Source organism: Hypanus sabinus, chromosome 21, assembly GCF_030144855.1.
Source record: "Hypanus sabinus isolate sHypSab1 chromosome 21, sHypSab1.hap1, whole genome shotgun sequence".
Lineage (NCBI taxonomy): Eukaryota > Metazoa > Chordata > Chondrichthyes > Myliobatiformes > Dasyatidae > Hypanus > Hypanus sabinus.
This window is the reverse complement of record NC_082726.1, coordinates 9,697,572-9,769,660: the sequence shown is the minus strand read 5'-3', so window position 1 is coordinate 9,769,660 and position 72,089 is coordinate 9,697,572. Positions and strand designations below refer to the sequence as shown.

The 72,089-nt window shown below is 43.6% G+C and overlaps 1 protein-coding gene across 13 annotated transcripts; it reads left to right on the top strand.

Annotated features, from left to right (window-relative positions):
- The first annotated feature begins 24,132 nt into the window (after positions 1-24,132).
- Positions 24,133-69,966, top strand: tpm1 (tropomyosin 1 (alpha)). Of its 13 annotated transcripts, XM_059945970.1 has the most exons (10): positions 24,158-24,608; positions 24,905-25,030; positions 25,188-25,313; positions 38,682-38,815; positions 45,990-46,107; positions 46,363-46,433; positions 47,975-48,050; positions 49,054-49,116; positions 49,199-49,268; positions 68,712-69,966. In XM_059945970.1, exons 1-10 carry the CDS (start codon positions 24,495-24,497, stop codon positions 68,792-68,794), a joined length of 981 nt encoding a protein of 326 aa, XP_059801953.1. In that variant the 5' UTR covers positions 24,158-24,494; the 3' UTR covers positions 68,795-69,966. The 13 variants fall into 13 exon arrangements, with proteins under 13 accessions (XP_059801954.1, XP_059801957.1, XP_059801958.1 ...); XM_059945971.1 differs by lacking the exons at positions 24,905-25,030; positions 68,712-69,966 and adding an exon at positions 67,972-68,673 and having other exon boundaries at positions 24,133-24,608; XM_059945974.1 differs by lacking the exons at positions 24,905-25,030; positions 47,975-48,050; positions 68,712-69,966 and adding exons at positions 46,817-46,892; positions 67,972-68,671 and having other exon boundaries at positions 24,141-24,608.
- The last annotated feature ends 2,123 nt before the right edge of the window (positions 69,967-72,089 follow it).

Sequence of the window (72,089 nt, the reverse complement as noted above, 5' to 3'; positions counted from 1 at the left end):
TGTGAGATCATTGATTATCTGCTTTGTACTGTAATCATTCTCTCAGTCTTACAGCAGAAGGCAGATAATCAATAACTACAGAGTGCCAAAAGTGCAATGTAGAGTGCAATATATTCCAGGAATACACTGATGGACTACAAAGGGAGAACTGTTACAGCAAGGAGTGGAAGTGGGACAGAGAATCACTAAGGGAGGGGGAAGGGAGTTGCTTTGGCATCTGGTGAGGAAGTCACTGAATTAATGGGAGATCAAGATCCATTGCTTATTTATTCTTTCATGATATATAGACATTCCTGACAAAGCCACGTTTATTGAGCATTCCTTGACCAGTTCATGGAATTCAACAAAGCCACAGTGAAGGAGCAAGCAGAAAATCATATTATGATCTCCCTCCTGAACCATTGTTACCCAATTCTTGCTCACATGTGCTCAGCCGTAGTTTTAGGAACTTCTCGTCAGGCGGAAAAGAAATGTAAAAATCTACACAGTTAACTCTAAGGGCTTTCTAAAGGTTAATTCTCACAGGTATAAATGGAGATAGAGATAAAATGCAGCTACAAAAATTTCAACCAGATCAGACACTGATGGTGTACTGATTTGTGGGGATATTGACCAATCTCATCATCAGTGGGAGACTCCAGTCTTCTGTTTTTCCCATAGTGTAAGCAGGACTCCACAGAGTCAACGTTCTCTCTGAACCATGGTGTACATCCAGAGTTATGAAGACATTGGATAGGATGGGTCTGATAGAGAATATGTGCAAAAATATGTGAGGCATCTATAGGATGGATTATAAGATATTTTGCTCCATGGCAGAAATGTATAAAACCAGAGGAAATAGATTTAAGGTGCAGAGTAAGGGGTTTAGAAAGAAGCGGAGGGAATTTGTCACTCACAGAAGGGTTGCAATCTGGAATACTCTGCCTGAAAAAGTAATGGAGGCAGACTCCTACAACGTTTAATACAGGACAAAGCATAGTAGGTTTTGACTGGGTTCTGGTAGTTGGGATTATTATAGAAAGGTTCCTAATGGCACCATTGGGCATTTGGCCTGGTCCTGTGCTGTGGTGTTCTAATCTCTAGATAGGAGACCACATCTTATGAGGGAAGGCTCAGCGAGCTAGTGCTTTTCTTTTTGGATTGATGGAAGATGAAAGGCAACTTGATAGAGATGTACGGTTTGATAAGAGGCATTGATCGACAGACAGAGACTTTTCCCCGGAGTGGGAATGCCCGATATTAGAGGGCATAATTTTAAGGTGATTGGAGGAAAGTGTAGGGTGGATGTCAGAGGTAAGTTTTTTTTTACACAGAAGATGGTGGGTGCATGGAAAGTGCTTCTAAGGGAGGTGGTAGAGGCAGATATTTTGGGGACATTTGAGAGACTCACATGGGTAATAAAAGGTTATGTTGGAGGGGTTATATTGATCTAAGAGTAGGTTAAAGGGTGGTCACGCCATGGGAAGAAGGGCCTGTACTGTGCTGTAGTGTTCTATGTTCTATGGTACATACGTACGTTGGTAGACAGAAAGGATTATTGAGCAACTTAATACTAATTTTATTAATTGTGCACGACATTGTGCACTGAGGGGCCTTTTCCTGTGCCTTACTGTTCCATGGTCTGTGTTCTAGGACAGGCTGGACAAGGTTGTATTGGTTTCTGTGACTATTGGAGGCTGGTGGGAGATATAGTTTGAATTTATAGGATTATGAGAACCATAGGTAGAGTGGATGGTCAGAAATTTTTACCACAGTAGAAATATAAAGCGCTGGCTTTAAGGTGAGAGAGGTGAAATTTTATGGAGGATATGTGGAGAAAGGTATTTTACACAGAGAGTGGTATTCCCCAATTCAACTTCAATGGATTTCTCAGATTTGATTTTTACCTTAAACCCTTGTCAGAAGGGATTAGTGGCTTTTATTTATAATATGATTATGAAGATACAACCAGAAATATCAGGTAGAATTAAACAAGAATGGGAAAAAGAACTTCAATATAATATATCAACAGAAAAATGGGAAAAAATTTTACAAATGGTTAATTCTTCTTCTATATGTGCTAAACATACAATTAATACAATTTAATACAATTTAAAATTGTACATAGAGCTCATATGTCTAAAGATAAACTTGCTCGATTCTATTCTCATATTAACCCTCAATGTGACAGATGTCATTCAGATATGGCTTCATTGACCCACATGTTTTGGTCATGTCCCACTTTACATAACTATTGGAAGGACATATTTGCTACCATTTCCTCAATTTGGAATATCGATTTACAACCTCATTTTATTACTGCAATTTTTGGTATACCAAATGAGGATGGTAATCAGTTTTCCCCTTCAATTAGATGAATGATTGCTTTTGTAACATTAATGGCCAGAAGGTCTATATTACAAAATTGGAAAGAAGTAAATCCTCCTACCATGTTTCAGTGGTTCTCTCAAACTATTTCTTATCTGAGCTTGGAAAAAATTAGAAGCACTATTTTTGACTCATCAATTAAATTTGAAGAAACTTGGGGACCGTTCATTTGACATTTTCATATGAATTAATTTGGCCTTTCCCAGACCTTCTCTCTGTTTATTCTTGTTCAGGTATGGAGTTCCGGAGTTCTTTGACACTATCATATACTTATAAACTGTTATTATTGCCCATGTTAGTTTAGTTTAGTGTTTTTTTTTCTCATATATATTTTTTCTTGTATTTTAAATGTTTTTTTCTTTTGATGATTATTCTTATTTTTTTCATATATAATTATTATAGGCTTGATTTTTTTCTGTTGATATTTTAATAGGATATTGTTATATTATTAATTCAATTTCAAGTCTATTGTACATAACCTATTCATTATTATGTTATGTTTTTTTCATATATGAAATTCAATAAAAAGATTGAAAAAGAAAAAAGAAAGAGAGTGGTGGATGCCCGGAATGCGCTGCCAGGGTTGGTGGAAGCAGATACGATATTGGCGTTCAAGAGGCTTTTAGATAGGGTTGTAAATATGCAGAGAATGGAGGGGAATGGATTGTGTGCAGGTGACAAGGAGCCGTACTGGTGTACAGATGGATGTGTGGGGTTGCAACTCAATGTCTGTAAGACTAAGGAATTAATTGCAGACTTCAGGAAGGGGAAGTTGAGGAAACACACACCAGTCCTCATTGAGGGATCAGCACTGGAAAGGGAGAGCAGTTTCAAGTTTCTGGGTTTCAAGATCTCTGAAGATCTATCCTGGGCACAGCATATTGATGCAATTACAAAGAAGGCACGACAGTTTGAGGAGTAACCAACGATTCTTACAAATTTCTACAGATGCAGCGTGGAGAGCATTCTAACTGGTCACATCACTATCTGGAGTGCAGGGGCCACGGCACACCACCAGGAAAAGTTGCAGAAAGTTGTAAACTCAACCAGCTCCATCGTGGACACTGGCCTCCCCAGCATCAAGGGCATCTTCAAAAGGCAATACCTCAAAAAACACCATCCATTATTAAGGACTCCATCACCCAGGACATGCCCTCTTCTCATTGCTACCATCAGCAAGGAAGTACAGGAGCCTGGATACATACACTCAACGGGAACACCTCCTTCTCCTCCGCTATCAGATTTCTGAATGGACAATGAACCCAAGGACAACACTTCACTGTTTTTTACTTTGTTTTGCTCCCTTTTTGCACTATATATTTAATTTAATTCTTATATATATATTTCTTATTGTAATTTATAGTTTGTTACTATTATGTATTCCAAAGCACAGCTACTGCAAAACAACAAATTTCACAACATCCGCCAGTGATATTAAACCTGATTTACATTCTTAATCTGATTCCGTAGAAGTCTGTTTCATGTAGAATTAAGTTTAATGGGCTGAAGAACCTGTTGCTCTGCTCTACTGTTCTATTTTCTAAAGCCGAATAGATTTGGATATTATCAGGGTAATTCGGACAAAGCTGCCGATTCCTTGGATAAAGTGGAGTAATGCTGGGTTTGTGGAGGTATTTGATAAGGTGCTGAATCAAACGGTGTTGTGCAAGTTAAAAGCTCATGGTGCTGGAGATAATGTGCAAAACATTAGCTATCTCAGTGGAAGTAGACACTGCGCATCAATAGATCCTTTTTCTGACTGGCAAAATGAATCACTGCTAGACCTCACCATTTTTCCAATTTATTTAGGTAACTTGGTGAAGGCACCAGAGGTGGTTGATGACAGGCAGATAGGTCAGGCAGTCCCACCCCCACACCAATCTGGTCACGTGAAGCCATGGGAACAGGTGGTGGATGGTCATATGAGCATATCGCACGTCTGGTTACGTGATCGCTGACACCACTGAAGAGTATTGATAGTGGCTGGGGTCATCCATCTTGTAAAGACACTGCCCAGAAGAAGGCGATGGCAAACTGCTTCTGGAGAAAAATTTGTCAAGAATAATCACCCACATCATACGACACGGCACAAAATGCTGATAATTCTTGTTGAACAAGGACAGAGTAGGGAAAAATCAGATCAGCCTTGCCGTTATTGACTGGCTGGGCACAGCAACAATTCTGTCCTCTAATTCTGTGTCTGTGTGTTTGTTTAAATAACGCTGGAAAGTATGTGAGAAATGCTGGTGTTAGTCTGGATGTAGCAGGAAAATAATGGACTCTTCTGCATTAATATTGTGTAACGCCAAGTCATGCTAAATAACGTGGGAAACCCTGAAGTAATTCTGGAGTAAAGCTGGATAATACTGGAGTAATAACAGTGATACTGGATAATGTGTGTGTAATGCTGATAATGCTGTTTAACGTGGAAAATAGGATGAAGCTGGAGTAATGTTCAAGAATGCTCATTAACACTGAAGTAATGTCAGAATAATACTGAAGTAATGCTGAATAACGCTGGTAATCCTGGATGCCTCCAAAATAACACTGGGATAATGCCTGATACTGTTGATCAATACAGGATAATGCTGAATAATGCTGGAGTAACACCAGATATTACTGTATTCTTTCTGGAGTATCACTGGATAATGCAGAAGAACGTTGGTTAACTTTGAACATTGCTGATGTAAGTCTAGAGTAATAGTTGAAGTAAGGTTGAGTATTAATTGGTAATACTGGAGTAACAGAGCCAGGCTGGATATATCAGGAAGCAGCAAGCGAGGAGGACCTGGAAGAGAGCAGAGACTAGAACTTACCCAGCTCACAGGGAGCATGGAGATGACACCATGATCCAGGGAGTGAGGCCCGGTAGCAGAGGCAGAAGCAGCCTGGGAGAACTGCCACCTTTTGTTACTACTTCCATTCACTGAATTAAAAGCAAAGGTGGGAGTGAGGTTGGTCTTTATGTTGTAGTGGGTGGTGCTTGGAGAGGCATAACAAACCTTGTTTAATCAATACAGTTCAGTGAGTAACTAAGGGCTTGTTCCAAGGGTAATTCAACTAAGCCCTGAGTTATTCACTTAACTTCAGCACATTGGTTAATCCAGGAACCTTATTCATCTCCCAGCTGCTATATAAAGGGTCATTGGACTGAGGGAACTGGAAATGCTCCTCTGCAATACGTATATGGGAAAGCAGAGGGAGGGGGACTCTGGTGTCCTGGTGATCACATATGCAGGAAGTGCTGGAGCTGTGGAACAGTCATAAAGTCATGGATAGCATGTTTAGTGAGCTGGTCACACCAGGGAAAGGCGACCACCCAGAAAGTGCTGCAGATTTCCTTTGACCGACCCCAGGGGAAAGAAGCATCAGCTGAGCTTGTGAAACCATGGTGACTTCTTTGCTACACAGGAGGGGAAAGCCGAGTCTTAACAATTGGGGACTTGCTTGTGGTGAGTGACCGCGAGATTTAAATGGCGAGCAAGGCCAGCCAGGACAGTCAGCGGCCTTGAGACGGTGCGAGCCTTTGCTTGTACTGAGTGAGAGCAGAGGCCTGTCAGGGCATTGGGTAGCATTTGAGATGGCTGGGTAATTAGGCACAAAAAGAAATTAAGATTATGTAGAGTGGCCATTGTGTGAGAAGCCATTGGGGTAGACAGGGTTAGAATGAGAGAGCCTGAGGCTTTGGCCTCAGTAGTTTCTGGTAAGTTTCTTTCTTATTGCAGAACTAGACAGTGGAATGCTCCTTTTGCAGGATGCAAGAAGACAGGGTCCCTGACTACTACGTTGTAGCTGCAAGAGGTGCATCCAGCTGCAGCTTCTTACAGACGGTGTTAGTGACTGGACCTGGACTCGGATACACTATGGATCATTCGGGAGGCTGAGGGGTTGACTGACAGGAGGTACAGGAGGTGCTTACACCTATGGTAGGTAAGTGGGTGGCCATCAGGAAAAGGAAAGGGGTAAGCAGTCGGTGCAGGGTACTCCCTTGGGAATTCCCCTATTCCCCTCAGTGAAAATGTTGGTTTGGAACGTTGAGGAGGAGGGGGAAGTGACCTTGTTAAGAAAAGCCAGACCAAGGGAAAGGGGGAAGATGAGGCAAGCAGTAGCTGGTTAGGGGAGCAGGAAGGAGGTGCTATGGATGAGAACAAGATTCTGGGATGGTATCACAAACAAGAGAAAATCTGCAGATGCAGGAAATCCGAGCAAAACACATAAACTGCTGGAGGAACTCAACAGGCCAGGCAGCATCGAGAGAAAAATGTACAGTTGACATTTCAGGCCAAAACCCTTTGGCAGGACTGGAGAAAAAAAAGCTGAGGAGGAGATTTGAGAGGCGGGGGGAGGGGAGAGAGAAATGCCAGGCGATAAGTAAAACTTGGAGGGGGAAAGATGAAGCAAAGAGCTAGGAAGTTGATTGTTGGGAGAGCCAGAAGGACATGGAAGAAAGAAAAAGGGGGGAGAAGGAGAACCAGAGGGAGACGATGGGCGGGCAAAGAGATAACATGAGAGCGGGAAAAGGGGATGGGAAATGGTGAAGGGGGTGGGGTGGAGGGGGCATTACCGGAAGTTTGAGAAATCGATGTTCATGCCATCAGGTTGGAAGCTACTCAAATGGAATATAAGGTGTTGTTCCTTCTGCCTAAGTGCGGCCTTATCTCGACAGTGGAGGAGGCCATGGATGGACATATCGGAATGGGAATGGGACGTGGTATTAAAATGTGTGGCCACTGGGAGATCTGGCGGATCGAGCATAGATTCTTGGCGAAGTGGTCTCCCAATCTACATCGGGTCTCACCAACATCGGGCCACAGCGGGAGCACCAGGCACAGTATGTGACCCCAACAGACTCACAGGTGAAGTGTCACCTCACCTGGAAGGACTGTTTAGAGCCCTGAATGGCAGTGAGGGAGGAAGTGTAGGGGCAGGTGTAGCACTTGTTTCGTTTGCAAGGATAGGTGCCAGGAGGCAGATCAGAGGGGAAGGGAAAATAGACAACAGAGTTGTGTAGGGAGCAATCCCTGTGGAAAGCAGAAAGTGGGGGAGGAGGCAAAGATGTGTTTGGTGGTGGAAGCTATAGAGAATTATGTGCCTGGACGCGGAGGCTGGTGGGGTGGTAGGTGAGGACAAGAGGAACCCTATCCCTGGTAGGGTGGCAGGAGGATGGGGTGAGAGCAGAGGTGTGTGAAATGGAAGAGATGCAGCTGAGGGCAGTGTTGACGGTGGAGGATGGGAAGCCTCTTTCTTTGAAAAAGGAGGACATCTCCTTCATTCTAGAATGAAAAGCCTCATTCTGAGAACAGATGTGGCGGAGGCAGAGGAATTGAGAGAAGGGGATGTTATGCTGCCTCCCAGATGCCAGGGTCTGGGATATCTCGTAGTGAGTCCATTGCATTCTTAAATGGAAGTATGAGCAGCCAGAGGTCGTGGTCCATGTTTGTACCAATGACCCAGGAAAGAAGGGTGACACAGTCCTGCAAAGAAAGTTCAGGCAGTTAGATGTTGAAGGACAAGATCACGATTGCTACCCATGCATTGTGCTAGTGAGGCCAAAGGTAGCAGGCTAATATATCTTAAGGAGATGGTGCAGGAGAGAGGGCTTCAGATATTTGGATCATATTTGGGTTGCAATGGAATCTGTATAGATGGGATGGTTTGCACCTGATTTGGAGAGGGATTAATATTGTGTGGGAAGGTTTGATAGAGGATTTAAACTGGAGTTGTAGGAATGGGAACCAGAGTGCTAAGGCATTTAGTGGAGCGCTCCTGGGGAAAGATGATGTTAAGCCTACATACAAAAACAGGAGTTGCAAGGTTGAGCGTGGGGGTAATAATGTTCTGAGCTGTGTCTACTTCAACGTAAGGGGGATTGTAGATAAGGCGGATGAGCTCAGAGCACAGATCAACATGTGAAATTGTAGCCATTAGTGAGACTTGATTGCAGGAGGGGCAGGATTGGCAGCTCAGTGTTCCAGTGTCCTGCTGTTTTAGACATGATAGAGGGGAGGTAGTAAAGTGGGAGGAGAGGCATTACTGGTCAGGGACACTGATAGGACAGATAAGACAGACTAAAGGGTTCATCTACTAATGTATACAGGAGGAAATGAGGAATAAGAAAAGGATGACTATGTTAACAGAGTTATATTATAGCCCATGGTATTTCGAGGAACAAATTTTTAGAGAGATTGCAGACACTTGCAAGAAAAATAAGGTTGTGATAGCTGGCAATTTTAGTTTTCCAGATATCGACGGGGACTTACATACTGTAAAAGGGCTGGATGGGATAGAGTTTGTCAAATGTGTTCAGGAAAGTTTCCTTCATCAGTACATACAGGTCCCAACTTGAGAGGGTATGGTACTGATCTCTGTTAGGGCAGGTATCAGAAGTGTGTGTCGGGGAACACTTTGGATCCAGTCAAAGTCTGAAGTACAGTACAGTAATTATTAAAGTACGTATACCAGATACAATCTTGACATTCCTCTTACAGGCAGCCCAAACCAAAGACACACAATAAAATACACAAAAAAATACCCACACCACATAGACAGTCATAAAGTCAATGTATGAAAAAGAAAGGGTTAACAAGCAATCCACAGGACATGAAGTGCAGAGTCCCCGAAAATAAGTCCATGGCCACGGAGCCAGTTCATGGAGCAGCAGCTGTAAAGTCGGTTCAGTGCTGAGTCAAGTTAAGCCTCCTGGAGGAGTGAACCAAGCACCTGTTCATCGATCGCCCTCAGCCCCGGCGCCTTAATCTTTTTGATCTGGCTCGGTGCTTGAATCAGCCAAACATCAGTCCGTAATCCCCTCTCGGGCCCAGGCCCCACTACTTCAAGCCAGCCCAAAGTTTCAGTCCGGCCCTAAGTCTGCTCCAGCAATGGCTGCAGTGGTTGTAACTGCACTCTGGAGAGTCCAGATCGCTGAGTATTTTAGAATACCACAGAAATGCCATCTGGACAGATGGTTCAAAGCCACTCTTCCAAGCAGGAAATTACAGACTGCCGATTGCAGTTATCATCGTCCTGAAAAAGTAGAAGAGTTAGTAGAACTGTTAGTAGCTTTGCCAGCTGCCAGCAAAGTGTTGCTGTGTCTCATCAGCACCATCTTTGTGACATAAGTGATCATAATTCCATTTGTCTAGAGATCAGTGTGGTGGACAATGGGGCTGGTCCTCAGGTTGAGATTCTTAAATTGGAGAAAGGCCAATCTTGATTGCAACAGAAAGGATCTGGTGGACTGGGATAAGTTGTTTCCTGGCAAACAGACGCTTGGCAGCTGAGAGGCCCTCGAAAGTGAAATATCGGGACACAGTTTGCATGTTCTTGTTACAATAAAAGGTTAGGGAATGTTGGCTTTCAAGAGATATTGAGGCCCCAGTTAAGAAGGAGGAGGTGTATAGCAGGTCTACGCAGCAAGTATGTGTGTGTGTGTGTGTGTGGGGGGGGGGGGGTTGTAAGAAATGCAAGAGAACGTTTAAGAGAGAAATCAGGATGCTTAAAGAAGATATGAGATTGCTCTGGCCAACAAGGTGAAGGAGAATCCCAATGGGATATTAAGAGCAAAAGGATAGCAAGGGACAAGATCAGTATGGTCACCAATGCATAGGGCTGAAAGAGATGGGCGAGATTTTTGCATCTGTACTTACTCCAGAGGTGACAGTCATGAATAGCACGTTCAGTGAGTTGGCCACGCCGCAGGTAAAAGCTACACAGGCAGAAAGGGAAGGGGTGGCCACTAGACAGCGGAGCAGTAGGCAGGTAGTGCAGGAGTCCCTTGAGGTCATCTCCCTCCTAGACAGATATACTGTTTTGGATACTTTTGGGGGAGATGTCTCATCAGGGGAAGGCAGCAGCAGCTGAGTTCATTGCACCATGGGTGGCTCTGCAGCACAGGAGGGAAGGAAAAGGAATGGGAGAGCTATAGTGATAGGGGATTGGATTGTAAGGGGAATAGACAGGCATTCCTGCAGCCGCAATCGAGACTCCAGGATGGTATGTTGCCTCCCTGGAGCAAAGGTCAAGGATGTCTCTGAGCAGCTGCAGGACATTCTGGAATGGGAGGGTGAACAGCCAGTGGTCGGGGTGCACATAGGTACCAACGATATAGGTAAAAATGGGGTTAGGTCCTACAAGGTGAATTTAGGGAGTTAGGAGATAAACTAAAAAGTAGGACCACAAAGGTAATAATCTCTGGATTACTACCAGTGCCATGTGCTAGTCAGAGTAGAAATAGGAGGATATTTCAGATGAATACGTGGCTTGAAAAATGGTGCAAGGAGGAGGGATTCAAATTTCTGTGGCTTTGGAACCAGTTCTGAGGGAGGTGGGACCGGTATAAACAGGATAGTCTGCACCTGGGCTGGACTGGAACCAATGTCCTAGGGGGAGCGTTTGCTACTGCTGTTCAGGAGGCTTTAAACTAATGTGGCGGGGGGATGGGAACAAGTGCAGAGAGACAGAGGGGTGTAAAATGAGGGTAGAAGCAAAAAGTAGTAAGGTGAAAAGTAAAAGTGGCAGGCAGGCAAATCCAGGGCAAAAATCAAAAAGGGCCACTTTTCAACATAATTGTATAAGGGCTAAGAGTGTTGTAAAAACAAGCCTGAAGGCTTTGTGTGTCAATGCGAGGAGCATTCGTAACAAGGTGGATGAATTGAAAGTGCAGATAGTTATTAATGAATATGATATAGTTGGGATCACAGAGACATGGCTCCAGGGTGACCAAGGATGGGAGCTCAACATCCAGGGATATTTAATATTCAGGAGGGATAGACAGGAAAGAAAAGGAGGTGGGGTAGCATTGCTGGTTAGAGAGGAGATTAACACAATAGAAAGGAAGGACATTAGCCTGGAGGATGTGGAATCGATATGGGTAGAGCTGCATAACACTAAGGGGCAGAAAACACTGGTGGGAGTTGTGTACAGGCCACCTAACAGTAGTAGTGAGGTTGGGGATGGCATTAAACAGGAAATTACAAATGCGCGCAATAAAGGAACAGTAGTTATAATGGGTGACTTCAATCTACATATAGATTGGGTGAACCAAATTGGTAAGGGTGCTGAGGAAGAGGATTTCTTGGAATGCATGCAGGATGATTTTCTGAACCAACATATCAAGGAACCAACTAGAGAGCAGGCCATTCTAAATTGGGTATTGAGCAATGAGGAAAGGTTAGTTAGCAATCTTGTCGTGCGAGGTCCCTTGGGTAAAAGTGTCCATAATATGGTGGAATCCTACATTAAGATGGAGAGTGACATAGTTAATTCAGAAACAAAGGTTCTGAATTTAAAGAAAGGTAACTTTGAAGGTATGAGACGTGAATTAGCTAAGATAGACTGGCAAATGATACTTAAAGGGTTGACGGTGGATATGCAATAGCAAGCATTTAAAGATCGCATGGATGAACTACATCCCATTGTTCATCCCAGTTTGGCAAAAGAATAAACCAGGGAAGGTAGTGCAATTGTGGCTGACAAGGGAAATTAGGGATAGTATCAAGTCCAAAGAAGAAACATATAAATTAGCCAGAAAAAGCGGCACACCTGAGGACTGGGAGAAATTCAGAGACCAGCAGAGGAGGACAAAGGGCTTAATTAGGAAAGGGAAAAAAGATTATGAGAGAAAGCTGGCAGGGAACATAAAAACTGACTGTAAAAGCTTTTATAGATACGTGAAAAGAAAAAGATTGGTCAAGACAAATGTAGGTCCTTTACAGTCAGAAACGGGTGAATTGATCATAGGGAACAAAGACATGGCAGACCAATTGAATAACTACTTTGGTTCTGTCTTCACTAAGGAGGACATAAATAATCTTCCAGAAATAGTAAGGGACCGAGGGTCTAGTGAGATGGAGGAACTGAGGGAAATACATGTTAGTAAGGAGTGGTGTTAGGTAAATTGAAGGGATTAAAGGCAGATAAATCCCCAGAGCCAGATGGTCTGCATCTCAGAGTGCTTAAGGAAGTAGCCCAAGAAATAATGGATGCATTAGTGATAATTTCTCAAAACTCCTTAGATTCTGGATTCGTTCCTGAGGATTGGAGGGTGGCTAATGTAACCCCACTTTTTAAAAAAGGAGGGAGAGAGAAACCGGGGAATTATAGACCGGTTGGTCTGACATCGGTGGTGGGGAAAATGCTAGAGTTGGTTATCAAAGATGTGATAACAGCACATTTGGAAAGAGGTGAAATCATCGGACAAAGTCAGCATGGATTTGTGAAAGGAAAATCATGTCTGACGAATCTTATAGAATTCTTTGAAGATGTAACTAGTAGAGTGGATAGGGGAGAGCCAGTGGATGTGTTATATTTAGATTTTCAAAAGGCTTTTGACAAGGTCCCACACAGGAGACTAGTGTGCAAACTTAAAGCACACGGTATTGGGGGTATGGTATTGATGTGGATAGAGAATCGGTTGGCAGACAGGAAGCAAAGAGTGGGAGTAAACGGGACCTTTTCAGAATGGCAGGCAGTGACTAGTGGGGTACTGCAAGGCTCAGTGCTGGGACCCCAGTTGTTTACAATATATATTAATGATTTAGATGAGGGAATTAAATGCAGCATCTCCAAGTTTGCGGATGACACGAAGCTGGGCGGCGGTGTTAGCTGTGAGGAGGATGCAGGGTGACTTGGATAGGTTAGGTGAGTTTTCCCCATGAATTTGCCCATGGCAGATGCAATTTAACGTGGATAAATGTGAGGTTATTCACTTTGGTTGCAAGAACAGGAAAACAGATTATTATCTGAACGGTGGCCGATTAGAAAAAGGGGAGATGCAACGAGACCTGGGTGTCATTGTACACCACTCATTGAAGGTGGGCATGCAGGTACAGCAGGCGGTGAAAACGGCAAATGGTATGTTGGCATTCATAACAAAAGGATTTGAGTACAGGAACAGGGAGGTTCTACTGCAGTTGTACAAGGCCTTGGTGAGACTGCACCTAGAATATTGTGTGCAGTTTTGGTCCCCTAATCTGAGGAAAGACATTCTTGCCATAGAGGGAGTACAGAGAAGGTTCACCAGATTGATTCCTGGGATGGCAGGACTTTCATATGAAGAAAGACTGGATCGACTAGGCTTATACTCACTGGAATTTAGAAGATTGAGGGGGGATCTTATTGAAACGTATAAAATTCTAAAGGGATTGGACAGGCTAGATGCAGGACGATTGTTCCCGATGTTGGGGAAGTCCAGAATGAGGGGTCACAGTTTAAGGATAAAGGGGAAGCTTTTTAGGACCAAGATGAGGAGAAACTTCTTCACACAGAGAGTGGTGAATCTGTGGAATTCTCTGCCACAGGAAACAGTTGAGGTCAGTTCATTGGCTATATTTAAGAGGAAGTTAGATATGGCCCTTGAGGCTAAAGGGATCATGGGGTATGGAGAGAAAGCAGGTACAGGGTTCTGAGTTGGATGATCAGCCATAATCATACTGAATGGCGGTGCAGGCTCGAAGGGCCAAATGGCCTACTCCTGCACTTATTTTCTATGTTTCTATGTGGCACAGTCTATAGAACTGAGACAAAGCAACAGTAAGGTCATGGATTACAGCAGAAGATGTTCTCTCAGCCTTGAGGCAAATTAGGATGGAAAAGTCTCCAGTACCTGACAAGTTGCCCCCTTGGATGGCTAATGTATAAATTAAAGGGACCCTGGCAGAGGTACTAAAAACATTCTTAGCTACGGGTGATGTTGTTGGGTTGTTCAATAAAGGCTCTAAAAATAAACCAGGAAATTATAGGACGTCAGTGGTGTGCAGATTATTGGAAGGGATTCTGCGGGACATATAGAAGTATTTAGATAGGCAGGGTCGATAAGGGATGGTCAATATGACTATGTGTGTGGTTGAGTCTAACCAGTCTAATAGAGTTTATTGAGATTACCAGGAAAGTTGATGAAGGAAAGGCAGTATGTGTTGTCCACAAAGACTTTAGCAAGGCCTTTGACAAGGTTCCATTTGTGAGGTTCGTCAAGAAGGTTCAGTCACTTGGTGTTCAGGATGGTGGTCGGTGATCTGCCACAGGGATCAGTATGAGGTCCATTGTTTGTCACCTATATCCACAATCTGGATTATAAACTAGATTAGCAAATTCGTTGTTGACACCAAGATTCGGAGCATAGTGGACAGCGAAGAAAGCTGTTGGAAGTTTGCAGTGGAATCTGGACCAGCTGGGAAAATGGACTGAAAAAAGGCAGACAGGACTTAATGCAGTCAAGTGTCAGGTGTTGCACTTTGGGAAGACAGACCAGGGTAGGATTTACACAGCGAGCGGTAGGGTACTGAGGAGTGTGGTAGGACAGAGGGATCTGGAAATACAGGACCATAATTTCTTAAAAGTGGCATCACAGGTAGATAGGGTTGTAAAAAGAGCTTTTGACGCACTGGCATCCATAAATCAGAGTAATGTGTACAGGAGTTAGAATGGTATGTTCAAGTTGTAAAAAATGTTGGTGACGCCTAATTGTCTGCAGTTCTAGTCACCTACCTACAGGAAAGATATCAATAAGATTGAAAGAGTACAGAGAAAATTTACAAGGATGTTGCAGTACCTGAGTTACAGGGAATGGTTGATAAGACTGCTCCCTGGAGCACAGGAAAATTAGGGATTTATTAGAGTTATCAAAATTATGCAGGGGGTATAATTAGGATGAATGCATACAGGCTTTTCCACTGCGGTTGGGTAAGACTAGAACTCAAGGTCATAGTCTGAGGGTGAAAGGTGAAATATCTATGGGAAAGCTGGGGGGGGTGGGGAGAATCTTCTTCACTCAAATGGTGGTGCAAGTGTGGAATGAGCTGTCAGCAGAAGTGACAGATGCAGGTTTGATTGGATTATTTATTTGTTTGTTTAAAGATCAGGTCCTTCTGGCCGTATCGAGACACACCATCCAGCCACACAACTATTTAACTCTAGTCTAATCACAGGATAATTTACAATGACCAATTAATGCAAGTAGGAATGTGGGAGGGAACCAGAGCACCCTGAGGAAACCCACACGTTCATGGGGAGCACATACAAACTCTTTACAGAGTGCGCCAGAATTTAACTCTGAACTCTGACTCCCGAGCTACAATGGTGTGCTAACTGTATTCTACTGTGGAGCCCCGTTACACTGCGTAAGAGAGGTTTGGATAAGTGCGTGGATGGGAAAGGAATAGTCCATTGGATTAGGCATGGGCCAGATGGGTCAAGGGATGTTTTCTGTCTGTAGTGCTCTGCAGTGTAGGTGTGATAGTTAGCAACAGCTCAGGCATCAGCCTGTGTGTCCTCCCCGTGGAATACCTGATAGGATTCAATGAAACCCCCACTTATTCTTCTAAACTCTCACAGGTATAGACCCAGAGTATCAAATCCTCCTCATACATTAACTCAGTAATTTCCAAGACCATTCTTGCTAACTTCCTCTCTAATGCCAGCACGTCCTTTTTTAACTAAAGGGTTCAAACTGCATAAAGGGAGCAGATTCTGGTAAGGCCGGTCTTTTTTGGCTGCGCGGGTGTGGTAAGTGTCAGAATTAGAGGCCTAAACTCCACAGCAAATAAAGGTCAAGTGGAGCAGCCAGCGTTAGAGTGGGAAGGCTTTGGCTTAACAGGCAGAGGCACAGATAAGAAGCAGTAAGCCTGTTTTGTTTTAGTACAGAATAGTCAGGATGGAATGCTCCTCCTGTCAGATGATGATGATAATAAAGTACCTTATTGATCCTAAGTGAGAAATTATTTTGTTACAACAGCAACATTGAAAAACACACTGAGCAATAATAATAATAATAAATATAAGAATAATATTAACTGAAGTACAGAATAATAATATACACAATAACAATTTGCCATGTGCAATAATAATGTATGAAATAATAAAACAGAGACCATTGCACTATGATGTTTACACAGAGATGAACTATTGTATATACTTGTTGCATTTGGTCAGACAGATTTTCTGTAACGGACCTTGTGACAGCGGAGCTGAATGGGTCTGATCGAAAGGATGCTCCGCTGCTCATTCAGTCGGTCATGGAGAGGATGTGCCAGACTGTGCCTAATGGATAGCAGTTTGTTCAGTGACCTCCTCTCAACCCCTAACTCAAAAGTGTCCGGGTTGTATTCAAGAACAGCTCCAACCTTTTCTGATGAGTTTATTTAGTCCTTTTGCATCAGCAGCACCGATGCAGCGCCCCCAACATAAAGCCGGAAAGAAGACTGACTCGCTACAACAGACTGGTAAAAGATCTCCAACATCCTGTTGCACACATTAAAGGATCTCAGATTCCTTAGAAAATAGAGTCTGCTTAACCCCTTCTTGTAATCAGCCTTTGTGTTGCTTTTCCAGTCAAGTCTGTTGTCGAGGTGAACACCCAAGTATTTGTCCTCCTCCACCACTGCAACTTCTTCTCCTAGAATGTATACAGGACTGGACACAGTCCTCTTCCTCCTAAAATCAATCACCATCTCCCTGGTTTTGGCCACACTCAGGAGTAGATTATTCCTCTCGCACCACTCTACAAACTTGTCCAACTCTGTACTCCAACTCCTGCCCATCTCTGATGCACCCAACCACCACAGAGTCATCGGGGAACTTGTGCAAGTGACAAGACTCAGGTTTGTACTGTAAGTCCGAGATGAACAGAAACGGAGACAGGACAGTCCCTCGTGGCGCTCCAGTGCCACTCACCACCATCTCAGGTACAGAACTACCCACCTGGGGTCTGTCTGTCAGGTAGTCAGCAATCCAGGAGATAGTGGATTTATCTACTCCCATCCTTTGCAGCTTCTCACTCAGAAGGTGTGGCTGGATTGTACTGAAGGCACTAGAGAATCAAAAAATGTGATTCTCACAATGCCACCAGCATCATCCAGGTGGGAGTGAGCTCCTGCAACAGGTAAATGACGGCATCATCCACTCCCACATGAGGTTGGTAGGCAAACTGTAGAGGGTCTAAAGAAGATCTCACCTGTGGTCCAAGGTAAGTCAGGACCAGCCTCTCCAGCTCCTCCATCACATGAGATGTGAGGGCAATTGGTCATTATGTTCAGATGCAATCACCTTCTTGGATACTGGAACCAAGCAGGACGTCTTCCATAGCACCGGTATCTTCTCCTGACTCAGAGTCAGATTGAAAAGGTGCTGCAAAATATCAGACAGGCCCTCAGTACCCTGGGGCTGATACTGTCCAGTCCAGCAGCCTTGCCTTAATGTGGTTTCTCCAGCTGTCTCTCAACTTGACCTGCAGTGAAGTCAGGCGGGGGCGGTTGGTCATCCCCATGGAGGCAGGATACTCTAAAGTTGGGGGGGGGGGGGGGTTTGGAACACAAGTACTCACCAGAGGGGAGGGAGGGGAGTGAGAATTTAGGATACCTGATGGTTTCCCTGATGCCTATTCACAACTCCATCGATTTTGGTGTCATCGCAAACTCACTATTCCACCCATCTGCATCACAAAGAGCAAAGGTCCCAGCACAGAACCATGTGGAACTCCACTAATTACTGTGCAAAGTTCACCCAACTTCAGCTCCTGACTGGCCAGGTCAAGGAGTTGGATGTACTCGGGATCATCCAGGAGGCTGAAGATGTTACAGTTGAGAGTTTTGGAGAGGTGGTCACACCCAGAGTGCAGGCTTCAGGCAATAGACAGGGGACCGCCAGGAGTGGTAAGGGGATTAAGCAGTCAGTGTAGGGCTCCCCTGTGGCAATTCCCCTCAGCAACAAGTGTACCTCTTTGGATACTGCTGGGAGGAATGGCCCATAGGGTACAGCAGCTCCAGCCAGGCCAGTGACACTGTGGCTGGTTCTGAGGCTGAGCAGGGAAAAGTAAAATCAGACAGTACGGTATCAATAGATCGGGGGATAGACAGGAGAATCTGTGCCGCTAAAGAGAAACCAGGATGATGTGTTGTCTCCCAGGTGCCACGGTTCAGGATACATCAGGACAGCTGCAGGGTATTCTCAAGGGGGAGGGGGCACAGCCAGAGGTCCTGGTGCATATTGGCACCAATGACACAGGCAAAAAAGGGGAAAGAGTATATAGAGTTAGGAAAGAGGCTGAGGGGAAGGTCCTCCAAGGTAGTAATCTCCTGATTACTCCCAGTGCCATGGGCTAGCGCAGGTAGGAATGGGTTGATAGCACAGATGAAGGAGTGGATGAGGAGGTGGTCCAAGGAACACGGCTTCAAGTTCTTGGAGCATTGAACCTTTTCTGGGGAAAGGGTGACCTCTACAAGAGAGATGGGCTGGACACGAACTGGAGGGGAACCAGTATCCTGGCTGGGAGGTTTGCCAATGTTACTCGGGAGAATTTAAACTAGGCTCGCAGGGGGCTGGGAACCGGAGCACCAGGTCAGTAAGTGAAAGATTGGACAAGAAGGTAAGTGTCAGGGGAAGTATTGAAAGACAAAATCAAATTAGCAGATACAATGGGTCTGATAGTTTTTTATATTTTAATGCTGGGAGTAATATAGGTAAGGGTGATGGACTTAGAGCATGGATCAGTACATGGAATTCCTGAGACTTGATTGAGAGGGTGATAGGAGTGGATAATAAATGTACCAGGTTTTCGAAGTTTTAGAAGAGGTAGAGAAGTAAGTAAAAGCCAGAGGTTGGGGGGCAGGGGAGGGAGTTGCACCGCTGATCAGGGACAATATCACAGGGCACTCGGGGAGACATAATGGAGGATTCAGACACTAACTCCACATGAGTAGAACTCAGAAATAGGAAGGGTGCTATCACACTGATGGTTGGACTGCAGACCCCTAAATAGCCGGTGGGACATTGAGGAACTGATATGTAAATTGATTGAGGAGATGTGTAAAAATAACAGGGTTATTGTTATGGGGAAGTTCATTTTCCTTAATAATTTGGGACCTTCTTAGTGTAAGGGGTTTAGATGGGGTAGAATTTGTTAAGTGTGTCCAGGAGGGTTTCTTAAATCAATAAAATGACAGGCTAATTTACTGGACCTGGTGTTGGGTGCTGAGCCTGGCCAGGTGACTGACCTTTCAGTGGGCGAGCAGTGACCACAGCTCCTTAACTTTCAGGCTATTTGCTATAGATAAGGATAGGTATGGTCCTTGTGGGAGAGTTTTAAACTGAAATAGGTCAAATTACGAGGGCATCAGGTGGGAACTAAGAAGCATTAATTGGGAACACCTTTTCTCTGGCAAGTCCACATCAGACATGTGGAGGGTGTTTAAAGATCAATTGAACAGAGTACAGGAAAGTTATGTTCCTGTTAGAAGGAAGGACAGGGATGGAAAGATAAGAGAATCTTGGATGTCGAAAGAGGAGATGAATTTATTCAACAAGGAAAAGGAAAAGGATGTAAAGCTTCAAAAGTTAGGATCAAATGAAGTATTATAAAGAAGCCAGAAAAAAAAATTAAGAATGGAATTAGGAAAGTCGGGAGGGAGCAAGAGGATAAGTAGAGAAAGGGTAGGACCACTCAAGGATAAAGAGAACGCTTGCTTGGATGCAGAGAATGTAATTGAGGTATTAATGAATATTTTGCTTCAGTATTTACCAAGAAAAAGGATATGGAGGACTAGGAGATCAGTGCTGAGTGTATAAATACATTAGGGTGTTTAGAGGGCAAGGAAGAGGAGGTATTGCATCTCCTAATGAGTATTAAGGCAGGACATGATGGGATTTACCCCAGTTTATTGAAGGAGGAAAGAGACGAGATTGCTGGGGCCTTGACCAGTACCTTTGTGACCTCTCTAGGCTCAGGTGAGGCCCCAGAGGACTGGCAAGTGGCTAATATTGTACCTCTATTTAAGAAGGGACAAGGGAAAATCCTGGACCAGTGAGTCTCCCATCAGTTGTAGGGATTTGCTGGAGGAATTCCTTAGGGATAGGATATATGAGCAATTGGAAATCCATGGCTTAATTAAGGAGAGCCAGCATAGCTTTGTGAATGGAAAATCTTGTCTTACTAACAATATTTTGACAAGGTGACAAGAGAGATTGATGAGGGTAGGGCAGTGGATGTTGTCTACATGGATTTCAGTTCACCCTTCCATTATAGATCAAGCTTATTCAGCTTGGAAAACTAAGGGATTACTAAGATTTTCTGATTTATTTTTAGATAATTGTTTCATGTCTTTTGAACAATTATCCAACAGATATAACTTGCCGAGATTTCATTTTTTTAGATATTTACAGATTAGACATTTTTTAAGTTCTGTACTCTCTACGTTTCCAAATTTTGTGCCTTCAGATACTTTGGAGAGTTTATTTGAATTAGACCCTTTTCAAAAAGGGCTTATTTCAAAACTTTATAATATAATTATGAAGATACGTTCAGAGCCCCTTTATAAGACTAAACAGGATTGGGAAAGAGAGCTTAGTTTTAGTATTTCTAGTGAGAATTGGGATAGAATTCTTCAATTAGTTAATACATCATCGTTATGTGCCAAACATTCACTAATACAATTTAAGGTTGTACATAGGGCCCATATGTCCAAGGATAAATTAGCTCATTTTTACTCTCATATAAGTCCTATTTGTGATAGATGTCATTCTGAAATTGCGTCTTTAACTCACATGTTTTGGTCGTGTTCATTTTTGGAGAAATATTGGAAAGATATTTTTGATATTATATCTGCGGTTTTGAATATTGATTTACAACCTCATCCTATTACCGCAATTTTTGGTTTACCAATGTTAGATTCACAGCATTTATCTTCTTCAGCCCGTCGAATGATTGAATTTCTAACTTTGATGGCTAGAAGATCTATATTGTTGAATTGGAAAGAAATTGATCCTCCCACTGTATTTAATTGGTTCTCTCAAACTATGTTATGTTTAAATTTAGAAAAAATTAGAAGTGGTACTTTTGAGACTTCTATTAAATTTGAAAAGTTATGGAGACCATTTATTCAACATTTTCATATGATGTAATATGACCCTTTGCCAAGTACATTTGATTTCCCAGCTTTTAGCTTATGTATTTTGAGAGGACCGGAAGTGACGGCATTGATGAATACTTATTTTTGTGAGATATTATAAACAGCCCACTTTTTTTTTCCTTCTCTTTTGTTTGTTTTTTTTTTCTTTTATATTACTTATTAGCTATAGTTATTAGATTAGATTAGTTAGTTCTGCATTATATAAATTTTTTTTTGTTTTTTTTCTTTCTTTTTTCTGTTTTTTTTATATTATACATTATGAAATATTTAGATTTACTATGTCCATACATATATCTTATGGCTTATGTCTTGGTAAACTCATTTATATTGTAACTATTATGTATGTATTTTTTTCATATGTAATGGAATATGTATGTTGGTAATTTCTTTATCAATGTATCATCTGTATTCTGTCCATATTATTAATATTAATAAAAAGATTTAGAAAGAAAAGAAAGAAAAAAGGATTTCAGTAAGGTGTTTGACAAAGTCCCTTGGGGGAGGCTATTCCAGAAAATTAGGATCCATGGAATAGGGGGTGCACAGCAAGTTGGCTGTTTGAATTCAGAATTAGCTTGCGCTTAGAAGACAGGGGATTATGGTCGAATGGATTTATTCCAGCTGGAGGTCTGTAGTTAGTGGATTTCCACAGGGATCTGTGCTGGGACCTCTGCTGTATAAATGACCTGGATGAAAATGTAGACGGGTGGGATAGTGAGTTTGCGGCTGACACCAAGATTGATGGAGTGTGGATAGTGTAGAAGACTGGCAAAGAATACAAAGATATGGGCAGAGAAATGGCAGATGGAGTTTAACCCAAAGAAGTGTGAAGTGTTGCAACTTGGAAGGGTAAATGCAAGGAGACAGTACACTGTAAAGGACAAGGTCCTTAACAGTGTTGCTGAGCAGAGAGATCTTGGGATCCAAGTCCGTTGCTCCATGAAGGTAGCTCCACAGGTCAATAGGGTGGTTAAGAAGGCTTATGGAATGATTGATTTTATGAATCAAGTCACTGAGTTCAACTGCCAAGAGGTTATCTTGCAACCTTCTGGAACTCTGGTTTGGCCACATCGGGAGTGTTGCATGCAGTTCTGGTCACCCCACTGTAGGAAGGATGTTGAGGCTTTGGAGAGGGGGCAGAAGAGGTTTACCAGGATGCTGCCTTGTTTAGAGGGCGTGTGCTATCAGGAGAGGCTGGATAAACCTGGGCTGTTTTCTTTGGAGCAGCAGAGGCTGCTGGGAGACCTGATAGAGGTTTACAAGATTATGAGAGGCATAGATAGAACAGAGAGTGAGTATCTTTTTTCCCCAGGGTAGAAATTTCTAGTACCAGAGGGCATGCATTGAAGATAAGATGGGGTAGGTTCAGTGGGGCTGTGAGGGGCAAGATTTTTTACTCAGAGAGTGGTGGATGCCTGGAATGCGCTGCCTGGCACGGTGGTAGAGGTGAATACATCAGAGGCTTTAAGAGACATTTGGATAGGCACATGGATGTGAGGAAGATGGAGGAGTGTGGACATTGTGAAGGTAGCAGGATTAATGTTTGGGGTTTCTTTGATTCAATTTTTGGCTGGTTCAGCACAACATTGTGGGCTGAAGGGCCTGTTCCTGTGCTGTACTGTCTGATGTTCTATGTGGTTCTATGACAGGCAGGTGGATGGGGGAGGTGTAGAGGGGCAAACAGGACTAGCTCTGGTGGGAATCTGGTTTGGCATGAACCAGCTAGACCAAAGGGCCTACTTCCATGTTGTATGACTCTATGACTCCACAACCCCACTGTAGCCTTGCTATGACTCATAGACAACTTGTAACATCTGTGATGGAATTACTTTATTTTACTATTTAAACAGGATTCTGAATTAAACCAACCACTCAGAGAATACTCATAAACTAGCATCAATAACGGATCTTTCTGCGCCAATCTCTCCCCCCCCCACCCCGCTGTGATTCTCTATTGCCTGTAAATTACACATTAACGTTTATATAATTTGTATCTGTACTATCATACAGATGTCTTTAAACTTTCTGCTGTGACGTTCTGCTTAGGTGTTCAATATTCCATATCATAATCACGTTAGGATGGGGTTTTGCTACACTCTGAAGGTAACCACGATGGGAACTGTGTCCGTGAGGGTTATGGTGCACATTTTTGTAAGGTTTCCCAACTAAGAATATGTGGAGTCTTCATATTGTGAAATAAATGCAGAAAATTCTGACAGGTATTCTCAATAAGCTGGGTTGGGGTATTAAAGGTTAATCAGAGATGCTGGAATTTGGAGTTAGTGTTCCATTCAGATCAGAGTAGGCTAGAGGGGCCGAGTGGACCACTTCTATTCCTAATACCCACTGATGAGGCAGCAGCCATGGAGAGAGAAACAGGGTTAACATTTCAGTTTCATGTCTCAGATAATAACCAAAGGTCCATGGATCTCTGAATATCCCAAGAAACTGAATCTCCACAGACCCTCCCTGGGAAGACATTTTCTCTCGAACACCAATTCTTTTTCAATCTCAGCGCCCAAAGACACGTTCTCCTACTTTTGTAGCACAGTGGATGGCATCACTCATTCAGCAGAGACCCTTCTGCCATCCCTAACCCGATCGATCCCTGTATTTCTAGGAGAACCCCGCCCCCACCATGATCATCCCAATGTCCGGTCCGGTGGAGTGACTCCTAAACCTTCCCTTTGGCAATACCCTTCCTCTCCCTCGGCGGGGAAACGCCCCAACTCTACCCCGGTGTCTCCCCTCCTGCCGAGAGACTGCCCGTCCTCGTCCCCGTTCCCGTTCCGATGGCGGATTCCTGAACCCTCTCAGACTGGGGAGACGTCCTATCGCTATCCCAGTTCCTGTCCCAGGAGGCTGAAGCGGGGAGGGAATGTGCTGACTGCGAGCGGGAGCCCATGGCCGGCTCCCCATATACGGTGATGGTTTTGGTCAGGGCTCCCGGCAACAAATCAGCTGGCGGATGCAGGAGCGAGATTGCCATAGGGTAGGGCAGGCTGCGACTGCTTCCAAAAAAGTATTAAATGTCCTGAGGAATTCAATCAGCCCCCCCGCCCCCCTACGAAGGAGATATTTCTGAGGCCAGAAGAGATCTGGTGCACTTCTGCCGAGCTCCGAGACCGGCATCGGCTCTCTGTCTGTCTCTCCCCCCTCTCAGCACCTTCTCGCCAGTGTCCCCTCGCTCTTCTCTCTTCCCTCAGCAAAGCACCGCCACACACACCAATCATGGATGCCATTAAGAAAAAGATGCAGATGTTGAAGCTGGACAAGGAGAATGCCTTGGACCGCGCCGAGCAAGCAGAGGCAGACAAGAAGGCAGCCGAGGACCGAAGCAAGCAGGTTGGGGAGGAAGGAGCGCGACTCCCGAGCGGGGGCAGACAGTTAACGTTCCCGTTAGGCGGGCAAACTTCATTCGTGGGATTCTGTTGCTGGGTTTAAAATCGATAGTCGCGTGTTTGGTTAGGCTAAAGCAGTTTTGTCGTCGTTTTACAAGGTTGCTGGCCAGTAACATGTTTAAATTATCGGTGGCGTGAGAGCAGGGGGTTAAATCGGCTGTAAATCCCGAGGGCGGCGGGGTCTGGGTGTAAAGTTAACGGTGACGATGAGTGTTTAACCTCTGCATCAATTGTGCATAGTTTGAGGAGGAGTCCATCCAACTCGAGAAGCAGTTGCGAACGGTGGAGGATGAGCGGGATAAGTTTTTGGAAGAATTCAACAAGGCGGAGGAGCGGCAGCAGGCGGCGGAGGAGAACGCCGCGAAGGTATTTGAGCGGTCGGACGCTTCCTAACGTGTGTCTGCTTCTCTCTCCTCTCTCCATCTCTCTCTCTATGTATCTCACTGCCTGTCGCGCACACGGCTGGCCACACTGCCTGTCTCTGTCTCTGCACTACTCTCTGCCTGCGTGACGCGCTCTGAAGCTGGAGGACGAGCTGGTGTCGCTGCAGAAGAAGCTGAAGCAGACTGAGGACGAGCTCGACAAGTACTCGGAAGCTCTGAAAGATGCTCAGGAGAAACTGGACCTGGCTGAGAAGAAAGCCACCGATGTGAGTATGCAGAGCGCTCGGTCACCCTCTCTCTCCGCGGGTCCGCTCACCATCCTGTGCATGAGCAGCCTCTAAAATCACAGCAGGTGCTATAGTACTCCTTTTGCCTCTCACCATGCAGCAGAACCTAAAAATAATCCTTCCCCCCCCCCCCCCCGAGCTCAGTATGCAAGGAGCGGGCAGGGGTGTAAATATAGCGCAGCGCTTTATATGGCGTTGAGCTATTTGTGTCATCCGGGTTTGGGCCAGCCAAGGTGAGACCCTCTCTCGTCGTCACGTCAGGTTGATTGACGTGTTTGACCCCCCCCCCACCCCCCGTCACTCAGTGTCAGGCCTCAGGTATGGAAATAGGAGGGCAGGGGTCTGCCTGATGGAGGTCAACGACCCGTTCTCCCGCCCAGCACGGACACCGGCCTGTAACATGAGTGCAGATCACGTTGGTGCAGCACACTCCTTAAAAGGAAAAGTATGCGGACTATTCCGAATACCACTTGTAGCCGTGGCATTCGGGAGCGTGTGAAGGAGTAGAGAGGCGGACAGGACGGAGTGATCAGGGACATCAGGCTTCAGCAAGTGTAAATCCTCCTCTCATTTTGAAGGCATTTGCACCACGCTAAACACTTCTGACTGTGTAGGAAGTCCAACCCAGGCTCCCGAGCTGGTAATCCCTCAGACACAGAGTCCCCTGGGCAACGTTTAGGTTCGAATATTTTCAAAGAAAATTCCTAACTAGTTCAGGGACTCTCTCAGACACGATCACAGCCCGAGCAGATAACACTGGAAAATGTTAACAGATGAGAGTCGGACAGTTTCTGCGCCGGGACAGTTTATATCTCGGCGACCTCCCTTTGCTGTGTCTGGCCAGCAGTCTCGAAGGCCCCGTGTGTCCTGGGAGTGGCGGGGGACAGAGTCACCTTCTCACTTCTTTGACCATTGCACCCCCTCCTCCCGCACAGCCGGTATTAGACCGTGTGCCAGAACCATGTTGGAAGTCAGTCAGCCATGAAAATACAGACTGATCCTCCTAATCCCCGGCAGGCTGCGGCCAAATCCCCCTAACCCCTTCCTGACTTGGGACAGGCAAATCAGCGTTGGCGGCAGTCCAGTCCTGGGTGTACTCTCCACAATGCTTAGTGGTGGTGGCCTGACAGCACGGAGATGCGGCGGAGACAGCCTCAGGATAGTTCAAAATCCCTTTTTAATAGTTGAATCCTCACTCCTCACCGTCTGACCCCTGGGCACCTGGACAGAGCCCACAGTCTGACTCCTGGGGCCCCTGGACAGAGGTCAGATTGTGAACCCAAGGGCCCCCTACAGTTATACTGACCCCCCCCCCCCCAGCTCTGGCACAGAGAGTTCAGTATGACCCCTGAGAAATAGCATAAATCTAAATTTAACCACTAAGGATCTGGACATAAATCATAACCTGTTTCCTGGGCCAGAGAGATAGCAATAAGCTTCCTGAAACTCTTTTCAGAAAGATTTGACACCTTTTAAAAAAATCTTCTCCCTTAAAAATCTCAATCAGATACCCATTTAAATGTGGATAAATTCCTGAAGAAGTACTTAGACTTGTTTTTCATTGGCTAAGGCATAAGGACAGTGTGGTCAAACCACAAAACCAAAAACATGTTCATACTTTGCACAGTTGTAGTTACTACACAGATTGGCACTAGAGAGAAAACCTTGTTGTGAAGGGCAGAGTTGGTAACAGTTAAAAAGTAGACCTTACTCTGGTTGGGTGGCCTTCAGGACAAAGAAGGGGTAGAAAATTCTGGGAGAGCCCTAGAGCATGAAGAGGACCAAGCATGTGCCCCTAGTGAGACGGTCAGTATTAGAGAGAGCAGGATGGTGGCCGTTACCTAACTGGTGGATTCGAGAGATGGGAAAACGTGTCCTTCAGCCAAAGTGTGTTGCTATCTGCAACTCACTACCTGATAGGGTTATGGAAGCACAGCGCCCCAGCACCTCTCCTTCAGACCTATAAACCAAGATCTGGGAAGTGGGATTCCTATGTACCCGTAAGACCCTGAGACAGAGAACAGGATGGTTTCTGTGCAGAATGAGGCCATTTGGTTCTTCAAGTTTATTTTGGTTCTACCTAAGAGCAACCCAGCTTGTCCCTCTCCAAAAAAACTGTGCAACTTCTTTCTGGCTCTATATTGAACTCGGTGATTTAATCTGGTTCCATTACTGACCTGGCGTGTACATTCCAGACTCTTAATCACTTGCTTTGTCAGAAAAAAAAAGGGTTTCTTTTAACATGGAGTATTGTATTCAGTTCTGGGCGCCCTCCCACAGGTCGAGGCTTTGGAGAGGGTGCAAAAGAGGGTTTGAGGGGGGTAGTTACCAAGATGCTGTCTGGATTTCAGGGTGTGTACTCTTAAGAGCGGGTGCAGAAACTTGGGTTGTTTTGTCCGGAGCAGAGGAGGCTGAAGGAGGCCTCATGCAAGGCATGGATGGACTGGACATCGGGTATGTCTTTGTCAGGATTGAAATGTGTCACCCTTTTAAGCCATGAGGACATGCATTTAAGGTGAGGGGGGTAAGTTCAAAGGAGATATTCAGTGCAAGTTTCTGCACAGAGCAGTGGGTGCCTGGAATGCCCGAGATGATAGTGGAGGCAACTATGTTAGAGGCATTTTAAGGGCTCTTAGATAGGCACGTGGACTTGCAGAGAAAGGAAAGATATGCATGTTATGTATGGAGAAGAGATTAGTTAGGTGGTTAATTACCAGGTTAATAAGTTCAGCACAGCACAGTGTACTAAAGGACCTGTTCCAGCGCTGTTTTGTTCTTTGGTCACAATCAGCTTCATTCTAAATCCCTTGTTTCTCCTCCCTTCTGCCTTTGTGACCCAGTTTCTCACAATCTACTCTGTTCTTACCCTTCAATGATATCATCACAACTTGATCTTTTCCAAGGAATACAACCTCAATTTCACCAGTCTACCCATATGCTGAGGCACTGGAGACGGCAGATGCTGGAATCTGGAGATTCCCTCCTCCACCCCCCCCCCCCCCCATCCGGACAGATGCTGGAGAAACTCAACAGGTCAAGCAGCATCTATGGTGTGGTGTTGGTGGGAGAGATCACTGTTAGCACTCCTCCCAAAATGTCAACAATTCCTTTCCCGCCATAGATGCTGGTTAACCCACTGTGTTCCTCCAGCAGATTGTTTTGTATCAGGTCACAGCCTGCTGAGTTACATGTTGGACTCTTCATGTCCAGATTCTTTGTAGAGAAGCTTCAATGAATAGTACTGGCTCTTAAAGTTCTCATTCCACGGATACTCTCTGATCTGCTCGATATTTCCAAAACTCCTGTTTATATAGCAGATTTTTAGCACCAGCATCTCTCTTCTTAAAATTTTTATTGTTTACATAACTGGATGCACTTCTTCCTAATGTGGTGCAGCTAATAGAGCCACTGACTTGCAGCTCCAGTGAGCCAGATGCGTTGGGTGCTGTCTGTGGGAGGTTTGTGAATTTTCCCCGTGACAGTATCAGTCTCTCCTCGGTAAATCGGTTTCCTCTCTCCTCGGAGATGTGCAGTTTGGTAGCTGAGTGGTAGAATCTGGGGGAATAAAGTAGCATGCGCAAAGATTAGGTGTGCATGGACTCTGTGGGTCAGAAGGCCTGCTTTCCGCTATATCAATTTCTTTATGGACTCGTTCTACAACATTTGCATCGTTTCTTAAGTATGGCACTCACAACTAGACACAACTCCTTAGCTGCAGCTGAGCCAGTATTTTATAAAAGTTCACCATGACTTTCTCACAGTGATACTTGCTCTCTGCGTGCTGCAAATGCCCTGCGACCTCTGTTTAGTGTAACTGCTTTCTCAACCAGGCATTTCAATGAATTGTGCAAACGTCCTTGTACCCATTTTAAATTGTGCCCTCTTCTTCACATGACTGCTTCTCATTCTTCCTACCAAAATGTAATACTTTATCTGAAACTAACTCTGTAATCCAGCATTTTGTTTATCATTTTCCAGCAGAACATTTTCAGAAAGGGTACTTTCTGAAAAGGGGTAACTTGTGGGGACTTGAATCAATTTCAGCACGCCAGCCTCTCCTTTTCAATAGTTTGGGAATACCAAACCAACTGTGCAATGTGTTCAATGTAAAATTCTCACAACCTCCCTAAACCAGTGCAGAGTCCTGTCCAGTACTGAATTAATTTAACTTTTTTTAATGTAGGAACTTGGTGCTCTAGTTTCTTCCCATGTCACAGGGATTGGCAGATTTTTAGGTTGCTTATCATCTGCAAGTTGCACCTCATGTGTGGGTCAGTGGGGGCTTGAGAGAGTTAATAAAAGTGTGAGAAAAAATGGGTTTGTGTGCTTGAAGGTTAGTGCAGGATTGGTGGATTGAAGGGCCTATTTCTGTCTCTCGATCTCTTTCTCTCTCTCTCCGTGACTCCAGCTTCATTGTCAAAATGCAAATTGTTAAGAAACATTAATCCCTGCTGTGGGTTTTCGGTAGCCAGTTCCCTAAACTGTGGGCTGAACTTGTGCTGTGAATTTTTTCGTTGTAACTTCTAACCAGCTCAAAGCCAACTGAATTGTACTAACTATTGTAGGAAATGTAGGTGTTAATTACTGGGTGGCAAGCTGTACAGTTGTGTGATTATAATATTGTCTAAGGGCTACACCTCATGTACTCTATTTTTGTGAATAGTTATAACTCCAAACATTTTTATTCACAGAGTCATAGACTTATAGAGCACAAAATCAGACCTTTCAGCCCAGTTTGTCCCTGATGACCAAGATGCCTATTTATGCTAATCCAATTTGGTTGCACTTGGCCCATAACCTTCTGTCTGTGTACCCATCCATGTGTCTCTTAAAGATTGTAATTGTACCCACTTCTACGACTTCCTCTGGCAGCTCATTCCAAATACCCTCCATTCTCTGTGTGAAAAATATACCCTTAGGTACCCGTATGGCCATAAGACATAGGAGCATAATTAGGCCATTCAGCCCATCGAGTCTTCCCTGCCACTCTATTATTCCTCTCAACCCCGTTCTCCTGCCTTTTCCCTGTAACCTTGACACTTTGACTAATGAAGGAACTATCAACTTGCACTTTAAATATATTCAATGACTTGGCATCCACAGTTGTCTGTGGCAATGAATTCCAAACTGCTCACAATACTCCAGGTGTGGCTGACCAATGTCCTATAAAACTTCAACATCACATCTTTGCTCTTATATTCCAGTCCTCCCAAAATGAATGCTAACATTCATTTGTCTTCCTCACCACCCACTCAACCTGCAAATGAACCTTTAGGGAATCCTGCACAAGGGCTCCCAAGTCCCTTTACACTTCCCTACACTATATTTGCCCATTCTTCCAAATTGTCTGAGTCCTTCTGCAAACTCCCTGCTTCCTAAACAGTATCTGCCCTTCCACTTATCTCCGTATCATCTGAAAACTCGGCCACAAAGCCATCAATTTCAGCATCCAAATCACTGACATATAAGATGAAAAGAATCAGTCCCAACACAGTGGAACATCACCAGTCACCGGCAGCCAACCAAAACAGGCTGTCTTTATTCCCACTCTTTCCCTCCTGCCAGTCTATCCGTACCCAGGAATGATGTGGGCTTTTATGTTTTATGACCTCTAACTCATTCTTCAATCAGTGCCCTCTAGTTTTAGACTCCTCTACTTTGAGAAATATCCTGATTTTGTAATCCTACTCCTCTCATAATTTTATAAACCTTTATAATGTTGTCCCTCTGAGGAAAGCAGTCTCAGCCTATCCAGCCTCACCTTGTAACTCAACCCATCCAGTCTCAGTATTGTTTCTATACATTTTTTCCGGCTAATACATATCCTTCCAAGGGTGCAATGACCAGAACTGTGCAGAATATTCTGAGCAATGATCTGTACAATGTTAACACGAGCACCCATCTCCTACGTGAGCAGTAGCTGTTACAGCCATTTGGGGAACTGAATGAAATTTGCTGTCTTAAAATTTATGTGCAAAAAAGTTTTTTTTCCCATGTGAAATGAAAGCTGGAGCTGTGATCGGAGCCTCTGGTTTAATCACCCTACATTTTTATTGGCAAATGAAGGCAGATGTCCCTGATCATGATTGGCTATCAGAATCAGGTTTATTATCACTGACCTATGGCAGCAAGATTGCTGTTTTCCAGCAGACACAACATAAACTTCGCTGTAAATGGCAAAAATAGACAGTGCGAAAGAAGAATGAGGTCATTTTCATGGGTTGTTCAGAAATCTGATTGCTGGTCTTCAGGCTTCTGTACCTCCTCCCATATCCACCTGAACTCACACTTTGAAGGAATCCTAGGACTTGTACACAAGATCCCTCTGCTCCTGTCATTCATTGCATATGTTCTGCTTATATTTGCCCTGCCAAAGTGCATTAAATCACATTCCACCAGTCACTACTCCCGCCAATTTTACTAGTTGTTGATGTGGTCTGAGACTATGCTCAGAATCAATCTCTCACCCATTTGAAGCCTAATAATCCGGTGTCTTGTACTGTATATCGGTTTGAAGCTGCATTTGTCAAAACTGTGAATTTGTGGAATTATTCACATGGGAATAGGGCCAAACTCACTAGAAATCTGATTTTTTTTCCTGGTGATTTTTGTGCCACTTCATTATTTGTCTGAGTTTGTTTAGAGTGCAGTACTTCCTACGATATGGCTTGCAAAAGAAAACCACAGAAAACCTCTGATAATCCGCCACTGCCTCACACAAAATCGGATGGTTCGGCACCGGGCAGTGTGCTGCTTTGTGATTAAAACACCCACCCAGTCAGTCACCTGTAAGTTTATTATCAAAGTGTATCACTTTTCCTTTGGAAGTATAACATCCGACGCTATCTCCCTTGACTCGGTGCCAGGGTGATGTCGACAACCCATTCACACCGCAGTGCCCGACGAGACATTCACGGTCGGGGCTGGATTGTGAAAATCCGGCAGGTTGAAAGCCTGAGGCGGCTGGAGAACTCCCGGGCAGTGGCGAAGGGGAACAAAGGTGTCCGGGGTGTCCCTCAGATTTTCCCCGGAACTTGAACAACAGGGGCACGAACCGGTGGGGAGGGTGCTGCAGAAGGCTAACACAGATTTTTAATTTCAAAGCGCGACGGCTGAGTACCGGAGGGCTGCACCTGGAATCGTTGCCTTTCACAATGCAGACCCCCCGCTTATTTTGAGAATTTCTCGCCCGTTCTCCCTTCTCCGCCCTATTGCATTCCCTCGGCGGGCGGGAGCGGGTTAAACGCTGGGTTACTTCCGGTCCTAAGTGCGTTTGAATCAGGGAGTGGAGAGGCCGGTTCGCGAACCTGCGGCGGCTGGCTATGGTGTAAGGTGCAGGGGCGGGGGCGGAACGATGATGGCCAGCGCGATGTCGGTGGATGCCGTCAGGAGGAAGATCAGGAGCCTGCAAGACCAGGCAGATGTGGCGGAGGAGAAGGCAGCGAGGCTGCAGAGGGAGGTGCAGATGGAGCGGCAGTGCCGAGAGCAAGTGAGGGCCGGTCACCCTGAGTAGGGAAGGGGTGGGTGGAGGGAGGGAGGAGAGGAGGAAGGTGGGGGTGGGGGGGGGGTGAAAAGAGTTAAGGGAAGGGAGAGGGAGGTGAGGCCGGTGTCCTGATTCACCTGGTCTCATCGCCTGAGGAGGTGAAACCATTGAAGATTGAATCGGGATCCTTTGGTTGTCAGAGCCTCCCTACCCTAGGCTGTAAATGGAAGCTGGCGACGCAGCCTTTCCACTTATTTTAAACTGAGTCCCACTTCTGGATTGACATTTGTCTCGCTTAACTATATGTTTACCTTTGCCATGTTCTCTAATTTTTGTAAGCCTGCCTTTCCCCCTTGTACTTGAGAGTCCGGAAGCTCCGTTTAATTTGATCACGGTGGTGTGCAGTTTAATTACTGCATTGGGTTCATTCAGAGGTTAAACCCCTATTTTGTGTATTTTAGCGCATATTTATGCTTTTGATCTGGAGCCCGTTCCGGGAATTATTTTGGAGATGAAACTGTAGTTCACTTCTGACGAATGGGCCACAAGACATCTTTGATGTGTTGTGCGGTATGGCGTTCGGAGATGACCGGTTTGATTTAATTTGCTCTCCTTACTTGAAGCAAGTCTGAAGGGGCGGTACAAAGAACCTTTAAATAAATTCGCTCCTGCACTGTTTTGCTAAAGGATTGCTAATCAGTCCAACAAGAGCTTATCTTGACATCACATGTGAGTGCAATGCCCTTCTTTGGAAAATCAGACGAATTTTACTGCTGAGAGTGGAATATAAACAGGGCCTGTACTTAATGCAAGCTGTCTGCCAAGATTCTTGACAATCTGTGTTTGTTCCTCTCTGCTGACAGGTGAGGAGTTTTTGTTTTATGCAGGGAAACACTTGCCTCCATTGAAAACGTGAGGCAGAGGTGGAAAGATTGCACTGATTGCTTGTAGGGAGAACTGTGTGCTGCTTTGGTTTGTGCCCAGCGAAGGGTTTCTGAGATAAGGAAGTTGTTCTTTAAGGTGCGGAGGCAAGATTGGTTCATATTATTGGGGATGATCTCACTGAGAGCAAGGAATTGAGGCCTGTGGGAACTGCCACAAAGGAGGAGAGGCCGGCATAAATTACCCATGATCGCATTGGCGGGGCAGACTTGGGGGCCTGCTCCTCCTCCGGCTTTCTTGCTTTTGTGACATGTCCGACATTTATCAAGGGGTTTGCGGTATGAATGCTGAAGCTGTTTCTTCAGTCGCGGAGCCTGTGACTGTTCAGTGGCGTGAGCGTTCCAAGCTGAAGGAGGTTTTGCACACTCTCGGGATCAGGTGGACAGGGAGACCCGAGGCGTGGGATTTGCGACGGTCCTGTAGAAGGGCCACGGGGCCTACGCTTGCTAAGTTCGAGCATTCGTGAACCCTTTACACTTTTTTCAAAGAGAATCAAAAGGCGAAGTTGTTTTTTTTCTTATTGCTGTATGTTTGCATGGTAACTACATTGTGCGATCATGTAGAGTAGCAAATTGTTTACCAGGTGGATATTTAGGCTGGTGTTTGTTTCATTCATATTTTGTAACCTCACTGGGGAAGGTCGCTCGATGTTCCTGACTCAGACAACCACGTCAGTCCCATTTTCCCCACTGATTTCCTTGCAATTTATTCAAAGCTGAAGTACATTTATTATTAAAGGACATGTATGTTACCATATACTATGGATTCTGGTTAATTGGGACACTTAAGTACCTGTACATTTTGGCACAAGTAAGCCAAAATTAGCTGAAGTAGTTAAAGAGATACAAAAAAAGACAAGCTACTGTTTAATTGGGTAACAAAATTATGTATTTAAATGAAATACAGAACAAGTTAGAGCAGTACCAATACTACTATTGTACTATAAAACTGTGTATTCGGTTTCTTGTATTTATCGACAAAGGACTTTGTCCATTGTACTGTGCCGTGTTCTTTAGACTGACTTAGTGAACAAAATCAGCCCAGACACCGAGTGTAGATAATGGACTGCCTTCATTCAATGCTTTCAACAATTGCATCCTCCACATCTTCATTCTCATTGTAACGTTCAAGATGATTGCCAACACCTTCAAATTCTTCACAGTTCCTAACTTGCTGAAGTACTGAAATTCTGGCATCTGAATGCTTGAAACCACAACAAGCAAAACAGTTCTCAATTGTTTTAATGGTTATTTCTCGCCAACTATCAAAGACAAAAATCACTGCTTTTCAAACACGAACACATTCAACTGATGCTATTTAAAAACTGTTTGCTAAAGCACAGTGTACTGTCTAAGGACCACACAAATGCATGTGACTGATGCTAGAAGACAGCAGTCTTCTGTCCCGATTAAGCAGCATGGTGTCCCAAATAAACAAAGGGCATTTTCTCGATTAGTTTTTGTTCATTAAGAGTTGTCCCAAATAAGTGGCTGTCCCAATTAACTAATGGCCCAATTAACTGGAATCCACTGTGTTATCTGGAGATACATTTTCTTGTGGACATTTACAGGAAAATAAAGAAATGCAATAGAATTTATGAAAAACTAGTCATAAATTTAAAAATGATAAGTAAGCAGCAGAAGACAAACTGTAGAAATAAAAACATGTATACTGAGAACATGAGTTGTGGAGTCTTTGAAACTTGATCAGTGAAGTTACCAGCGGCTGATGGTTGAAGCGTAACAACTGTTCCTGAACCTGGTGGAGTGGGGACCGAAGCTCCAGTGCTTCCTGTGCAATGGCGGTAGCTAGAAGAGAGCGTGGCTAGATGGCGGGCATCCTTGATGATGGATGCAGCTTTCTCACGGCAGTGCTCTTTGTAAATGTGCTGAATGGTGGGGAGAGCCATGACTGTGATGGATTTGTGCCTCATGTCCTCCTTGCAGCCAAACCAAGGAAGTAATGTTGAACCGTGATGTCCATGCTCTTGTGTTCTACGGCCCAGCTGATGAAGGCAAGTCCCCGTATGCTGCCTCCTTTGCCATGACTGTTCGCTGTTGTGAAATGCCTTCCCGTCGTGCTGAGGATGATGGTCTTTTGATCTGTATCGTGCAATTATTAATCTTTATAGCTCCTTTTTAAAATAGAAGCCTATAGCTTGCCAGATTAAAATGATTTTATCAGTTGTATTGAAGGAAGGCTTTCTGCCAGTGCTTCTTTATCACGTGGTAATGTCGGGAAAGGGCATACAATTCATTGAAGCAAGTTGTAAACACCGTTTTGTTTAAAAAAAAACGTTTGTGGCTTTCTAAAGGCTTAAAAACTGGGAAAGAGGGTATCATGAAGAGCACTTCACAAAGAAAGGTTGGAACGTGGACACAGAAACACCCCTTCGGCTCACTTTATTCATGGACGTCATCACATACCAATGCATGATAATCCTATTTCTTGAGCACTCAACCTTTAGCCCTCTGTGTATTTCAGGTGCTCATCTAAATACCTAATGCATAATTGTTCTGAGAATTGTTCTTCCTCCCACTCTGAAATTCCCAACCCTGGACCTTAATCTCATTCCCTCTGGTTTATGGATACCTCTACGAAGGAGAATTGTTTTTCACTATCTGAGCCTCTCATTATTTTTCTGTATCGTAATCAGGTCTTCCAGTAGCCTCTTTTGCCCCAGAGAAAACCAACCACTCTCAGCTCCAGACAACATCCTAGCGAGTGTCCTCGGTGCCCTCTCTAGAACAACTGCACCCATCCTGTTTTGTTGTGACCAGACTGAGTGCAGTACTCCAGCTGTAATCTAACTAATATTTAATATAATTGTACTGTAACTTCACTGGTCTTGTGTTCTGTCCCATGCCAATTGAAACAAGTACCCTAAGCTCAAGAGATCTAATTCTTTCACTTTTTTCACAGGTACTGTTTGAACTGATGAATATTTCCAGCACTTTCTGTTTCCATTTCCGGCTGCGGAAGTTTCATTTTTTTGATGTCCGTTTACCGCGTGCCTTTTTAACTACCAGTGCTTCTGCCTTCAGAGGCCCTTGGATAAGTGTACCAAATTCCTCTGTTGCTGATTATTTTCCTCTTCGTCAGTAACTCTACTTGTTTTTGTCACTTGGGAAGTTACAAATCTTGTCTTCTACATTCACGTCCAAATTGTTAATGTGTATAACAAATAGCTAGGGTCCCGCCCGGCATTGGCTGTTGAGATAAACCACTGGTCACAGGCTTCCAATTGCAAAAAGTCATTCCTGACCGTCATTCCAAACAATGAGTCCTGCCGAAGGGTCTTTGCCCAAAACATCAACTGTACTTTTTTCTCCCCCATAGACGCTGCCTGGTCTGCTGAGTCCCTCTAGCATTTTGTGTGTGTGTGTTGCTTGGATTTCCAGCATCTGCAGATTCTCTCTTGTTCCTGACCATCACCCTCTGTCTTCTATCACTAAACCAGCTTTGAGTATATTTGGGCAACTTGCCCCTGGATTTCATGGGCTCTGACGTTTTCAACCAGTCTCCTATGTGAAGGCCTTTATTGAACTCCACATAGATTACCTCAACTGCATTGCCCTCAACAACACCCTTAGTCATCTCTTTGTAATTCAGTTAAATTTGTTAAACTGGTTGTTTTTGATTAATGCGTGCCTTTCCAAGTGCAGATTAATTCTGTCTCTGAGAATTTTTCCCCCCACTATGACTACCCTAGCTGGCTTGCCTCGCTGTTTGTTGGTATTGAGTTGTTGGAGGCAGAAGTGCTTGATCAGATTGTTGCCCAGAAACTTACCCTCTGTGACCTTAATGGAAATGGTTATGATCAGTTATGCAGTTTGATGGAATCAATTGTAATGCTATGGTTAAGGGGACAACCTAGGGGCTGAAAATGGGAGTGGGGGACATTCTCCTGCAGAAACAGAGCATCCTGAGGGTGCTGAGAATGTGGACCTCTCACCGACAGGGAGCGGTGGAGATTAATTGAGAGGAAGTTGGCCGAGTATCCAAGAGAAGGAAGGAAGAGAAGGCTACATGTGAGATGCAGAAAAATGAAAAGAGGCAGAGGAAGGAAGGGCAGGAAGGTTTGTTGGGAAGGAAGGGTCAGATCAATCTTAAGAGTAGGTGGAAGGGTTAGCACAATATTGTGGGCTGAAGGGCCTGTACTTTACTGTTCTATATTCTATAGACAGCAGTAGGGATCAAAGATGAAATATGTCCTATTTGTGAATCCTAAATAATGTAAGAGCTTTGTAAGTCAATGATTCAAACTATTCTTTACAGACATAGACTTTTTCTTTGCCTATGGATCATACTGTCTGCGAAAACTGCAGAATCAACGCAGGAGGAAGGTGTGATTTTATGGTGTGAAATCCTACAAGAGCAAAGTAGGATTTCAGGTTGAAATTAGGGTTTCACTCCAAAAGTTGATTATTTCTTTCACTCCACAAATGCTGTTCCCAGTGGGTTGTAGTTGCTGCAGATTTCAGTATCAGCTTGTGTCTCCTTGTCAGGGCAAACTTGGTGTTTGTAACTAGAAGTGAAAAGTTGCAAAGTTAATTCAGTCCTTCGATCTAAAACTTGACAGATAGTAATTCACTTTCTAGTGAAGTCTTTCTTGATAAAGCAAGTTTTAAAAAAAACAATATCACCTCCAAAGACAGATGAATTTGATGGCATGTGAGGCAGAATCAAAGTAAACATTTTTTCCCCTCAAAATGCAGGGTTACTCGGTTCCCTCATCCTACCTCCTTACATGGACAGTCGTAGCATTTATTCCAAGATGACAAGAGAACGAATGACATGCCAGTCAGTAGTGGACATTGTGTCTACGGTCCGATTGCTCTTCCAAGCACGTGGTCTTGGTATGAGCTGCCTCGCATTTGCCCTGGGCTTTGACTCTCTTGTTTCCCCACCCACCACCCTAGGCTGAAGCCGATGTCGCCTCTCTGAACAGACGCATCCAGCTGGTTGAGGAGGAGCTGGACAGGGCCCAGGAACGTTTGGCTACGGCTTTGCAGAAACTGGAGGAAGCTGAGAAGGCTGCAGATGAGAGTGAAAGGTGAGGAGTTTTATTACTGAATCAGAGCATGTAGCTGCTTCACCAGCAATTGCCAAGCTCATAACCATGTAAATATTAAATTGCTATAATGCCAGGTTCTAATTCTTGTTTTGTTTCTAGTTACCCATGTTTTTTAATAGTTATCTAGACGCGACAAAAAAGATAGGTTTTATTGGCCTATTTGTGTAAATGGCTGAAGTTTGAGTCCTTGTAAGTTCATGGTTTATGACTAAGTTCTGCTTTTTACCTGGTAATCAGGATTTTGGGTCTGTTTGTCCAGGTTGGCCTGTAGTGGGGACGGGATTTCCATCCTGAGCATTCTGTCTGCCTGGGATTTGATGTGGGGGATGGGGGAGCTCTGGCTGGAGAGTGCTTTCAATGCAAATGGCCATTGTGCAAAGCTTTTCCTCTCCATTTGCATTATCCAAATTAAACATGCGTGGTGTTGTGTTACATTGTGGGGCTTGTGCTGCAGTGTTACCTGACAGCTCCCAAAACCCATTCTCCACCCACCGGCGAGGTGGGCCAGGTCAAGACACGAGGATGGCTCTGTCGTGGGAGATGCAGAGGGAGGCCTTTTGGCTCCTCATTCCTTCATCAGTCAGGAAGGAGCGTGGGTCCGCATTGTTGCAGGTCGTGGCTTCTGCCAGCACACAACTTCATTGTTTCTCTGTAGCCCTGGCCCATTTAAAACTGGGAGTCATAGTGCTTTTGAGGCGGGGGGCATCGTTCCTCCTCTCCCCTTGAATGCTTATACCAGTCACTTCAAATCTGCTCCCCAGGCTCTGATCCCACTGCTCAGGAGAGAACTTTCCTTCCTGTTCCCTCCATTGAAATCAGGCCATTAGCCCCATCATGTTTATGTTGAGTAGCGAGTATACGTCCAAATTAACTCCTCCTTCCAGCGCTTAGCCCATTGCCACTTACACCTCGGCTCCAAGTGTTCATCCAGACACTTAAACGTTGTTCGTGTCTCTGCTCCACCACAGGGCAGTGCAGGTACTCGCCACTCTCTGGGTGAAGAAGGGCACCCTCAGATTCCAGCTTAAACTTCTTTCTCCTGACCCTACAAATCCTTTAGGTTTGATCCTCTCTAAGATGAAAGACTCCTGCAGCCTCCCCTGTCTATGCCACTCTAAATTTTACATGCCTCCATTAGCCTCCCACCCCAGGGAAGATCTGCCTCTCCTGCATAGCTGAAATGCTCCATCCCAAGCAACATCCTTGGGAATCTCTTTGGCACGCTCCCCATTGCGGTGGATGTTCTGGACTTGGATTTTTAGAAGGTCTTTGACATGGTGCACACAAGAAACTGCTTAAAAAGCTATGAGCCCATGGCATTACAAGAAAGACACACTCCCCTTCCTGTAGATTCGTGTATGTAATTATTGTCCGTTTGTGAATAACTGGGCTTAATGACTTTCATATTCTAAAGGCAGGATGACACAACCATGGTTGACAAAGGAAGTCAAAGCCAACAAAAAAGCAAAAAAGGGGGCATATTACAGAATTAGTGGGAAGTTAGAGGATTGGGGAGCCAACAGAAGGCAACTAAAAAAGCCGGAATGAGGGAAAAGATGAAATATGAAGGTAAGCTAGCCAATCATATCAAAGAGGGTGCCAAAAGTTTTTTTTCAGGTATATAAAGAGTAAAAGAGAGGCAAGAGTAGAATACAGACCGCTGGAAATAATGCTGGAGGGGTAGTAATAGGAGACAAGGAAATGGCAAACGAACTTAAAAAGTATTTTGCATCAGTGTTCACTGTGGAAAACACTAGCAGTCTGCCAGAAATTTGAGAGTGGGTGCAGTTTGCTATTACTAGGGAGAAGGTATTTTGGAAGCTGTAAGATCTCAAGGTAGATAAGTCACCTGGACTAGATGGTCAACACCCCTTGGTTCCGAAAGAGGTGGTTGAAGAGATTGTGAAGACACTAGTAATGATCCTTCAAGAATCACTATATTTTGGCATGGTTTCAGAAGACTGGAAATTTGCAAATGCCACTCCACTCTTCAAGTAGGGAGAGAGGCAGAAGAAATGAAATTGTAGCCCAGTTAGCCTGACCCCAGTAGTTGGGAAGGTGTTGGAGTTAATTGTTAAGGTTTTGGTGTACTTGGAGGCACATGGTAAACGGGCCAAAGTCAAAATCTTGCCTGACAGATCTGTCAGAATTATTTGAGGAAATAACGAGCAGGACAGACAAAGGAGAATCGGTGGATGTTGTGTTCTTGGATTTTTAGAAGGTCTTTGACAAGGTGCACATAAGAAACTGCTTAAAAAACTATGAGCCCATGGCATTACAGGAAAGATACTAGCATGGTAGAGCATTGGCTGATTGGCAGGAGGCAAACAGTCAGAATAAAGGGAACCTTTTCTGATTAGTTTCTGGTAGCCAGTGGTGTTCTGCAGGGATTGGTGGTGGGACCAATGTTTTATGTTATATGTTTTTTTATGTTATATTTTATATTTTTATGTTATATGTCAGTGATTTAGATGATGGAATTGATGGCTTTGTGGCCAAGCTTGAAGATAGATGGAGGGGCTGGTAGTGTTGAAAAAGTCGGGAGGCTGCAGAAGGACTTAGACAGATTGGAAGAATGGGCATAGAAGTGGCGATGGAATACAGTGTTGGAATGTGTTTGGTCATGCACTTTGGTAGAAGAAATGAAAGTGTAGATGGGGAGAAATTTCAAAAATCTGAAATGTACAGAGACTTTGAAGTCCCTAAAGTTTAACTTATAGGTTGCGTTGGTGGTGAGGAAAGCAAATGTAATGTTAGTATTCATTTTGGGAGGACTAGAACATATTAAAAAAACAAGGATGTAATGGTTAGGCCTTGTAAGGCACTGGTGAGGCATCACTTGGAATAATGTGAGCAGTTTTGGCCCCCTTACCTAAAAAAGTTTGTGCTGACCTTGGAGGGGGTTCAAAAAAGATTCACAAAAATGATTCTGTGAGTGAAAGGCTAATCGTATGAGAAGTGTTTGATGGCTCTGATGAATGTTGGAATATCGAAGAATCAGGAAGGAACTCATTGAAATCTATTGAATGTTGAAAGGCCTAGATAGAGTGGATGTGGAGAGGATGTTTCCTATAGTGGGGGAGTCTTATTTCAGCTATTCTTAAGTACATACATTTATGGCAGGGAGTACTTGTTTAACAAAATCAAAAGGATCATTGACGTACAGAGTTTTTTTGGGGCTGATGGTTTTCCAGTAACAAAATCATCTTCAACCCTTCTCATTTTTCTGCACCTTCATGGATTCCATGAGCTCTTGCTGATTAACGATATCCCATTTAGAGGGTGGATCAGACACCCTGATGAAATCCGTGTAGACCACATCAGACACACTGTCCTCGACAACCTCTATTTTTATCCACTCAGTTCCAGTTGTTGAGAAAATAACAAATTCAGACTGACTCTTCTGGATCAGTATCTTTTTAAATGGCAGATTATACCATCTCTTAGGATCAATTGAAACAATTTCCCTGCTGTCAGGAGTTAAACTAACTGGCCTGTGATTAATCATTCCCACCTACCTTTGTAAACGGTGGTACCACATTATAAAGCTGAGGCTTTATACGGCATGGGTCAGACCGCACCTGGAGTACCACGAACAGTTTTGGGTTCCTTATCTGATAAAGGATATGCTGGCATTGGAGTGAGTCTTGGAATAAAAGGGTTAATGTATGAGGAACGTTTGATGGCTCTGGGCCTGTACTTGCTGGTGTTTAGTAGAATGAGGGGAGATCCCACTGTAACCTATTAAATATTGAAAGGCCCGGATAGAGTGGATGAGTCTATACAGGTGTTCCCACCCCCCCCCCCCCCCCCCGCTTTTACAAAGGTAAAAGCCTTTTTTAAGCCAAAATGGCGTAAAGCGAAGTACCATTAATTTATACGGGAAAAATTTTCGTAAAAGCAAAAAACTTGCAATCCTCCTTGTAATGCGAAAACAGGTTACTAATGAAGGTCGTTTGTAAAAGCGAAGCAGCGTAAAGTGAACATTCGTAAAGCTGGGGATGCCTGTATTAAAAGTGGAAGTTGATAGGCTATTGATTAGTCAGAGTGTCAAAGGTTAGGGAGGGGAAAGCAGGAGAACGGGGATTGAGAGGGATAATAAAACAGCCATGATGGAATGGCGGAGCAGATTCAATGGACCAAGTTCCCTAATTCTGCTCCTGTGTCTTAGTCTTATGAGCAGTGATCTGACACTACATTTGTAGCCAGGGAGTGAGAGCTTCTGTTGTTTCCCCCATTGCTGTAGGACAGATTACATCTTGCAGTGGAGATTTATCTGTTTTCAAAAGTGCCAAAAGGTGAAGTTTTGCTTTTACTATATTGACTTTATTGAGTATTCACCTGAAGTACAACTGGTACCAAAAATTTATTGTGGATCTTGCCCATGTTCTTCAGCAGATATATGGCTCACCTTTTTAGTCCTCAATATCCACTACTCTTTTCACCATTGTTCTCTTGTGCTCCTGCCCTTTATCTGCATCAAAAGGATTTTTTAGATTTTCTCAGGTCTTTCTTGCCCATTGGATTAATGTTCTCTCTGTTTTTCTAATTTTCCTTTTTAATTTCACTGCTGTGCTTTCGCACAAGCTGGAAGAATACAGCACATGAAGTTCTTGCCCTCATCGAGGAGTCTCCATACATGGCAGAACTTGTTTGTAACACGGACAGTTCACAAGTTGTAAATGCAGCCATGAACAGAGAACCCATCTGGCAGATGCCTGCATCTTGCAACCACCAGTAAATACAGCCTGCTGGTCTGTCAAGCGGCCAGTAAATACAGCCTGCTGGTCTCTCAAGTGACCAGTAAATACAGCCTGCTGGTCTCTCAAGCGGCCAGTAAATACAGCCTGCTGGTCTCTCAAGCGGCCAGTAAATACAGCCTGCTGGTCTCTCAAGTGACCAGTAAATACAGCCTGCTGGTCTGTCAAGCAGCCAGTAAATACAGCCTGCTGGTCTGTCAAGCGGCCAGTAAATACAGCATGCTGGTCTGTCAAGCGGCCAGTAAATACAGCCTGCTGGTCTGTCAAGCGGCCAGTAAATACAGCCTGCTGGTCTGTCAAGCGGCCAGTAAATACAGCCTGCTGGTCTGTCAAGCGGCCAGTAAATACAGCCTGCTGGTCTCTCAAGTGACCAGTAAATACAGCCTGCTGGTCTGTCAAGCGGCCAGTAAATACAGCCTGCTGGTCTCTCAAACATTCATTCATCTTTTCAGACTGTACACAAATTGGCTGTTCAGCAGCTAGAGAGCACCAGTATAAATATACTTCTGTATTTACCTTCTGTATAAATATACTGAATGTAACTGAATTTTGGATTGCAAGAATATCTTCCATTGATGGGGAATGAGCATTTGGGTTTCCACCCTCTTGAGTTCTGTTGGACTAAAGATGTGTAACAAAGTTTGACCCTGCTTGACTGCCTCTCCTGTCTCGCACCTTCTACGTTAATTAATAAGGAACACTTCCAGATAGCAACATTTGAGCTGTTTGATTTCAACATGAGAAAGTCCATAAAAACGAGGAGGAAGTAGATTAGCTAATAATCAGTTAGTATTTCTGCGGATTTGGCTGAGGGAAGTCAGTATGAAGCTGGGTTTAATCGATATTGGTGCTGGGAAAGCCTGGTTGACTGACTAGGGGCCTATGTGACATACCAGATTCATGCCTGAAGCTGTTTGGAAGGTGTGGCTCAGACCCAGCATGTGATGCGGGCTGAGGTTTGCGAGCTTCCGGAGAGCAAAGTGAAAACTCTGCTAGCTACTACCGAAGAAAGTTTGTGATCTTCATTCTCTTTCCCACTCTCACTGCAGTTTCCATAACAGGCACGGGCAAACTACGGCCCGGGGGCCATATGCGGCCCGTTAAGCTTTTTAATCCGGCCCGCAGAACTTGATGAAATTATATTAATAAACCTTGTTAACGTTTTTCCCCAATAGATGACGCACTCTATATACATTTGTGGCGACCCATTTCCTGGCACATCCGAACCGGCTCACAATTAGCCAGCGTTCTGGCTAAGGGAGATAGCCTGCGGGGATTTGCGAGCACAGAGCTTTGGAGCCTCTGCGCCACGGGGGGCAGGTTGAGGGAGGCTTAAAAGTGAGGCTGAGGATTTCGAATAAAGTTTTTTTCTTCGACTGCAGTTACCGACTCTGTGTCGTAATTTTAGCGCTGCATGTAGCACACCACTACACATTGACCTTTGTTGAGGTGCAGCGTATTACTCCACATTTGCACTTTACTCTTTATTCAGCTCTACCTATTTGTGTGAACAGGCATTTAGCGTCATGAACATCAACAAAGCCAGCCACAGATCCAAGTTAACTGACCAACACCTCAGATCCATCCTGAGAATCGCCACAACGAAACTAAATCCAGACTTTGATGCGCTGGCTAAAAAGGGAGACCAACAACACTGTTCCCACTGAAATTAAAAATAAGTTTCTTCGTTGTGTTATGTAAAAAATGCATTTGAAAATATTTTTTTCAATAAGCCTTTCATGTTACATGTCATTTCTGTTAAGTGATGGACATGAGTAGTGCGCAGGTGCACGTACGTTCTCAAAATAAAAAATGCGCTCCAGATCAAATAACGCGGTCCGCATACTGGCACTCTGTCACTGTTCTGTCCTTGTGCTGGTCGTTGTTGAGTTTTGGCACAGGGGACAATTGAATAAGAAGGAGCAGGACAAGTAGACCTGCATCTCCTACCGTTTTTGAAATAAAGACAGTCAGGAGGAGAGTGATGATGATAATACCTTGAAGGATAACAGAATTTTCAATGCTTTAAAATAATAACTGTTACTATTAAAAAAGCTGTATTTTATTCATTTAATTTTCAGTGTTTTAAAAGTCATTTCAATAAATAGCTAAATACCATGGGACTTCAAAGACAGATATTTTGTTGTAATGCATTTGTTCATTTTCAATTGAAATTAAAGCACATGTTTTCTACATATCCCATGATATTTTATTTTCTCTTATGAGGTGTATTACCAAAACACTCCATCCATCTGCTCCTGGTCCGGCCCCCCTGTCAAATCTTAGAATCCTTTGTGGCCCACAAGTCAAAAAGTTTGCCCACCCCTGTTCCATACCAACAGAAGTGATTACTTTCAGTATCGTAATGTTTGTTTGCATGTTTTTCTCCGCAGAGGGATGAAGGTTATTGAGAACAGAGCCCTGAAAGATGAGGAAAAGATGGAACTGCAGGAGATCCAGCTTAAGGAGGCTAAACATATTGCAGAGGAGGCTGACCGCAAATATGAAGAGGTTAGTTGCCCGCGAGACCTGATCGTTGTGTAGAAGAAGCCTAGGCAAACGTCGGCAAAGGGAGCTGGGGGTATGGCCAGTTCTAAAGGTAACTATCTAAAAATTGTAACACAATTGGCAGTAGAAGAAGCTCCACCCTTATTCATTTGGACTTTTGCCCCAAGAGCTACATTTTACCCAATAAAGACTAGGTAAATCCAGTCTGTTTCCAGGCGTGTCTCAGTCAACAGATGACTCCTGCGTTTTCTCTTTTAGGTTGCCCGTAAACTGGTCATTATTGAGAGTGACTTGGAGCGGACTGAGGAGCGAGCTGAGCTCTCTGAATCGTACGTACACCTTCACCATGCCGGCGACACTGACTAGCAAACATTAAAACCTGCTTGCAAACACAATGCTGAAAGATCTTGAAAAATTAAGTCTTTGAGTACAATAAATGCAAATACCAGCTCCCCTCTTTTAAAGATAATAGGCCGTGTCTCTCCTGAAATCATTGAGCTCACGACAAATCCGCAAGTAGAAAATATCACCCCACCCAGCCATATGACCCAAGCCCTGTACTCAAAGATTTAAAGGACTGACGAAGCTATTCCAGATGTTAAATGTCTTGGCTGTTTTCCATATGGGGTTTTAACGTGTTATCTCTTCTTCACTGCATGCTTTCATTGCACACTATTTTGTGGCCACGTGCATTTCTCGTGATCTCTCTTAGTCGTGCTCGCCGAGTGGAAGAGGAGGTTAGAGTAATGGACCAAACCTTGAGATCTTTAGTGGCAGCAGAAGGCAAGGTACTGGAACTAATACCGTCTGCACGGACTCACATCACAATGTGCTGTAGTGCGCTGTTGAAACACTGGGGGATTTGCTTTGTGCTGCCTTGGTGTTTAGGAAGGATTAGTCAACTCGCTCTTCCCTGTTGCCTCTTCTGCACTCTGCAATCTGTTGGTGTCGGGATTTCAATCTTAATGTATTATTTCTTCCAGGGTCCTTAAAGCAACTGGTTGTCACTTTTTTAAAAAAATTACAAGCCTGCTTTTCCAAAAGCATAGTAAATTATTCACTATTTTTCTTGGTACAAAATAGGGATATGAAACAGGAGCAGGAGTATACCAATTGGTCCCCTGTGCCTGCTCTATCGTGAACAGATGATCTTGTCTTGGTCTCAACGCTACTTTCCTGCTCTCTCCTTGAACCCCACCCCTCCCTTGTAGTTTAGTTATCTGCCAGTCTTGACCTGGAGTATACAGTGCATTCTGGGGCAGAGAACGCCAGATCTGCAACTCTGAGAAAAGAAATTCCATGTCAATGGGCAGCAAGTTCTGCTGAAATGACCCTCCTGTATCCACCCTTACAATCCCTTGCAGAAGCTTGTTTCAGTAAGGCCACCTCTCAGTTTTGTGAACTGCCTGTTCTACTTCTCTTCACATGTCAACTCCCTCATCCTAGGAAATAACTGTCTGCAGTGGGTCTGGTCATTCCTTGGACTATGGAGACCAAGAATGTTTGCAGTTCTCCTGGTGTCATCTCACCAGCACCCTGTAAAGCGACATCAAATCCTGCCTGCTCTACGACTCTTAAGAACAAAAGCCAATGTCCTACTTACCTTCCTCATTCCTTGAAAGTAGTACTTGAGCCAAGTTTCACATTGGATAAGTTCTGGATGACTCTGATGCTTTAAGGTCACCTCTAGTGCTCCAGCAAAGCCTTTTCAATAAATCGTTTTTCTTTCTCTTTCACTTGCTCTCTTGAACTCTCCTTTCTCCCCCTGCTGGCAATTTCCCCACCTTTGCCCATTTCCCGATTTCCCTTCTTCCCCCTGCTGTTTTTATTTTTGCTTTTCTTTCCCCTTTTCTGCTCTGATGTGAAACAGTAAATCTGCTGAGCTTGAAGAAGAGTTGAAAACTGTGACCAACAACCTTAAGTCACTGGAGGCTCAGGCTGAGAAGGTAGGCCATGGAATCATCTCTGCTTTATCAACTGTGTACAGCATTATAAGTTAATCATTGGCTCTGTATGTGCACAGCGTCTTGCTTAGTAAAGCTGCTTCTTCATGGCTCCAGTGACCTAGGTTCAGTCCTGGTACAGTTTGAGAGGAGTTTGCACATTCTGCCTATGACCACGCGGGTTTCCTCAGGGTGCTCCTATTTCTTCCCACACCCCAGAGTTGTCTCGTGCTGTAAACTGTGTAGGTAAGTGGGCGAATGTAGGGTAGAGGCTAATTGGAATGTGATAGAAAATTAGGACCAATTGGAATGTGATGGAGAATAAAATTGGGTGATCAAGTGGTGTAGCAGTAGCATAATGCCATTACAGTCTCAGCAACCTGGGACTAATTCCGCCACGGTCTCTAAGGAGTTTTTATATTGCCTCATTAAAAGCAGGGGTTTCCTCCGAGTGCTCTGGTTTCTTCCCACATTCCAAACATGTATGGGTTAATAGGTCATTCTTCATATGGGTGTAATTGGGTGGGTGGGCTTGGTACTGTGCTGTATCTCTAAATAAAGCAAAATAAAAGTAGGGTTGGTATTAATGAGTATTTAATGGTTGCAAGGAGATTGCCCATTTCCTTGAACTACAATTCTAATCTCTGCTACATCAACTTGGCTAACTTTGCCACAGTATTATATACACCTTCAAATAATTCAGTTACTTGTTGCAGGAACATCAGTTCTTTACTCCTTGGAGAAAGGAAAGTGCAAGGGGCATTGCTGAATGTGAATGGGGTGTTGTCACGATTAAGAGGAATATTGAACGGCAGGATTTTAATATGGAATATCTTTACGAGATTGTTTTAGAGAATGCCTTTTCAAATACAGATTCCCTCACTTCTTGCAGTGAATGCTTTGCTCTGGGATTGTCTTTGGGCCAGGAAGCTTGGTGAGGCAGATACTCCAGATGGGTCAGAATGTTTGTTGATGGAGCATTTCCCTGCTTGTTCTTTCTGTACAGTACTCACAAAAGGAAGACAAGTATGAGGAGGAAATAAAGGTCCTAAGTGACAAACTGAAAGAGGTAAGTGGAGCTTCCTGTTGGAATTTGGATCCCAATCTGGCTGCAGCATCCTAAACATGTGGAATCTCCTTGGTGATTTCAGGCTGAAACCCGTGCTGAATTTGCAGAGAGGACTGTTGCCAAGTTGGAAAAATCCATCGATGACTTGGAAGGTATGATTGTAAATTGCTGAAGTGGCCTCAGCCTAGTGAGCAGAGCCTCTACTGTTAGTTTGTGATTAGAGACATTGTTACTGGTCTGTCTGATCCTTCTGCTGCCTCAGGGGTCTGGAATACAATGGCATATGTAAGAGCTTGATGACCTGGGTGGAAGTAGGCTACTATCTGCTCTCCTTTGGATTTCCTGTAGGCTTGTCTGGCAGGTGATTGACCCATCCCCAGCACCACCTCTTGCTGATTCCCAGAGTGCTGGGGTGACACCCTGTCTGCTGCAGCTTTTGGCAAGGGGGGAAGTTTTCTGGGGGCTTTTAGAGTTGGGGGATGGTTCATTGGAGTGGAAGATTTTCTGGGAGATGTTTTGAGCTTGGATGCCCCCCCCCCCCCCCATGTTTTGCGCCAGGTCCATCCATCCATCCATGTTTGCTATGTATAATGGTAGCCTGGGGCAGTTTGGGCCCAATTCCACCCCCCCTTCTGATTTGGGCTAGTTTTGTCCCATGTTTGCTATGTATAATGGTAGCCTGGGGCAGTTTGGGCCCAATTCCACCCCCCCCTTCTGATTTGGGCTAGTTTTGTCCCATGTTTGCTATGTATAATGGCAGCCTGGGGCAGTTTGGGCCCAATTCCACCCCCCCCCTTCTGATTTGGGCTAGTTTTGTCCCATGTTTGCTATGTATAATGGCAGCCTGGAGCAGTTTGGGCCCAATTCCACCCCCCCTTCTGATTTGGGCTAATTTTGTCCCATGTTTGCTATGTATAATGGCAGCCTGGGGCTGTTTGGGCCCAGTTTTCCCCCCCCCCCTTCTGATTTGGGCTAGTGTTGTCCCATGTTTGGTGTATACCAGGGGCAGGCTGGGGTGATTCTTTGTCTCAGCATGGATTCGATCTGCTCACAATTGAGGTGCTGCCATTCTCTTTCCAATGGAGTATGGGGAGATTATTTTTCATTCTTGGCTGCCAGAATATTAGCCTGTTTAGAAGAGTCTTATGGACAAAATCTAGAAGTCATCAATTCTGTAAGGAGACTGATCAGTTTTCTTTCTCAGGGGAAGTAAGTTGCACTATTTTTTTTCCATTCCTGGGTTAATTTTTCTCTATTTTTGTTCTTCCTTTGCATCTGACTCTTCCACTCTTTCCTGCTCTCCTCTCTGCACTGGATGCTGTGACCTTTCATCACCCCCTCTCCTTTCATCACATCGCATTCTGTTCTGCTCCGCTGCTTCCGGTCCTCCAGATGAGTTGTATGCCCAGAAGCTGAAGTACAAGGCCATCAGTGAGGAATTGGACCATGCTCTCAACGATATGACATCAATGTAAATCTTTTCCTATGCTTGTTTCATTCGTTGTCCACCTTACCATAGTCCTCTGACATTGTACCTAATAAGCTCCCCTCCAACTCCTTTTCTATACCCAAAACTGACTCATAACCTCTTCACTCTGTTCATTTGCAGTCCACTAATCATTACATGTCTAATGAACTGATTTAACTTGACATTATCTTTAAAAGTCTCTCCTGCATAATGGAACCTGTTTGATTCTGGATAACAGTGTATTAATCATTGGTATGCTGTATTTAAATCTTTGGTTTAATTTTTTTAACCCTATTTAATCCTGAAGTTCGTTTGCTTTCTCTAAGATTGCAGAATTTCCCAGACAAATGTTTAGAACTTAATAAAACAGGAATGCAAACTGCAATCCTAAACCTTTGGTCAGTTCTATAATATTGTGTGTGTACATTGCTGGATTAACTCTTCAGTTTTAATACCTAAGGCAACAGCTGCGCGGTCCCTCCCAAAACAAATGTATCCATACAAAATTAACCAAGTGGTTGCAGACATCTTGTGTAGTTCCAAAAGTTTGGTCACATTCACTCGTGCACGGTTGTGTGTGTGTGTGTGTGTGTGTGCCCGTGTTTGTGTGTGTGTGTGTGTATGTGTGTCTGTTATTCGCGTGCATTAGTGCAACTCATAACTTCCACTGAGTTTCATCATGTTGTACTAATCAGTAAATTTTTAGGAAACTCATACTTTTTTCCCTATCTTCTTACATTCACCATCTTCTGTTTGTCTCTAACTTCCCTTTTATTTAGGTAATAAATGCACCTACTCGCACTAACACAAAATAGGAGTTCAACCCTACTTGGCACTTTTGCTGGATTTGGATACCGGCCTGGTATTTGGGGCAGGAATTGTGTTTGGTTTGGTTCCTGCGGTCTGAAAGCATCTGGCCACTCGTGCAGTGTCGACAGCGGTCATGTGGTTAATACCAAAGGAAGTGGGTGTCTTGTGTGGTTCAGTTTCAGCTAGAAATCAGAAGTGAAATTGCAGGTGCTTGAAGTCTGAAATAAAAACAGAAAAGCTCCGAAAGTTGTGCAACATCTATGGAAAGAAAATTGTGATAGCATTTGGTGAGCCTGTCGGAATCGTATCAATTCTGATACAGGGTTCTAAGGCTGAAAACACTACTTCAGTTTCTCTTCACAGATAATGCCTGAATAATTGAGTGTTTCCAGTATTGTCTGTTTTTAGCTTTATTTGGGAGAGGCAGTGATGAGAGTATTTTATTGTAGCACAAGATTCCAGCCCTAAGATCCTGGGACCTGTTCCTAGGACACTAAGTTATGGCACTGAACCAAGCAAAATTTGTTATTTTGATTGAAGTATAATAGACCATTATAAATGCTCAATTAGCCCATTTCTCCTCCTGGGCTTAAGCAAACACTCTTCAACACTGGATAGCTCATCATTTGTTACATCTTTGGAATCTCCGTGGATGACCCTTCCTTCACTCCTTGCACTCTCCACATCTCAAACAACTTAATCAACTATGGAGAGCCAAAAATAGTCCAGCGTGGGGGGGAGAAAACCATTTTGAAATTATCTGAAATCATTGTTGGTAGATCCCCTTGCCAGTGGGAATCATCTCCCTACTCAGTAAGTAAAAAGTTTTGATCAATACCCATGAAAGATTATAGGTACAAAGCTACCACTTTCAGCCTAGCAGTTGATAACTAGGTTCATGGTGAACTGCAAATCTCTTCCAAATCAGTGCTATAGTTTATGTGGTACCATTGGTCATTGGTTTAGCTTGTGTGTCAAATGTCATTTGCTTATTCAATTAACTAGTAGATAGGGCACTGTCCAGTGGCTGGACTTTGGAAATCTTTCACTTCAAAAGGAAGGACTAGAATATAGGAAGAGGATTTTTGGAATGGATATCTCCACCCTACAGTTTAATTTTGGAATGATGCATTTTAATCTTGAGTTTGATTTAGCATTTTCTAATGGATCGTATTGCTTTTGGAAATGCCCCAAATAACTGGATAATGCGTATGCATTACTCTCTCCTCTGAACATGGCATTCAACTAATCTGCTTTTAACCTGTTGCTCCCTTATTGCCTCATAACCATGAAAGCTTGCATATCTTTGCACTGGAACTAAAATTTAAGTTTTGAATTTTTGGTTTTGCTTTTTGCACTGTCATTCATTTTTGTTCTATACCTTTTCTTGCGCAGATAAACTGCTTCACTGCAATGCCAAAGATTTCTTCAACCAGCTGGCTTTAGTTGTTTCTGAATCCTCCATTCGGGTTTTTAAATAGGCAGAACCTATTGCTCCACCTGCTGTGGCTGTTGTTTCATGCTTTTGGTAACATTAGTCACGCTCGTTGTACAGTCTCTCTTCCTAGCTTAACTGTAAAATAAACACTTTCTAGATGAACTGTATCCTTTTCAATTTATTTAAATCATTTTCAAAGAGCAGTTTTGAAAACTAAAGCTGAGATTGCAATTCACATTAGAAATAAATACCATTCTGGTTTTTGCATCTATTTCTCGTCGTGTACTGTGAGGAGACTTGAAAAGGCCATGTTAACTGGTGTAATGTGGGATTCCATTGGTGATCCTTACAAGTGTTTTGTGTGATTTACTTCAGTTAGAAATTTATCTCTGCGTTTCTATGGAGAATGGTAACTATACTTGTAGGACAATACAAATAATAAACTGAAGAAATTAGTGTAACTATGGCAAATTACTTCAATCAAAACAAAAACCCCAGTCAGTACTTAAAGAAAACTAATAAATATGCCCTAGCATCAATGGAAACTTTGAAGTTCTATGGATTCTTATTGGAAGTAGTGACCGAACTAATATATTTAATTATTTTACTCTGAACACTATCAACTAATCTGTACCCTATGGTTTATAATCTGCAGTAAAAACATTGGACTCATAAATACTATGCCACTATAACGTACAACACAAGAACATTACTGTACATTTGAATTGTAATTTGCCCAGGAATTGAAAGCTCACCAACAAAATTCTTCAGTGAAAACCCTATTCCCTTTATCCTCGTGCTTCCAGGTTTGGAACTGTTAGACTGAATCACAAGGAGAGCTTTGTGGCTAATTGATGTCTGATTAATCTACATGAGGTGTTGGCTATAAAAGGCTGCACTCTTGTGCATCCGATGGCTTTCTTATTTATTGGGAAGGATAAACAAATGTCCACTGATCGCTTAAGAATGTCACCTGAAGGCAGAGTGCTTTCCTCTCAGCTTGTGTTTATTCACCTGGTAAGATGATTATGTTCAACGTCTGTTTTGTAAATACCATGTAATTAATTCTTGGAGCAATTTGTGTTGGTGCCAGTCTCTCCTGCAAGTCTGGCTGTATTTTGTTTTCCTGAGTTAATCTAGACCAGTAAAAATGTCCCCCAATGAAATGGATTTATTTTGGTAATTGGCACAGTGAGCTTGGCAAGTCATTCTCAAGATTGTACAGTTGGCCACACAGGATCCTGGCTTAAACGTCTTTTCTCCATAATGCTTGGCACTGCTATTGAAATCCTATCCCAGGGACTACAGGCAAGCTTACACCCACATCGGAGAGATCTAGCGGTCTTCAGGTTGCCACTGAAGGATGGTGGGAAGGGGGATTTCTCCAGAAGCATGAGTCCTTGTTCTGGATGTGACTTGAAGAAGCTAAAGTCCTGGACAACATTAACAGGAATACTGCAAGCAAATATTTGTTGCTGAATTTCATTGGGGTAAAGGGTTTTAAATGGAGAGGATGCTGCTTTGCATATTGAATCTGGCATGTGGGAAATTTAAATGAAAAGCCAATGTATGGAATTTCCTCTTTACCTCTCATTTAGTTCTCTCCCTCTGACATAAATTTAAAAGATGGCATCTTGGTGTTCAGAACCATTGATCGCAGTCCCACAGTTGGCCACGTTGGATAGAGATACTTAATCACGTGCTTGTGACCCTTTGGATTTTGTTCAGGAGGGCGGTGGGAGTTTGTTTTAAGCAGATTTTTTAAACATTAGAAGATATGGGGTTGGTGTGAATGGCAAGATGGCAGATAGGGTCAGTGTCTGTTCTTGCACCGTATGCCCACAGATCCTCAACAGCAGGCTCAGGGTGACTGGAGTCTGGAACACGCTGCCTGAATGGCGGAGTGCGGTAGATCACTGGGTGTGTACTATCGGAGAAGTGCCGATGCTGAAGGATGGCTGTAATGGCCATGAAAGCGAGGGAATAGTGATGTCTTGAAGTACACCTACACGACAAAAGGGGAGTTGTATATCTGAAAGTGCATAAAGTTAAATAAACCTGCTAGGACTGAGCAAGTGTATCTTTGGGGATTTTGGGAAGCAAGGGAAGAAATTGCTTCTACCCTGGCTGAGATACTTGTATCTTTACTAGCCATGTGTGAAGACTGGAGGGTGCCTAATTTTGTGCCTTCTGCAAAGAACTACAGGCCAATGAACCTAACTTCCTAAGGGGGAAAGTTACTGGAGGAGATTCTGAAAGACTGGGTCTACCTGAATTTGAAAAGACGAGGACTAATTAAGGATAGTTAGCATGGCTTTGTGTGTGGAGAATTGTTTCTCATTAATTTGATTGTATTATTCGAAGAGGTGACCAGTAGGGTCATTGAGAGCAGAGTAGTAGATGTGATGTACGTGACTTCAGCAAGGCATTTGACAAGGTCCTGAATCATAGGCTTGTCCATAAGATTAGATTATGTGAAATGCAGGTTGAGCTAGCCAATTGGATACAAAATTGCCTTGGAGGCTGTGGGGAGGGCTGTTTTTCTGACTGGAGACCTGTGACCACTGCTTTGCCACACCTATCTGTGCTGGGACGTCTGTTGGATGAGGTAGTATGGTTAGTGAGTTTGCAGATGTCACAGTGGCAGTGCAGAGGGTTATAAGTTTATAACAGAACCAACCAGGAACATGAGCCAAGAAACTCTGACAAGTACAAAGTGTTGTGAAGTGTTTGCACAGTAAATGGCAGGGCTTTTGAGGGCTGGGAAAGAGAAACCCGAGGTACAAGTTGTCCAAAAGTGGTGATGAGAGTAGACAAAGTGATAAAGACACCATTTTACCCATTGACTGCATTGGTTGGCCATTGAGTATGGGAGCTGGGGCATCATATCACAGCTGTATGAGATGTTGGTGAGATTGCCCTTGGAGTTTTTTGTGTAGTTCTAGCTGCTTAGTGCTAGGAAGGTTGCAGAAAAGGTTCACAAGAATGTTGCTGAGACTGAAGGGCCTGAATTACAGGAACAGACTAGATAGGCTGGCAGTATTATCTTTTCCTGGAGCAAAGGAGGCTCAGGGCTAACATGACACATAAAACTCTAAGCAGCATAATCAAGTTGGAAAGTCTGTCTTTTTCCCAGGGCAAGGGTGTGAGGGGTAAAATGTAAAAGGGACCTGAGGGCCAGGTTTCTCACATAGAGGGCTGTGGACTGTCAGAGGAAGTGGTAGAGGCGGGTACTTGGATGGGAAGAGTTTAGAGGAATATGGGACAAACACTGGCAGATGAGATGAGCTCAGGTAAGTACCTTGGTTGGCATCGATAAGTTAGGCCAAAGGGCCTGGTGGTCTTATTCTGTAGAACACTGACCGTAAGCTGAGTGGTTGTGGAGGCGGCTCCTTTTGAACTGTCATTGACACAGTTGTTTCCATGGGTACGCCATTTCTATTTCAGATTAGAATTGGCCGGTGTTTTGAATGTTCCAGCTTCTGCATAAAGAAATATAACCATATAACAATTACAGCACGGAAACAGGCCATCTCGGCCCTTCTAGTCCATGCCGAATGCTTACTCTCACCTAGTCCCACTGACCCACACTCAGCCCATAATCCTCCATTCCTTTCCTGTCCATATACCTATACAATTTTTTTTAAATGACAATATCGAACCTGCCTCTACCACTTCTACTGGAAGCTCTTTCCACACAGCTACCACTCTCTGAGTAAAGAAGTTCCCCCTTGAAATGTTACATTGCTTCAAAAAATTCTTTAAATTGCAGGCTGTACAGCACGTGTTTGTGTCATTACTTTATAATTTAACCCTGCAAGCCCAGTCTAGCCTTATGAAGTTCAAAACAATTCCCCCTGGTCCTGGAGTTGAATAGCTGCAAGTCTCTATTTCAGCTAGACTTGGAGCATTCCGTTAGCTTACTGCTGCATGCTTCTCTCTGCACTGTAAATTCAGCCCTTTGCCTTCTTTAGTTCATCCAGCAGAGCTGATTTGAGTGGTGTGAGGAGGAGGTGCATTTTGTTCAGTGCATAAGGGGGAAATGAACATATTTCCAAATGGAGAATGAAAAAGGGTCTAAATGAAAGGTGATTGAGACTCTCTTGATGCAGACAGAACAGGTAACTATCATATGCATCTATTGATATTTAAAACACACGGTCTGGAGGGAAATGAAGCAGAATCTGTTAGGAATGAGTAGCAGGAAAGTAACATTAACATTAGAGATGTACAGAATGTACACCTTGTACTCCACTTCCAGCTCTGATCACCACAACTATACTCTGTTCTCTTCCCACTGCTGGTTGTTGTCAATTTTTCTTCTATCGATTGGCATCTCCCTAGAGCGAGGGGTTTAGATGGGTGGAGTTTGTTAGGTGTGTTCAGGAAGGTTTCTTGACACAATATGTAGATAAGCCTACAAGAGGAGAGGCTGTACTTGGTCTGGAATTGGGAAATGAACCTGATCAGGTGTCAGATCTCTCAGTGGGAGAGCATTCTGGAGATAGTGATCATAATTCTATCTCCTTTACAACAGCATTGAAGAGAGATAGGAACAGACAAGTTAGAAAAGTGTTTAATTGGAGTAAGGGGAATTATGAGGCTATCAGGCAGGAAATTGGAAGCTTAAATTGGAAACAGATGTTCTCAGGGAAAAGTACGGAAGAAATGTGGCAAATGTTCAGGGGATATTTGCATGGAGTTCTGCATAAGTACGTTCCAATGAGACAGGAAGGCAATGGTAAGGTACAGGAACCGTGGTGTTCAAAGGCTGTAATAAATCTAGTCAAGAAGAAAAGCTCACAAAGGTTCAGAGAGCTAGGTAATGTAAGAGATCTAGAAGATTATAAGGCTAATAGGAAGGAGCTTAGGAAGGAAATTCGGAAAGAGCCAGAAGGGGCCATGAGAAGGCAGGATTAAGGAAAACCCCAAAGCATTCTACAAGTACATGAAGAGCAAGACGATAAGATGTGAAAGAATAGGACTTAACAAGTGTGACAGTGGGAAAGTGTGTATGGAACTGGAGGAAATAGCAGAGGTACTTAATGAATACTTAAATATTCACTACGGAAAAGGATCTTGGTGATTGTAGTGATAACTTGCAGCGGACTGAAAAGCTTGAGCATGTAGATATTAAGAAAGAGGATGGAGCTGGAGCTTTTGGTTGAGATGTATCCCAGGCTACTGTGGGAGGAGAGGGAGGAGATTGCTGAGCCTCTGGCAATGATCTTTGCATCGTCAATGGGGACGGGAGAGGTTCTGGAGGATGGAGGGTTGAGGATGTTGTTCCCTTATTCAAGAAAGGGTGTAGAGATAGCTCAGGAAATTATAGGCCAGTCAGTCTTACTTCAGTGTTTGGTAATTTGATGGAGAAGATCCTGAGAGGCAGGATTTATGAACATTTGGAGAGGTATAATATAATTAGGAATAGTCAGCATGGCTCTGTCAAGGGCAGGTCGTGCCTTATGAGCCTGATTGAATTTTCTGAGGATGTGACTAAACACATTGATGAAGGAAGAGCAGTAGATGTAGTGTCTATGGATTTCAGCAAGGCATTTGATAAGATACCTCATGCAAGGCTTATTCAGAAAGTAAGGAGGCATGGAATCCAAGGGGGTATTGCTTTGTGGATCCAGAACTGTCTTGCCCACAGAAGACAAAGCGTGCTTGTAGACGGGCCATATTCTGCATGGAGGTCAGTCACCACTGGGGTGCCTCAGGGATCTGTTCTGGGACCCTTGCGCTTCATGATTTTTATAAATGACCTGGATGAGGAAGTAGAGGGATGGGTTAGTAACTTTGCTGATGACACAAAGGTCGGAGATGTTGTGGATAGTGTGGAGGGCTGTCAGAGGTTACAGCAGGACATTGATGGGATGCAAGACTGGGCTGAGATGTGGCAGATGTTCAACCCAGATAAGTGTGAGGTGGTTCATTTTGGTAGGTCAAATTTGATGGCAGAATATAGTATTAATGGTAAGACTCTTGGCAGTATGGAGGATCAGAGGGATCTTGGGGTCCAAGTCCGTAGGACACTCAAAGCAGCTGCGCAGGTTGACTCTGTGTTTAAGAAGGTGTACAGTATATTGGCCTTCATCAATCGTGGAATTGAATTTAGGAACTGAGAGGTAATGTTGCAGCTATATAGGACCCTGGTCAGACCCCACTTGGAGTACTGTGCTCAGTTCTAGTCGCCTCACTACAGGAAGGATGTGGAAACCATAGAAAGAGTGCAGAGGAGATTTACAAGGATGTTGCCTGGATTGGGGAGCATGCTTTATGAGAATAGGTTGAATGAACTCGGCCTTTTCTCCTTGGACCTGATAGAGGTGTATAGGATGATGAGAGGCATTGATCGTGTGGATAGTCAGAGGCTTTTTCCCAGGGCTGAAATGGTTGCCACAAGAGGACACAGGTTTAAGTAGGTACAAAGGGAGATGTCAGCAGTAAGTTTTTTTTAACTCAGAGTGGTGAGTGAGTGGAATGGGCTGCCAGCAACGGTGGTGGAGGTGGATACGATAGGGTCTTTTAAGAGACCTTCAGATAGGTACATGGAGCTTTAAAAAAAGAGGGCTATAGGTAAGCCTAGCAATTTCTAAGGTAGGGACATGTTCAGCACAACTTTGTGGGCCGAAGGGCCTGTATTGTGCTCAGGGTTTTCTATGTTTCTATATTTTGGGTAATGTCATTTCTTTATTTTAAGTAGTGTGGATATGTGTTTCGTACAGTACAGACATAGACTTGACTCCTCGTATCTCTGCCCCACCCCACTGCACTACATTTCCCTTTCTTGCCTTTGAATGAGGCTAGACTGTAGATCATTTACTGTTAGATTGTTTGCTGTCATTTCCTGTTCCCTGTTAGGAGTTGCTCCATTCCTAAAATGTAAGGGATCCAAACTTCACAAACCTGCGTTTTTGTTTTCTTGTCTCTGCGGTACCTCTTACCCTCCACCTTTATGCTTATGGTATCTTCGTCTGCCGCAAGGGTTTATCTGCACTTCTCCAGTGCAAAGCAGAAATCTCTCCCCTACCATAATCCGGTAGCCAGCTGCAGTTTTGTTGCTGTTCCTCACAACCACCTACAGGTAAATAGCTTGTTCTGGTCATAATTCATCGTGATTTGATCAGCTGGAGCGCAGTACTTAAATTAGTTCAATGTGGATTTGATGAGCCAGTTGCAACGTGGTGTATGGTGACCTGCATCCAGTCACTAGTCACAAGCGTACCTGTGGAATGGTTGCTGCACTGCTGTCTTCTGTCAGGAGAAGTTGCAGGTGACTCAAGTTCATCTGATTCACTGGGACAAGTTCAGGAATGGGATTGACATTTGACTTCATTCCGGGGTGTGTATGTCTGTGTGTGCACATGCTTAATGGTTCTTCTGCAGTAACCTTCCTCCTTAACACTTTCTTTCATGGTTACTTTGTCCTTTCTTATGATCTGTCACTGAGAAAGATGCAGTGTAGCTTGTTAGTTGCAGAAATGGCTTGTAAGCCAGTTGGCAGTAGTACAGATCCCACTAGGATAAATCAGTGTTGCTGGACTGCATCACAGACTTGCACAGCACAGAAACAGTCCCTTTGGCCCACCATGTTCACAACAGGAAGCCATCCATTCCTACCAGCAACTTGTTCATAGCAGTCCGTGCCTCGCCAGTTCTAATTCCCAACTTGTATGCTTGAGAAGACCTGCCTCCAGCATTCTCTCAGATTCCACATGGTAGTGAAGGGGTACTTCCACATTCCCTTTAAACCTGTCATCCTTGGCGTTAGATCTGTTCCTCTAGCGCTGGGTGTCTCTGTTAAGGGGAAGAATTTCTTACTATCTACCCTATCTGTTGCCTCTCAACCTTTCTATCCCTATGTCAGTTTCCCCTTCAGCCACCCCTACTGCAGACAAAACATATCTGGTCTCTCCTAGTAAGTGAAACCCTCTCATCCTGTGAATCCCTCTGCAGTGACATCCTTCCTATATTGCCGTAATCAATAATCAATTTGGGTGGTACAGTAGTGCAGCGCCAGCGAAACAGGTTCAAATCCCACCTCTGTCTGTCTGTGAGTTCTCCCTGTGACTGTGTGGCTTTCCTCCGGGTGCTCCAGTTTCTCTCCACGTTCCAGTGACTTGCAGGTTAGGTGGCTAATGGGTCACATAGGTCATAGGCTCACTGGGCTGAAAGGGCTTGATACTGTGGGGGAGAAAGTACTCCAGCTGTAACCAAGCCAATGCTTTATAAAGGGTACCATAAACTTATATATTCAGTGTTCTGGCTAACAAAGGAAAGTAACTTATCTCTGCGTACTGTGTTCCTGGACGTGTAATCCAGGGCCGTGGTTCCTCAGTACTCTCTAGGATCTCACTATTCATAACATCCCGCCTCCTAAATCAGTTCTCAGTCCTAAAATGAATCATCTCCATTGCTCTGTCCATCTTAAAAATCAATATCATTCTTCACACAATCAACTGCACTGCAGATTTTTACACTGTCTACAAACTTATTTTACCCTAAAACAAACAGTTAGGGTCCATAAAACCAGTTATAAGCTTCCAATCACAAATAAAAAAAACTACTTTCCATCATCACTCTTTATCTCTTCTTAACCTCTTTGGACTTGTCTCCTATGTGGCCTTGTAAATGCATGTAGTTTACACTAATTATGTTTGCTCTCGTGACTCATCAAAAATTTCAATGAAATTAGTGCAAGATTCAATCCAAGCAACTCCCCATAATGCTATCTTTGATTAAACCTTGTTCTTCCATGGTCTAGATTAACCCTGTCTCTCAAGATTCTTTCCAATCACCTCCCGATTACATGGGATTCACTGGGCTGTGTTGACCTTGTTTATACCTGCTGCCCTCAGTCTCCTGATACCTTGTCAGATTTGTATCAGCAAAGATTTATGATTCAGAAGATTAGAAGATATGGAATCCACATTGGCATGGTCTGGATGAGCAGAAGCGCCAGTTTCTGTCCCTCCTCTTCCCACTGCAGCCTGGAGTATATCACCCCACCAAAAGAATCTAATATTTCCTGTTTAGAACTTAACCCCTTTCCTCCTCAGTGTATATAAAAGAGAAATATTTATTTCTGTACCTATATCTGCTGGCTCTACAAATAGACCACCAGTACAGTCCCCTCTGTGCTCCCTTCCATGAATACCCCCCTTACCCTCATCGTACTAGGAGTTGGAGAGGTGTACAGCACAGAAATAGGCACTTACTCCCAGGGGTCCATGCTGACATTTTGCTAATCAACGCTAATCCCATTTGTCTCCCCTAGGTCATTCTTCTACAGTATGCTGTTCCTATTCAAGTACCTGTGTAAATAATTCTTACGATAGAGATCGTATCACAGACCAGCACCTCCTCTGCACTGCATTCCAGATATCAACCATGATCTGTGTAAAACAAGTTTCCCCATGGCTAAAGGAGTGGTGCAGGGGGCAGGGTTTTAGATTTCTGTGTTACTGGTTTCTCTTCTGGGGAAGATCTGACTGGTATAGAAAAGGATGGGTTACACCTTGAGGGTAGGTTTGCTGGAGCAGTTGGGGAGGGTTTATACTAATTTGGAACTGTAGTGATAGGACTGAGGGTGGGGCAATTAGTATACAAGTTGATGCATTGTGATGTGAGAATGGGGAAGGACAGGCAGATGACTGGGCAAAATTGCAGTCAGATGATTTGAAGTGTAACGTGGGGGCACAATTGAAAAAGCTGAATACGGGACTGAAGGTGTTGTATTTGAATTTACACAGTGTTCAGAATAATGGGGCTAGTTTTGTAGCACAGTTAGAGATTGACAGGTATGATGTTGTGAACATCACTGAGCTGTGGCTGAAAGAAGGTCGTGGTTGGGAGCTTAACGTTGTACCAGAAGGACAGGCAGGTAGGCAGAGGGGGTGGGGTGGCTCTGTTGGTAACAAATGAAATCAAATCCTTAGAAAGGGGGTGGCATAGGATCGGAAGATGTAGAATCCTTGTGAGTAGAGTTAAGAAACTGCAAGGTGAGAAGATCCTTGTGTGAGCTATATAGATACCTCCAAACAGGGTGTGGGGTATACATTACAACGGGAGGTAGAAAGGGCATATAATAGTCATAGGAGATTTCAATATGAGGATAGATTGGGAGAATTAGGTTGGTGCTGGATCTCAAGAGAGGTAATTTGTAGAAGATCTATGAGATAGCTTTTTAGAGCAGCTTGTGGTCGAGCCCACTAGGGGAAAGGCAATACTGGGTGTTGTGCAATGAACCAGATTTGTTTAGGGAGCTTAAGGTAAAGAAACCCATAGGAGACATTGATCACAATATGACAGAATTCAGCCTGCAGTTTGAGAAGGAGAAGGTAAAGTCAGGTGTATCAATAGTACAGTGGAATTACAGAGGCATGAGAGAGGAGCTGGCCGAAGTTGATTGGAATGGTCACTATCAGGGATGATGGCAGAACAGCAATGACTGGAGTTTCTGAAGGCAGTTTGGAAGGCACAGGATAGATACACACCAAAGATGAAGTATTCTAAAGGGAGGATGAGGCAACTGTGGCTGACAAGGGAAGTCAAAGAGAGCATAAAGAAAAATTAATGGGATATTAGAGGATTGGGAAGCTCTTAAATACCAACAGAAGGCAACTAAAAAGCCATAAAGAGAGAGAAGATGAAGTATGAAGGTGAGCTAGTCAATAATATAGAGGATACCAGAAGTTTTTTTTCGGATCCATAAAGAGAGGTGGGAGTGGCTATTGGACTGCTGGAAAATAACACTGGAGAGGAGAAAAAAATTGTGGACAAACTTTATAAGTATTTTGCATCATTCTTCACTGTGGAAGACACTAGCAGTGTGCCAGAAATTCGGAAGTGTCGGGGCAGATGTGAGTGTAGTTGCTATTACTAAGGAGAAGGTGTTTGGGAAGATGAAAGGTCTGAAAGTCATCTGGACTGGATGGTCTACACCACAGAGTTCTGAATGACATAGCTGAATAGATTGAAGAGGCTTTAGTAGTAATCTTTCAAAAATAACTAGATTCTGAAATGGTTCCCGTGCACTGAAAAATTGCAAATGTCACTTCACTCTTTAAGAATGAAGGGAGGTAGAAGAAATTATAGGCCAGTTAGCCCAACTTGAGTGATTAGGAGGAACTTGGAGTCTATTATTAAAAATGAGGTTTTGGGGTACTTAAAGGCTTGTGATACAGTAAGCCAAGATCAGTATGGTTTCTTTAAGGGGAAATCTTGCCTGACTAATCTGTTGGAATTCTTTGAGGAAATAACAGACAGGATAGACAAAAGAGGTTGTTGTTTATTTGGATTTTTAGAAGCATTTGACAAGGTGTTTTACATGAGGCTTAACAAGCTAAGAGCCCATGGTATTTTAGGAAAGATACTAGCATAGTTAAAAGATTGGCTTCTTGTGACTAATGGTGTTCTGCAGGGGTTAATATTGGGGCTGTTTTTTTACGTTATATGTCAATGATCTGGATGACGGAATTGATGGCTTTGTGGCCAAGTTTGCAGAGATAGGTGGAGAGGCAGGCAGTGTTCAGGGAACAGGTAGTCTGCAGAAGGACTTGGATTAGGAGAATGGGTAAAGTGGTAGGTGAAATATAGTGGAGGGAAGTGTACGTTCATGCACTTTGGTAGAAGGAATAAAGATTAGACTATTTTCTAAATGGGGAGAAAATTCAAAAATTGGAGGTGCAAAAGGACTTTGGAATACTGCATAAGGACTCCCTAAGGGTTAACATACAGGTTGAGTTGGAAGGCAAATGCAATATTAGTATTTATTTAAATACAAGGGCAAAGGTTATGGGGAGAAGGCAGGAGAATTGGATTGAGAGGGATAATAAATCAGCCATGATAGAATGGTGAAGCAGATTTACTGGGCTGAGTGGCCTCATTCTGCTCTTCTGTATTTTGGTCAAGTCCCCTTTAAAACACATTCCTCTCACCTTAAACCCGTGTCCTCGTGTTCTTGATCCCCTCTACCATGGAGAAAGAGTTCCCTAAAATCTTCCCTACCTGAGCCTCTCTCAAGTCACGCTTTGTCTTCAGGGAAAACAGGTCCAGCCTATGCAGCTTCTCTCCATAGCTAAAGTCCTCCAATCCAGGCAAATATCCTTTGTAATTTCTACAGCACACTTATTCTTCCTGCAAATGGCAATCATAACTTCCCTCAATGTTCCAGTGTAGCCAGAGATTTAGTTTCAAGTTCAAGTTTAACTGTTATTCAACCTTGCATGAATACAGCCAAACAAAACAACTTTCCACCAGGACCAAGGTGCAAACCACAGTAACGACAGTCATACACAGCACACGGTACATATAGCACATATTATGGCAGTAAACATACAGTCACACAAAAGTACAATATGGCTGAAGTCCTTAAGTGACATGTCCTGTAAGTTGACAGTGCATGGGTGTTATTGGCAAGAACATGCAGTCCGCAGATGAACAAACGCTTGCAAGCAATCCAACTTGTACTCCACTGTGCGAACACCGGAGGGGCCAGCCCCCAGTCCAGCATGGATGTCGAGCCGTTCAACCACCAGCATCTCCTCTGCTGTTCTGCTGTAACAGGCGAGCCTGTGGCGTGAGGCCTAGTCTTCGTTACATCTGAGGCCACACACCTCCCCTGCCATCGGTCTCGCCAATCCACCAGCAAACCAGATTTTCAGTATTTTACATTACCAATGTCCAACAGGGTCTTGAGTTCGCAAAAAAGAAAGTCCAGGATAATCACCCGCTGTTGGACTGTACACCAGCTTTGCGTACAGAGTCCAGTGCCTTACTGTAGCCAGCACAACACTGTCCTCCACCACTGATCAGCTCACTGATGGAGTAGACCTGTGGTTCTTAAAGTTGTTAATGTCCAGAACTATCTAGTGAACATAAAAAAAGAAACTTAACAAAGACAAAAACATCTTTGATTGGCCCTGGAGAATCTGCTGTGTCCGAGCACCTCCATCTCACGAGAAGTTTTCTAAAGTTATAATGCTCTAATTTTTATATTCTGTGCCCTGACCTACGAAGGTAAGTGTGCTGCGTGCTGCCTTCACCACCCTATTTGTCTATGCTGCCATTTTCAGGGAACTATTGATTTGTACTCTGTGGCCGGTAACTTACTCCTATTGCATGTTCTGCTCCTATTTGACTTTCAAAAATACATCACCTCACACTTGTCCGGATTAAATTCCAATGAGCATGTGTAATATGGTAGCCATGGACATCTGTTTTCATCACTAACTTCTGTGTTGCGCAAACTTATACCTCCTGCATCCAAATCCTTTTGTACAGTCTGTCACAAATGATAAGGATCAAGGCACCAATCCCTGTGGTGTATCACTGGCCACATTTTTCCAATCAGAAATGGATACTTCCAAATGATAAGGATCAAGGCACCAATCCCTGTGGTGTATCATTGGCCACATTTTTCCAATCAGAAATGGATACTTCCACCACTGTCTCCAATTAAGTGAATTTTGGATTCCATTAACCAGCTGGTCTTGGATGCCAAGTGTTGACCTTCTGGACCACCTTACCATACAGGATCTGGTCAGATCCCTCAATGAAGTCCGTATGGACAATACCTACTGCCCTGTCCTTTTACTTAAAAAAAAACCTGAGTCAAATAAATCAAGCAAGATAGCTCCCACAAGACCATTCTACTATCCCTAATAGTCCCCGTCATTCTAAATGTATGTATATTGTGTCCTGCAGGAGTTTATCCATTAAGTTCCTTTACATTGGCTGGTTTACCCTAGTTGCCCTGCTTAAATGAATAACATCAGCTATTCTTTGCTCTTAATGTCACCTTGTCTATGACTAATGAAGATGCAAAATTCTTTATCAGGCTTCCCATGACAAATTTGGATAGATCTCATCATCCCTGAGGATTTATCAACCATAACGTCCAATACTTCCTCCTTTTTAACTCTTCCAGATTATCTATATCCCCTTCCGAAATTCCCTATCTTCTATGTCTTTCTCCTTGATAACTACTAACACAATGTAGTCATTCAGGAGTTGCCCACATTGCCTGGCCCCACACAGATATATGACCCCTCTGGTTACTGAGGGGAGCCACTCTTTGAAAATCAAGTAAAAATGCAGAGGCTGGAAATCTGAAATAAAAACAAAACATGCTGGAGATGCTCAGCAGTCAGGCTGCTTCTGTAGGGAGAGAAATGAAGTTAACATTTTGCTTCAAAGATTTAATACCCACTTTTTGCTTTCCTCGTGAAGCACCCCTTAGAAGCACATTAACTTCTGTTGAGACTCCCGTTTTTGGTTCTCTGACAGTACATGGTATCGTTTTTACTTTTATCCAATCCTTGTCATCCAGGTTCCTTATGGCCCTGATCTGTCCTTCTGTTACTTGAATTCTCTTGGGGAAGGAATCTTGCATCCCGGCCAAATCTAGGCTGTAACACGCACAAAATGCTGTTGGAACGCGGCAGGCCAGGCAGGAAGAAGTACAGTCGACGTTTCGGGCCGAGACCCTTCGTCAGGACTAACCAAAAGAAAAGATAGTAAAAGATCTCTTACTGATCTCTATGATCACTTTATGATCTCTAAGAGATCATTTTATGTGTGATGCTTGAATTTCCAGCATCTGCAGATTTCCTCGTGTTTGCATTGGCTGTATGTTAGATTCTTAATGCCTTCAAGGTTAATGAATGCACGTTTGTAGTCAGGTTGTGAATGCAAGAATGTAAATCAATTACCCGTGGTAACTAATCCTAACTCCTCTTTAAGTTATGCACAGAGCAAATGACAAAGTAACACGTTTCACTTAAAAGACTTCCCGTTCCATGCGTGACATCTAGAGGAGGAATCTTTCTCGTAGACTTGGTGAGCCTTTAGTGAGCAACAGAAGCCTCTGTTCCACAGAAAAGGTTTGGCCATGTGTTGGATTTGACAATGTCCAGAATGGGCTTGGAGTGGCTGTAGATGTGATGTTGGTTTATTGTGCCTTGTGTTGGGCTTATGTATACATGGGCACGATAACACTGTGAGCTGATCATTTATGGGCGCTTCGTGGATTTGTTATGACACTGATCTTTGCTGTTTCTTTCCTGTCATGTTATTGTGCTTAACTTTACCTTTTCTGCTTTTCTTTCCTGCACCTTGCCTTGGGACCCTGAAGACCGCCTGTATCACCAACTTGAGCAAAACCGTCTTCTTGCTAATGAGCTTAAGCTGGCCTTGAATGACCTGAGTGACTGATTTGAGTATCTAGCCTGATTATGCACAGAGCAAATGAACGTTCTCAGTTGATTGTCGTATTTAGATGATTGTAGGACTGTGTGCTTCAGTATGATTAGTTTCCTTCACCCATCAAACTCATGTAATTTAGTCACCTAGCCAATATTTGGCTAGCTGGTTAAATTATATTAATCTGATGGAGAACAGCTGCTTCAGTGTAAAAGCTCTGCCATCAATTCATGGGATAAAGATTGTGACTTAGTACGACTTAAAAGCTAATGTTTTTAGATGTGCATGTGTAAATCAAGCCAGATGACTGTGCGTGTATTTGTAAGTTTGTTTCCTATGTTTGCTTTGTCTTCTTTTGTCATCTTTGCTGCTACAAAATCAACATTTTACATAAAAAAAATTGGATTTGTACAGATCCTTGCACATCCTTTGTCCAAGTGGCATAGGAACATGAAATATAGTCTCTAAATATAACATGGAAACATTAGACATCTTATGGAGCTTTTGCTCGGAGTTGTCTTTATTTTCCCACTTCAAAGTAAAATGTTTTGAATTGAATTTATGCTTCATATTTGCAAATGAACTGTGCTGGCTAAGTTATACGTGCATGCTTGACCGTGAATCTTGGAGATAATGTGTGTTATATTAAATTATCTTTTAATCTTGTAACAGAGAAATTGGCACAAGCCAAAGAAGAAAATCTCAACATGCATCAGATGCTCGATCAAACTCTGCAGGAGCTTAATAATTTGTGAACGGCTTAGAATTGCTTCAAACAGGTTGCCTGCCCCGTGTTGCCAAAGCCTTCACTTGAGAACAGGTTCACTCTGCATTTACGTGGATGTTTGGGAAAGGGCCAGGCAGCCTGGAATCAGATTAACTTGATGAATGATGAACCATTTGATGGTAACACTACTGCCCAATTGAATATATTCCAAATCAAAAACCTGCACTATCCCATGATTGTTACACATTTTATTCAGAAACTCTCCCAGCTGTTTTCAAAAGTATTGTAATTTACAGGCTGTTCGTATTTCAAAAAAAAAGTCCTCTTTGCATCTTCCTTTTTCAAAGTTTGACTCCACCCTCACCACCCTGTTATTTTCCAGAAATTATTTTAAAACCTTACTGAATATCTTCACCCCTGCATTATGTTTCTTTTGCTGCTTAAGATTTTTTTTGTGGACAGCCATTGTATTGGCAACCAAATAATGAGGGATAGGGAGCAACACTTTACACCCACTGGGTTTTTTAACACTTGCAGCTTTCCTTTTGGAAGGAAGAAGAGGAAAACTGAATGTTTTATTTATAGGCTTGCAGACTGCAGCCTAGCATATTGCCTGCCTTGTAACAAACCATACAGCCGACCCGTTCCCATCATTCAAACATCTGAATTGTAATCCTCTTTCCATTCATCTTTCCCCAAAGAGGTTAGAAGTAATTTTTTTAATGTACTGAAATTAATTCACCATTCCATATCTTAAATACAAGCATCATTGAGCTCTCCACAAAAATTACTGAATGTAGGGATGTAGATGGTATCCCAAACAGCAGATTGTTGGAATATATTTGATAAATCCAGCACTTCACTTATCAGCTGAGTGGTGGACGAACAAGAATTTTGTTATAATGTAGTAATTACTGATGGAGTGTCTCGGTGCCAACATTGCTTGATTTTTATGTGACCGGTTAAGATCATAAACATGAATACAATAAAATTACAAAATGAATTGCCTTTTCTCTTTATATACTCTTGAATGTTGTACAAAATGTATGAAAGGCAAAATCAGAAGAATATTTTATTGCAAAAGGCAATAATGAATAGAACATTCTGGTACTTCTTCCCTATGCACGCTTAATTGTGAATCGGTTTAACAATATATCTATCTGTAAACTTTATTATGGTAATAAACACACACTCATGAGATTTTGTAAACATGTCCTTCATATTTCTTAAAGTGCTTCATTCATGGATTTGAGAGAAAATTGTCTTTATTAGGGCATTTCACAACCTCAATGCCTCAAGTCTTTTACACTGATACAGTAGGTACAATCATGGAGTTATACAGTGGAGAACCAGACCCTTCACAACTCATCTACACTGACCTAAATGCCTCTCTTCGACCTGTTTGCCTTTGTTTGGCCCATATCCCTCCAAACCTTTCCTATTCATCTACCTGTCCAAATGCCTTTTTAAGTTGTAATTGTACCTGCCTCTGCCAGCTTATTCCATATATCCATCAGCCTCTGTGTGGGAAAAGTTGCCCCTTGGGCCCCCTTTAGATCTTTTCTGTTTCACTGTATATCTGTGCTCTCTAGTTTCCCACTCTCCTACCCTGTGAACAAAGACTATGACTCCATCAAAGCCACTTGTGATTTCATAGTGCACAGTAGAGTCACCCCCCCCCCCCAGCTGTCTTCACCCCAGGTGGGGGGAAGCCCCAGCTTATCCAGTCTCCCTTTATAACTCAACCCCTAATGTCTTAGCATGCTTGTAAATCATTTCTGTCCCCTCTGCAGCTTAATGATATCAGTTCTGATTGCCTATAGAACTGCACACACTACTCCAAGTGTGGTCTCATCAACTTTTACTCAATGCCCTGACTAATGAAGTCAAGTGTACCACATGCTTTCTTCAACATCTTGTCTGCCTGTGTCACTACTTTCCAGGAACTATCCACTGTACCCACCCCCAGGGGATTTGTTCTAATCCATAGGTCCCTAAAGTTAGCTGTACAAATTCTGCCCGAATCAATCTTCCCAAAATATATCACTTTGCACTTTTGTCCAAGTGAAATCGCGCTTGGCCCATTTTCCTAGTCATAGTTATAAGGCAAAGAAGCAAGCCCTTCAGTCCAATTAATCCATGGCAACTGTGTTGCCCAGCGAGCTAGTCTGTATTTGGCCCTTTTTTCCATGTGCTCATCTAGCTGGCTTTTAAATGTTGCTAATCTGCTGCCTCAATGGATATTTCTGGCAGCTCATTCTAACTATGCATGAAGAAGCTGCCTCTGATGTCCCTTTTAAATTTCTTGCCTCTGATCATAATCTAATGCCCCCTATTTTAGTACCCCTTTCTTGACGAAAAGACAATACACTTTATGCCCTTTGTGATCTTGAATACTTCCAGCAGGTCACCCCTCAGTCTCCTGTATTGCAGGGAATGAAGTCCTCGTCTCCACAGCCTTTCCTTGTAACTCAGGACCCTAATCCCGAGCAACATCCTGACGAGTCTTAAAAGTTTAATAACATCTTTCCTACTAAAGGGTGACCAAAACTGCACAATACTTAAAGTGACGAACAACAGCAACATAATGTACTAATTCCTATACTTAATGCCCTAACCGATAAAGGTCAGCATACTAAATTGCCCTTTCACCACCCTGGCAACCTGTAATTCCACTTTCAGCAAACTATGTACTTGCACTCCAGGCACCCTCTGGTCCATAACACTCCCCAGGGCCCTACCATGTATAAGCAGTACCATGGTTTGATCTCCCAAAAGGCAATGTTTCACACTTACCTGGCTGATCCACCTGAAATTTTTATAACCGTGAATGCTATGGATATGGTGGACAGGCTCGGGAAGTCCAAAACTAGAGGGTACAGATACTAGATAAGAGGCTTTATTCAGATGGTGGTGAGTAGCTGCCAGTGGAAGTGATTGAAGCAGATACAATTGCAACATTAAGAGGTATTTGGATAGGTACATGGAGGGGAGGGGCATGGCAGGTTATGGGCCAAATGTGGGCAACTGGGACTAGCAGGGAGGATGCTGTGGGCTGAAGAGCCTCTTTCTATACATTGACAGCCCCACCTATTTCAGTATAATCTGCAAAACTAATCATGTTCTGTATGTTTACACAAATTAAAAGCAACAAAGGCCCCAGCACTCACCCCTGTGGCACTATTCCAAAGAACAACCCTCAACCATTCCCTCTGCTTCCTCTATCACTGAGCCAATTATATATCCAGTCCACTATCTCCTGGATCCCATGTGATCTAACCTTTAGAACAGCCTGTCATGAGGGACCTTGTCAAAGCCCTTGC

Excerpts from the sequence above, each read along its gene's own strand:
- tpm1 (XM_059945970.1), top strand. The coding sequence starts at position 24,495 with ATGGATGCCATTAAGAAAAAGATGCAGATGTTGAAGCTGGACAAGGAG. Across the intron at positions 24,609-24,904 it reads CCGAGGACCGAAGCAAGCAG|TTTGAGGAGGAGTCCATCCA; the intron begins GTTGGGGAGGAA and ends AATTGTGCATAG. Across the intron at positions 46,434-47,974 it reads CGAGCTGAGCTCTCTGAATC|TAAATCTGCTGAGCTTGAAG; the intron begins GTACGTACACCT and ends GATGTGAAACAG.